At 35.4% G+C, this 72,089-nt stretch overlaps 2 protein-coding genes across 3 annotated transcripts in view; both read right to left on the bottom strand.

Moving 5' to 3' along the window:
• Positions 1-37,572: 37,572 nt before the first annotated feature.
• LOC131162320 (11-beta-hydroxysteroid dehydrogenase B) lies at positions 37,573-42,907 on the bottom strand. 2 transcript variants are annotated; one of them, XM_058118663.1, is made up of 6 exons: positions 42,589-42,907; positions 39,755-39,947; positions 39,128-39,213; positions 38,853-38,984; positions 38,127-38,291; positions 37,573-38,033 (listed from the first exon to the last, which is right to left on the bottom strand). In XM_058118663.1, the coding sequence occupies exons 1-6, from the start codon at positions 42,775-42,777 to the stop codon at positions 37,731-37,733; spliced, it is 1,068 nt and encodes a 355-aa protein (XP_057974646.1). In that variant the 5' UTR covers positions 42,778-42,907; the 3' UTR covers positions 37,573-37,730. The 2 variants fall into 2 exon arrangements, with proteins under 2 accessions (XP_057974646.1, XP_057974647.1); XM_058118664.1 differs by lacking the exon at positions 38,853-38,984 and having other exon boundaries at positions 42,589-42,891.
• A 27,543-nt stretch (positions 42,908-70,450) lies between these two features.
• Positions 70,451-72,089, bottom strand: part of LOC131162586 (zinc finger BED domain-containing protein RICESLEEPER 2-like) — a 2,177-nt gene continuing 538 nt past the window's right edge. The window contains exons 1-3 of the mRNA XM_058119200.1: positions 71,043-72,089; positions 70,611-70,869; positions 70,451-70,463 (exon numbers count right to left, since the gene is read on the bottom strand). The exon at positions 71,043-72,089 is cut by the window's right edge and continues 538 nt beyond it. Coding sequence (XP_057975183.1) covers positions 70,451-70,463; positions 70,611-70,869; positions 71,043-72,089 — 1,319 coding nt within the window. The remainder of the gene's footprint in view (positions 70,464-70,610; positions 70,870-71,042) is intronic.

Raw genomic sequence — 72,089 nt, 5'->3', positions numbered from 1 at the left:
TCAGGTAAAAGTTAAGGTAGAGGATGTTTCGAAGACGGCATTCCAGACTTGGCATGACCATTATAAATTTTTGGTTATGCCGTTTGGATCGATGAATGCACATGTGGTATTCATGGACCTGATGAACAGGATTTTCCATCAATATCTAGACCAGTTTGTCATGGTATTCATTGATGAAATTTTGGTGTATTCGAGGAGCCTCGAGGAGCACGCCGTTCATTTGAGAACATTTCTTCAGGTGCTGAGAGAAAGAAGATTGTATGCTAAATTCAAAAAGTGCAAGTTCTGGTTAGAGCAAGTCACATTCCTCGGGCATGTTATCTCCAGGAGTAGTATTTTTGTGGATCCGAGTAAGATAAAGGCAATAGTATACTAGAAGAGATCGAGAAATGTTCATAAGATCAAAAGTTTCCTAGGATTGACAAGATACTACTGCCGTTTTGTAAAGGGATTTTCTAAATTGTCAGACCCTCTGGCCAGATTGACTAGGAAGAATGCAAGGTATGAATGAACCGATGAGTGCAAGTAGAGCTCCAAGAATTGAAGCAGCGGCTTATCTCTGCCTCAGTATTGACGATTCCCTCGGGAGAGGGGAACTTCATAATTTACAGTGATGCGTCGCACACAGGGCTCGGGTGCGTTATGATGCAGCGGGGAAGAGTTGTAGCTTATGCTTCCTGAAAGCTTAAAGAGTATAAAAAGAATTATCCTACCCATTGTCGCGGCGTCCCGGGAGCGCGTGTGCCCCGAGCGGCGAAATTATAAATCATTTTAATATTTTCAAGGAAAAATATGGTGTAGGAGTCGCCACTAACCTTTAGTGCGGTTAGAACACATGATTACTACCCCGTTAGGGGTAGAATCGGTCTACATTACCAGAGCTGGGGTCGGGAGTTCGGTTACGCGAGGGGAAGGTACGAGCACCCCCTACGCGCCCGTTCTTAAGAACGGTACCTAATTAATTTAAAATTATCCCTAAGTTAATCTAATAAATCTTTACATTACTCCTTTTTACGAATTTTATAAATACATAGGAAAATAAATAAATATATACATATATTCCCTCAGAGCTTAGGGTACGTGATGCCCAAAGGCTAATACCCCTTGCAATTAAATCATAGGGATCAAAATCGAAAATAATTTACAAAAATACACTCCCTAGATTCTGAAGATCGTATAGAATTTTTACTAGGAAAGTAATAATATGGGAGGTTTTAACATATATTAATGAGATAATAAGTAAAGATATTACACTATCCCTAATAATATTAATAATAAAAAAATATTTACGAGTACTAAAATAAGTAATATAATTCCACATACCATGTGCATTAAGATCATAAATACGTATTATTGCTTAAGGTATTACATCATTGAATTATTACCCAGAAATACTCAAATCACTAAATATAATTACCTAGAGTCCTAAGTTACTAAATACATTACATTATTACCAAATAAGTAATTGTCTAAAACCCTACTTTACTAAATAGGTATTATTACTCAAAGTATTACTTTTATTACTAAATATGTAAAAACCCTAACTCGCTAATGTGTGATTAAAATTATTAATTTACATATAATGTCAATAAAACACCAAGCTATTAAATATGTAATACCACATTATCACAATAATAAATTTACGATATTATAAAAAATGCTAATTAATATAATAAATATATAATATTAATAAAAATTCTACCACACTAACATTAATCATTTAACATATATACAACAATAGCTATGAAGAATAAAAAATAAAAATTAAAGGATATAATCCAAAACCTACGACAATAATATTAAGTAATATACACAATAAAGACAATGAAACTTTAAACCTAAATTTTAAATATTAAAATACTACCAATAATAACCAAAATAATAACATTAGATATGTATATGTAAAACCTGAATAAAAATTCTTACACAAGGGAAGAAAATCCTGAAAAAATTGATGTCAGATATACCTATATAAATATTATCATAAAAAGAGGAAAAACCCCGCAGTAAAAAGAATAGAATCAATTAACATTTTTCATGCATAAACAAAAATAATTAAAATTTAAAGATGAACAAAATCCTGCAATAAGAAGAATAAGATTAATTAGTATTTTCCATGTATAAACAAAAATAATTAAATTTCAAATGTGAACAAAAATCCTGCAATAAGAAGAGTAAAATTAATTAGTATTTACCATTTAAAAATCAAAACAATATTACTATATTAATTATCTAACAAGTATAGTTTTAACGAATAAAACAAAATAAACACATAATAAGAAAACTTAAATACATAAAAGTATACACAGCATGTAAAAAAAAAAAAAAAATAAATAAATAAATAAAATAAAATAAAATAAAAAAACCAAAAAAATAGTATTACAACGTCAACAGTTTTACAATAATGATATTAATCAATAAAACTTAAACTTGAACATTAAACAACAAAACAAATATCCCTATAATAATAGAAAAACAAAATAAATCACACATCGACGGTATTAAATTGATTTAATATACACAATAACAAAACTATGAACAAGTATATGAATACGTTATAATAATGAATCCCTACCACCTAATCCAAAATATTAAACATTCGGCTATACATATTTAAGCAACAATTTATTTACCCAATAAAGCATTATTTAACATATATACAATATTAATACCAAAACAAAAGATTTGAACTAAAAAAAAAAAACGTGGGTGCGTGTGTATATAAACAAAGTGTTGTGCGTGTGTAGGCAGAGGACTCACCGGGAGGATGGCTGGAGATACTGTGTGGATGTCCGGTGAGTAGCCATGGAAGAGCCGGAGAGCCTACAGTGAGGAGTGGGTGCTCGGCTCTTCTGCGAAGAGCCGAGAGGAGCAGCAGGCGGTGCCTTGGCTTGCTGAATGAGGGTGGTCGGGGCTGTGTTTTGCTGCCGGAGTTGATGACCGGAGTTGGAAGGCCCGCCGTGTGTTGCAGTGAGGTGATGCTGAAGGGCGACGACGGTGACGGTGGAGAAGGCTGCCGGAATTGCTGGTTGCTGCCGGAATTGCTGGTTGTTGCAGGAGCTTGGCTGGTGCGGTGGTGGCGTGGTTCGGCTGGTCTGCTGTGAAGCAGCTGCTGCGAATCTGTGGCTGTAGATAAATTCTGCAGAGGCTGGGCGAGGTTGGATGGTGAGTGATGAGAGAGACAGAGAGATGAGGGAGGAAAAAGAAGATGGTTAGGGTTTTTTTTTGGTTGGTTTCTTGGTCTCCGGCCGCGCTGCTTGGGCTGTTTTTTTTGTTTTTGCTGTGCTCTGCGCTCCTCCCCCCGCGGCTGTGTTCCTTTGGCCGCCTTTTATAACAAAAACTCCCCAAAACCCTAGCTTAATAATAATAATAATAATAATAATAATAAGGTAAAAATAATAATAATAATAATAGCAAAATAATAATAATAGTAATAACAAAAATAAATAATAATAATAGTAGAATAATAATAATAATAATAATAACAATAATAAATAATAATAAAAATACTAAAAATGATAACAAAATAATAATAATAATTAAATAATAATAATAATAACGTAAAAATAATAATAATAATAATAATATCAAAATAATAATAATAGTAATAACAAAAATAAATAAATAATAATAATAGTAGAATAATAATAATAATAAATAATAATAAAAATACTAAAAATGATAACAAAATAATAATAATAATAATAATAAGAAAAATAATAATAACAGAACTAAATAATAATAATAATAGTAATAATAATAATAAAAATAATATTAATAATAATGAAAATAATAAATAATAATAATAATAATAATATAAATAGAAGTAAAAATAAAAATAAAAGTAATAATAATAATACTAATAATAATAATAAGAAGAATAAATAAAATAATAAAAATACTAATAAAATAATAATAATAATGATAATAAATATATTGGGTCTGGGTAAAAATGAGGTGTCTACACCCATGATATGGAATTGGAAGCAATGATTTATGCATTGAAGATTTGGAGGCATTATTTGTACGGGGGTAGGTGTAAGATCTTCACGGACCACAAGAGTTTTAAATATTTCTTCACACAAAAGGAATTGAACATGTGGCAGGGGAGATGGCTGGAATTAATCAAAGATTACGATTGTACCATCAGTTACTACCCAAGGAAAGTAAATGTGGTAGCTGATGCGCCGAGTCGTAAGTTAGGAAGTGTAATAACTCGAAAAAAAATTTAATAAATTAAAATTATTAATCAATTAATTAGTTAAACATTTTAAATTAATGTATTAAATAAACAAGTAAAAAGAAATAGTATTAAAAAAAACAATGAAAAAAAAATTAAGACTAATTATTAATTAATTAAATAAACAAATAAAATGAATAGTGTGAAAAAAAAAATTAAAATAAAGATATGTATATTAAATTATATATGTACACATGCGCGCGCGCGCGCACACACACACACACACACACACATATATATATATATATATAATATAAAATAATGTAAAGATAGAATTAAATGAATTGGATTTCAATTTGAAATCCAATTCAATTACAAACATGTTCACACCTCAGGATTTCAGACGTCTCTCTCTCTCTCTCAATCTCTCTCTGCAACTCAGTTGTTCTCCGTCGCCTCTCCGTCTCCGCCTCTCTCTCTCCCCTCATTTCTCGACGAATACTCAACCGATCGGGAAACGGAAGGTACCGTTGGGTTCCTAACTCCGCCACCGACATTTCTAATATAGCAGATTTGTCGTGGGAGGGGCGTAAGTACCACTCCTGGGGAAAGGTAATTTTTTCCCAATTTCTTAATTTCTGGTTAAATCTGCTGTTGAATCGACGATCAGGCACCACCACGGGGTCCTAATCGTCGTTGTCATAATTTTGAAGTAGATAATTTTTTAATTGGGGTTTTCTAGGCCCTACTCCAAAGTGAGAGTGGGAGTTGGGAAATTTGGCAATTTGGCAAAATTTAAGGGTATATTTATTTATTTAGGAATTATAACTCTAGGAAATATTTAAATAATATTTTATTCAGGAATAATTTATTGGACTTAGAAATTTTTGATTCAGGGTCCGGGTGAGCGCCGCAGGTATTTTTTGGAGTCCCTGTTGGCGTAGTTCAAGAAACCAGGTAAGGGGAAAAATATATATTAAATCAGAATTTTTATGAATTTAATAGAAAAATAAATTGTGTTATATGTACGTGTATATGTTTCAGTATGGGTAAAATGCCAACTGTTTAAATTATATTTTTTTCAAGTTTAGGGCTGTTTATTAGATATGTATATGCAAAAAATGAACTGATGAAAGTGGGAAATATTTTTAGGACAATTAAGTAAGAAATGAAAAGTATTTTCAGTATATAAACATTAAATGTTGGTTGGCTTATTTTACAGGCAATGTATGAATTTTATTACTAAATTGTGTGGCATGAAATTCTGTGCAAATATATGTTAAATGTATGAGATGCAGGCTAAGTAAGTAAAGCAATGAAAATAAAATATGATATGGACAATGTTGCCTGTGTATGTTAAATGCAACCATGTAAATGTAAGACAGCTGAAAGACAGCCATGTTAGCAGATCTAGCACACTTCTATGTAAACTAATTGATGACAGCTAAAAGGAGCTGTGTTAGCAGATCTAGCATGTTTCTACGTAGACTAACTGATGATGGCTAAAGACCAGTTGTAGTACGAAGTAATGAAATGAAATGTTATGCAATGAAATGACGATGAAATGGCAATGAAATGAAATGACAAAGGTAAATGATGTAAATGGGAAAGAGTCACTTAAAGTGAAACGAAATGCAAAGTTAAGTTATGAACATGAATGAATATGCATGAATGTATAATGATAGAAAAGAATGATGTATTATGATAATAGAAGTATGTATGTACGTAGAACATGTTACGATTGGGCGAGGCGTACCTTTCGCCTAAGGGCTTGCTGAGTAAGGCGAGTGCACTAGTAGCTTCAGATGTGGCAGTAGCTACATAACGCACTAGGGCAGAGGGAACCTACTTGTCTAGGCGGGTAGAATTCCCAATCCTTAGGGCCTTTGCCGGTAAACTATTGTTGAATGCGTGAGTACGAGATCAGTTTAACACTTGAGGGCTTACTGAGTAAGGTGAGTGCTCTGGTATGCTTAAATCATGACCTTCGGGTTGCTAAATGTATCAGAGCAGAGGGGTGCTACTTGTATGGACGGGTAATCACCCCTATCCTCAGTTAATTTCGTGGGTTAAATATTTGCATGTGATTATTTAGGTTCAGAAAACGATTTGAATGTTATATGATGATTTGCAAATGAAATAAAAATGATATCTATCTATCTCATGTTGGCCACACACTGAGTTTAATATATTGTTTCTTCCCTTACTGAGATGTGTTTCACCCGAATATGAATTCATCTTTTTTTAGGATTTCTCAGGATCGAGCTTTGAGAGCTTGAGATTTTATAACATTTTTTGGAAGATATAAGAAAAAAGGGTATATTTTTATGTTAATTCTGATATGTATATTTTATGTTTTATGTCTTTATATTTTAAGTCAGTTATGAAAGGATAGTTGTGAAACTTACTAGGTATTAGTGAATAATGTTTTGGAGACATGTATATATTTGAATACTGGTGGATGATTAAATTATTATGGTTGGTAGATAAAATTAGTAAACTCTGGTATTATGTTATATGGAGATTATGGTTATATTTCCGCTGCATATATTATGGATTATGGATTATCAGGGATTTTATTAGATATAACGCACCGGACCCGGGTTTAAGGGTTCGGGGCGTTACAGGAAGTGCATCAGTATCAGTGATAGTAACTTAGCTTTAGATCAGAATGGATTTGAAAAAAATGTGGAGTGGAATTGGTAGAGGGTGAATATTAGGAAATCATCGCTAATTTGGTTATCTAGCCCATATTATAGGAAAGGATCAAGGCTGCTCAGAAAAAAGATGTGGAGTTAATGAAGATCATGGGTAAGGTGCGAAGTGGATATGGAACATATTTCAATATTTCATATGAAGGAGTGTTGAGATTTCATACCAGACTATGCATACCTACAAATGCTGAGATTAAAAGAACCATCTTGGAGGAGGCGCATCGATCCTTGTGTACAATACACTCGAGAAGCACTAAGATATACATGGATCTACAAAAGTCCTTCTGGTGGGATAATATGAAGAAAGAAATTGCAGGATATGTAGAGCAGTGCTTAACATGCCAGTAGCTAAAAGCTGAGCATCAGAGATCGCTGGGACAGTTGCAACCACTTCATATTCCTGAATGGAAGTGGGAGCATATCTTTATGGATTTCATTACAGGGTTGCCGCCGATGTTTCATGGCCAAGATGCCATCTAAGTAGTTGTAGATCGGTTGACGAAGACTGCTCACTTTCTTCCCATTAGAATTAACTACTCCATGAGTAGGTTGGCAGATATATATATATATATATATATATATATATATATATATATATATATATATATATATATATATATATAGGAGATAATGAGACTACATGGAGTGCCTATGTCCATCGTCTTGAATCGAGACCCACGGTTCACATCTCGTTTTTGGAGGAGTTTGCAGAGAGCTATGGGGTCTTAGCTGAAATTTAGTAGGCCTTCCATCCTCATACCGATGGACAAATAGAGATGACGATACAAATGTTGGAGAATATGCTGCGGGTCTGTGTATTGGACTTTGGTGGTAGTTGGATCTAGTACATGCCACTGGTTGAATTTTCTTGTAATAACAACTACCTTGCCAACATTGGGATGGCACCATATATGGCATTGTATGGTAGGAAGTGCCGATCTCCATTGTATTGGGATGAAACTGGAGAAAGGTAGATTTTGGGACCAGAGTTAGTACAACAAACATATGATAAAGTCAGGCTTATTAGAGACAGAATCAGAACAGCATAGAGTTGGCAGAAAAGTTATGCAAATACTCGCCGGTGAGAACTGGAGTTTGATGTAGGGGATCACGTGTTTTTGAAAGTTGCACTGATGAAAGAGATCATGAGATTTGGGAGAAAAGTAAGCTAAGCCCTAGGTACATTAAGCCATTTGAGATCTTGGAATGAGTGAGTCCAGTTGCCTACAAGTTAGCATTACTTCTTACATTGTCCAGAATCCATGACGTATTCCAAGTAGCTATGTTGAAGAAATATGTCCCAAAGCTCACACGTGATCAATTATGAATCATTGGAGCTCGAAGATACCCTGTTTTACGAGGAAGTGCCTGTTCAGATTTTGGACCGAAAGGAACATGAATTGCGCATGAAAAGGATCTCATTAGTAAAAGTACTATGGCGCAATCATGCAGTTAAGAAGGCTTCATGGGAATTGGAGGATAAGATGTGTCAGAAATATCCACATTTGTTCAGTGGGACCTAGAGTTAGATAGGTAAAGGCAATTAATGATCTTTGATTTTTGTTTTGTATAGTGTAGGATAATGTCTATAGGTATGTATTTTGATTTTAGGTTATGAATGGTTTTGGAAGAACTTTAATTTTGATGATTGAATGTAATCTCCTAGGACCCCTATTGTAACCACGGTATTCCTCCGCCATAAATGAGGGTAATTAATAAAATTTTACCGATTTTTCCTCAAATGATAGTATAAGCAATAAATAGAAATTTCAAGGACGAAATTTTTTTCAAGAAAGGGAGAATGTAGTGACCTGGAAAATAATAAGAGTAAGGAAATAAAGAAAAAGGAGATTTTTGGTTTGGTGTGGACCAAACTGTCAACGGTTTGGTGGGGGTGTAGAAAAACCGTCGACGATTTTGTTATTATTGCAACCGAGTTAAGGGTAAAACATTGAAAACTAGTTTGGTTAAAGACCAAACTGTCGACGGTTTTCTAGGAGCCTAAGAAAACTATTGACGGTTTTGCTCTGGGATAGAAAGTTATATAAGGCCTGCATGTTAAATTTCTTTGTAAAATTTTAAAGGCTCTCTCTCCTCTCTCAGCTGCGAATTCTCTCTCTCTCTCTCTCTCTCTCTCTCTCTCTCTCTCTCTCTCTCCTTATTTTCTCACTCTAAACTCACCCCATCAAAGATCAGACTCCGTATTTAAGGCCTAGCGGCATTCCTGTCAATTTAACCGGGATAAAATTGTGTTTTGAGGATCCCATGCACCACTCCAAAACTAGGGTAAGGGAGTTGGTTTTTAAGAATAATTAATTATTTTGTTTGTGTGGATTTAATAATGTTGGGATGATATGTATTCTGGGGTTGAGTTGATAAAATTAGGAATTTTGGAATATTGGGTTTTCTACAACCACCGCAGGCGTGGATTTAGGATCCCTGCGAGTGTTTTTTTAGGAAATCGGGTAAGGGAAATTAAATTATGTCAGAAATTTCTAAAAATTAATTAATTAAATTATTATATATATATATATATATATGTGTGTGTGTGTGTGTGTGTGTGTGTGTGTGTGTATTTTGACTTATCAAGTATAAATATATATGAAATGGTAGTTTTGAAAATTTCCAACATATTACTGGATAAATTATTATATAGTTAAATATTATTAAAAATATGTGTGGCATGAGAAATGATTGTGATTACTAAAAAATGAATGTATGAATATTTTATATGATGAATGGGGTTTATGATGAGATACGAACATATATGTTTTAAAAAGTTATGTTGATATGAGATTTAAATAGACATGATTTTTATTAGATATGATATGATGATTTGAAATATACACAGACACAATAGTTTTATAATTACTGATATAATGAACAACCATTAGTTACAGACGAGATGTGTTACCTACATATGGATACGCATGAGCTTGAGCACCACAAGTTACAGACGAGATGTGTTACACATAGATACTAATGAGCATGAACTTGTTTATGAGAATTGAAAGTTTTGGGGAAATAGATTTTTATGTATAATTAGTGATGGAAATGAGAACCTGGTTGGCTAATGATATGAGAGCACGGTACCATTGCTAGTGATTGATTTAGTGCAACCACACAGCTTGGGGAGCATGTAGGTATTGAAAGTCGATTGGGTCTTCGGAGAGATGTTGACTACCCCTGGGTCCAAACCAGGCTGTGGTGGGCGAATCGTACTACAGATGAGGTATTTTAACTTAACCTGGTAGGCCAAATAGGGTTAAGTCCCACCTTCGAGCCGCACAACCTAGTCATGTGGGGTTATTAGATGATGATGATATGAATGGGTCACCTCATTACAGACGCGATACACTTATATGACTATGTTTTGATAGATATGATATTTTATACACAGATATGTTTATTGAACATGATTAGATCTTTGAGAAAAGTATGTGGTTACAAATGTTTAAATATGTATATGAAAATGAGTACAAACTTTCGTGATATTTCAGTCAAATTAATATTTTATAAACATGACATGATACACTGAAACTCATTGCTACACACTGATAATAATTTATTCCCGCTTACTGAGAGGTGTCTCACCCCATAGATCTTAAACTTTTCAGGAAGTCTAGGGTGTCTGACGGAGCGAGCTCCGAGATAGAGGAGACATCGCCCCTGTAGTGCAGGGTATGTGTGTTTATTTTAGGGATTAGGGATATGGATGTATAAACCTTATGATATTAGTTGGTTTGTTTTTGGGAGTTGTGTGCACATTTTGGAGACTTGTAGTACTTTGGTATTGTATATAAGGTTTGATTGTGTTATGTTTTCCACTGCATAGATAAATATGGATATAGACAGATGTATCCTCAGTACCCCACTTTGGTACTGGGTTGTCTTGGTTGACTCTATTATTATTATGGTATCAAAGATATTGATTATATAGATATAAAAAAAAAAAAAAAACAAGGCGTTACACCTAGTGCTATAATACTTAAATATCCAAAATTAATTTTTGGGAATTAAAATTTTCATTTTGACGATGTTTGGTCAAATTTAGTGTTAGTGCTTAATAATGAATTCAAATATAATTTTGTGAATTAGTTTTGTCTTTTAACTTGGGCCAATAATTAAATGTGACTACTAAGTTACTTTAACTACATGGTGTCTAATTTATAAATATATATTATTTTCCAATTTTAACTTTGTAAAATATCTAGAGCGAAATTAATTAGGACTATAAAATTAAGAGATAATTCAATAAATCAAAGTTTTTTTTAATGTAATTTTTCTTACCATATATTTATTTAACAATTATAAATAAAAAATAATGTAATTATTTTCGAAGATGCAATGTGAAGGTCCAATAATCAGCCACGTGGCACTGAAAATGGCTTAAATAGCCATGTGTCGAGACTAGGATGCCACCTAGCTAGTGCATAAGGAATGCAAAGAGTTTGGCCATAATCTAAATGGGTTAAATCATCTAAGTATAGCAAGCCAAATCTTGCTCATGACAAAATTCTCGTACAAGAATGGTAGTCATTGAAACCAATGAAAATTTGGTTGCTAGATTATGATATACCCCACATATGGATACCATAAGTCAAGAGGAGACTAGAGTGCAACATTCATGAGGGCAGTTGCTGCCCAAGTCAATCACCCAACCAGAGCAATTGACGCCCGCCCTATAATGGTCAGAGTGATCCACACCAACGTTGTAATGATCGGAGTGATCTGTGTCAGGCACCATAATGGCAAATCTCCTCAGGGTCAAACTTCATTAATATAAAAGGGGCACTGCGAAGAGGTTAAGGAACCTCATTCTAATTCAAATTTACTGTTGCTTACAACCTCTCAAGCCAATCCTCTACTTAGGCATCAGAGAGATCCCCCGAAGCCACCTTTGTTTTCATCCTTTTCAGGTGATCAGGATCAGAGAGTTTAATGGAGGTCATTCGACATTTTTATTTTGCAACAGTTGGCACCGTCTGTGGAAACTTCTGGAGAGGTTTTATTTTTCAATCCATGATCATGGCTACATCAAATAATTCAAAGTCGATGCATTGGCTCGATCGAGATCATCCGAAATGCCATCATCTGACGCTTAGTCGTACTCAACACCGTTCAATCCATTGCCGATCGAAACCCTACCTAGCGCAAGCTCTTCATTCGTAGCGTCGGATGGGACACCACCGTCAAGAACCTCTGCAATCTCTTCTCCACCTATGGCGACTTCGAAGAAGTCGTCACAATCCTTGGCAAGGTCACTGGGAAAAGTAAAGGGTATGAGTTTGTCACGTTCAAGCACATCAATGGCGCCTTGCTTGCTTTGAAGAAGCCAAGTAAGAAAATTGATGGACGAATAACCGGGTCCCAGCTTGCGGTATTGGGAAATCCTGGATCTAATGTGAATCTGACTACAATTGATGTTTCTATGCATAAGATTTATGTAGCCAACGTGCCTATTCTTAAGGTATGGTTTTTTTCTCCATCATACAATAATAATTCTAAAAGAAAAAAAAATAGATGCCACAGTTTCAGTGCTTGAAGAGCACCACCTTGATGGCTAATAATAAATAATTGGATGTTCTACTAGTAATTTAATTGATTGAACAATGACCTATACACCAAATGCATAGTGGGGTCAGCAATCATGACAGTTGCACTACTAATCAAATAAACAAAGTCAAGCTTTGAAAATCCAATGGGTTGGACGAATGCACAGTGGGGTCGGAAATAATGACTCTTGCACATTCATGTGGGCTGAACAGTGCTTTGAACAGTAAATTTGAAATTGCAATTGGAAATTTGATTTGAAGTTGCAACGCAGACCACCACAATAGTGCACTAAACACTGAAATTGCACAATTGTAGCAACTGCAATCGGCAAAACTCCAAACAGCAAAATCAAGCTCCTTAATGACATTTTGTCGAGCACCCGGAGCCCAATTAATTGAACAATCCACACCATAATCGAAACAAATAATAACAAAATCATCGTCGTCAATGGTAGACATCTCGCAAATCTCAATCTTAAACTTCAATTTGCCACAGGCAGGAATCACTTCCAAATCTTCACTCGCAACCCCATGTCCAAAAAGTCCAACATAAGACTCATGGATCAACTAGGATATAATCGAATAATCTGGGTTTATAGATGCCACAGAGGACACAGATGACATGAAAATAATCTGCGAAGTTTGTAACATTGCACGCTCACCTGTATTGCCCTTTGCTGCAAATGATCGAACACTTGGTGCATACATATCCAAACCCTTTAAAAAAAATCCATCTCGATCCGATTTCAAATCCTAACTGATATTGAAAATACTAGAACTCACATCTTTAACCCCAATGAAATCAAAACTGTAAGAACTTGTCAAATTGAACATGCATCCCGGCATCATAATCTGATCGTCCTCGCCATCGAAGCTGCAATCTTTGTAGATCCAAGCTTTCCATGACTTGACAGACTCAACATGGGATTCGTCAGTGCCTTCTGTACCCATAGATTCAAAAGTGCACACATATTGACCTCCCATAATCTTTGTGGGTCTGTCAACAAACAATTAAAAAAAAATAGTCTGCGAAAGTCTGTATCATTGCACGCTCACCTGTATTGTCCTTTGCTGCAAATGATCAAACACTTGGTGCATACACGTCCAAACCCTTTGAAACAAATCTATCTCAAGCCGATTTCAAATCTTAACTGATATTGAAAATACCATAACTCACATCTTTAACCCCAATGAAATAAAAACTATAAGAACCTGTCAAATTGAACATGCATCCTAACATCATAATCTGATCGTCTTCGCCATTAGAGTTGCAATCCTTGTAGATCCAAGCTTTCTCCAACTTGACAGACTCAACATCGGATTCGTCAGTGCCTTTTATACCCAGATATTCAGAAGCGCACACATATTGACTTCCTATAATCTTTGTGGGCCTGTCAACGAATAGATAAAAAAAAGGGCCAGTAAAATTGAACAAAGCTACAGAGGGGGTTATCATTCAACCCCAAAGCAAATTGGAATTTAAAATCTCGCCACTCCTCAGTTGAAACAGATCTGCTACTACTACTGCAAGCCATAGCGTTCTGGGCCATCGAAACACGAGAATAAAAAATATTCATGTGGTTGGCTTCCACATGGATTCAGAAAGGAGCCTTCAGAAGATGGAAATCTTCGTTATCACCAACAGTGACAACAGTAAACAATTTGCATTCTGTCTTCTCCTTTCCATTCACTTTAATTTGAGGTTTTAGAATGGACGATATATCTTCAAAACACTTCACTGTTCCTTTCCTATAGTCTGTGAAATCAAAATTCAGTGAGCGTGGAATCAGCCCATAGGGAGAGTCCCACCTAGAGAGGTTCCTTTGATCAAGTTAGTTGGTGAGAATAAAACCATTCTTCTGATGCAAGAATTCTTGTCAAGCCTCCTCCCAAATCCAATCTTATTTGACAAGGCAAGCTTTCCATGGTTTGTAGTAAGTCTGTTTCAAATCTAGCATGATTATCACACTTTAACATCTTCAAAACATGAGGCTGGTATTTCTGTTGGAGAAGACAATGTTGCCACACATTTCAAGGTCCTGCAGGAGGAGAGATGTGCAGATGTACTGAAGTGTTAAGCTAGTCATCGTTGCCTGATTCTCAAGGTATGGATTTTTCTCCTTCAAGTTGGTTTCTTTAATTTAAGCAACAACCTAATTTTTTATGCAAGACTTGCATATCATCAAAGACATGATGAAGTAAATATTATAGTTCTTATAAAAAGATGAAAACGATACCAAGGAACCCACAACTGGTCATTTGGTGTTAGCTTTTGTTTTGATTAAATAATGAATAATGGGAGCAACTTGTACTATCATTTGAAAACCACAACAGGGTTCTCTAGTAAGTGAATTACAAAAATATTAGTGAAGAGAAAGCCCAAATAGATGAGCACAACTCATGAGGCATGAAGAAATGGCCGTACTGATGAGTAAAACTCATGAGGCCTGAAGAGATAGCCCAAAAGATGAGCACAACTCATTAGGCAAAGAAGAACCGGCCCAACTAAGGCCTGAAGACTACTCAAAAGATGAGCATAGCACATTAGGAAAAGAAGAACCAACCCAATTGAGGCCTTAAGACAGCATAAAAATGAGCACAAATCATTAGGCAAAGTAAAAAAGGCCCAAAAATGAGCACAAATCATTATACCAGAAGATAGCCCAAAAGATGAGCACGACTCATTAGGCAAAGTAAAAATGACCCAAAAGATGAGCACTACTCATTAGGCTAGAAGACAGCCTAAAAGATGAACACGACTCATTAGGCAAAGTAAAAACGACCCAAAAGATGAGCACAACTCATTAGGCCAGAAGACAGCCCGAAAGATGAGCACAATTCATTAGGCAAAAATGACCCAAAATATGAGTACAACTCATTAAACCATAAGATAGCCCAAAAGATGAACACAACTCATTAGGCCAGAAGATAGCCTAAAAGATGAGCACAACTCATTAGGAAAAAACAGCCCAAAAGATGAGCACAACTTATTAGGCCATAAGATAGCCCGAAAGATGAGCACAATTCAGTAGGCAAAGAAAAACCAGCCCAACTGATGAGCAACACTCATGATGCAAAAAAATGCACCCAAAAGGCTACTCGGCACAGAAATCCTTGGAAATAGCTGCTTGGCACCAAAGCCTTGTGAAGAGTTGCTCAACACAAAAGTCTTGCTAAGAGCTACTCGACACAAAAGCCTCACAAAAAGCTGCTTGGCACAAAAGCATTGCGAAGGGCTGTTCGGCACAAAAGTTCGCGAAAAGCTACTCGACTCAAAGAGCCTCGCGAAGATTTACTCGGCATAAAATACCCACCAACAATCAACTCAGGAAGGTTGACCCTACCTCAATCGGCTCGGGAATCCGCGTATTCGGCAATAAATAGATCTGTAAAAGCTGACACTACTCCCGTCTTAGCTCAGTAAGCCATGTACTTATCAATAGTTGGCTCAGCAAGCCGCGTAACCAACAAGAAATCGGCTCATTTAAGCTGAAGTTATAATGAGATTGGCTCAGATCAGTCGACATATCGACGAATCTAGTTCAGCAAAGCCATGCACGTAATCACCTCACCTCAGACCAGTCGACGCCCCATCAAGTTCGACTCAGCAAAGCCAGGCAAGCAGTAAAATTGGCTTGGCTAAGCCGATGATGCCCCAAAGTTGGCTTGGCAAATCGTATATTAAGAAGCAGCCGAATAGGTTGTTAAAAAAAAGGGCATACAATTCAACTTTCGAACTTTGGAAGCCAGCTTCAAAAATTTGAAACTAAGGGAGGGCAACTGATATACCCCAAATATATCACCTACCATAAGTCACGAAGAGACCAGAGCACAGCATTAATGAGGGCAGTTACCGCCCAAGTCAATTGTCCAGCCAGAGCAATTGACGCCCGCTCTATAATGGCCAGAGTGATCCATGCCAACATTGTAACGATTGGAGTGATCCGCGTCAAGCGCCATAATGGCAAGTCTCCTCAAGGTTAAACTTCGTTAATATAAAAGGGGCACTGCGAAGAGGTTAAGGTATCTCATTCTAACCCGAATTTAATGTTACTTACAACTCTTAAGTCAATCTCTTACTTAGGCATAAGAGAGATCCCCCGAAGTACACCGCGGGTCCTCCAAGCCACCCTTGTTTTCGTCCTTTTCAGGTGATTAGGATTGGAGAGTTCATCAAAGGTCATTTGACATTTTTATTCCGCAACAAATTATATTGATTTCTGGAAGGGCCCACAAATTGCATGTTCTAAAAATCTAGTAAAGATTGTGTTAGACTTTATGAACAATTGTAAGATTGAGAGTTAGCTTGTAATATATGAAATTTAAATTTTAATAATGGCAAAATATTTGGGATTTGACCATTCAAGAAAAGTGTAGGTTTGGATTCTAATAAATAAAGAAAGAGAATATGACAATAAACTCCCTTAAAGAAGCAAATATTTGACTAAGTTGCCTATAAATAAGCATGTAACAAGGTGTAATGGACCCCTCTCATCAAAATATTTATACAATGTTACAAATACACTATTACTTTGGCCCATGCACTATTTTGTCTCTCTTTTTATCTTTCTCTCTCCTCCTTTTTTTTTTTTCTAATTACTTCTAATTCCCTCTTTCTCTCTATGTCTCACATTCCCTTCTTACCTTATTTAATCTATTTCTGGTTACCTCTCACTAGGAATGGTAAAATGGGTCAAGACTTAACTAGTGACCCATTACCCAGCAGTTTAGATCGAATTTGGATTTGAGAAGAGGCAACACGTTTATAAACCGAGTAACCCGAATCAACCTGTTTGATAAACAGATTAGATAGGTTTAGGTCGGGGTCCCATCGGGTCATCTATTCACATTAAATATATATATATATATATATATATATATATATATATATATATATTAAACAGATTAGACAGGTTTAGGTCAGGGTCCCATCGGGTCATCTGTTCACATTAAACATATATATTTTTATAATTTTTATTTTTACTTTTGGGCTTTTAGATAAATAAATAATATTTTATAGTTACAAGTTATATAACTAGATTTGATGAAAATTTGAAGAGGAAAAAATGATACACAACACAATGTGATAGATTATATTTATATTGGTGTTGTTTTTTAAAATTTAAATCGTATTTTTAAAAAAATTAAAGATATGTACTGTGTTTTTAAATTTTAAGTTTTTTTGTTGAAATATTAATAAATAAAATAAATGACTAAATAAGTAATATTTTTTTTTTTAAAAAAAAAGACAATTTTGGTGAAATGTTAGAGAAAAAAATTTAAAAGAAATAAATTATATTTTTAGACGAGTGCTTAACGAGTACCCATTTATGACCCGTTTATTAAATAGGCAAGTTTGAGTTTATAGATTATTTACCCAATAATAAATGGGTCAAATCGAACATGAACACATTTAACACTTACCAATTTATGACCCATCCAAACCCAACCCGTGAACCCATTTTGCCACCCCTACCTCTCACCTTTCTTCCTCATTCTACAATTTCTATAATTCTTCAATTCTACATCTCCTATTCGTATATTTGTGAGGTTACTCTCACATCATAAGAGCCATGCTTTTCTAAAGGGCGTGACTTGAGTTCCAACACTAGTCCACACAAAAATTCTTGATTCCTACTATGGGAACTATTTAATTATTAAAAATAATAAATTGACACACTTGACGAGACCCATTATCCTGCCAATTATAAAGGTGTAAGATAAGTTACCAATAAAAACAATATATAATCAATGCGAGACAAACTCATCAATGTCAATTTTGTGGTGATTCATGGCAACTCACCGATAATGTTTTGGTGCTGAGTGTTGCTAGATGTGAAGCCTCTTGCTAAAGGGCTATATATATTGCACATTTGGAATTAGGAACATTATTGTTGGTCATATAATGACACCAAAAGGGAGGTGAATTAGGTGAAAAAAAAATATTTGTTTAATAACTTTAGAGATAAAATCAATTCCCCAAAATTTTGGTTTGATTAAAAATCCTCATGGTGAAATCAAACAAGAAAACAAGTATGTGACAAAGCATAGATATTGAATGTAATAAACCACCACAACAAAATGAAACAACACATGATTTTATAATGGTTTGGTCAACCTTGGCATACATCCACTCCTCTAGCAAACTTGCTCGATATTTTCCACAAAAATCAAATAAATAAAGTACACTAAACAACTCACAACTTAGTAGGAGAGTATGTTCTTTACAATTTTCTCTCTTTTTGTATCCCTCAGCTAAAAATCCAATCATAGTGCAACCTTGCACATTGAGCGACCTAGCCCTCTATTTGGGCTACCGACCCTTTCATAATAAAATGAATTATGATTTTAGGTTCTTTCCTAGATCAATCAAAAATATTCTTAATAAGAATGTTGCAATACTAGAAAAACTATGTAGTCTCAATCTATTAAGAAGAAATAAAATATTGCAGTGAGCACAATGATAAGAAATACATGTATCAGAAAATGTCGCAATAACATGATCTTCAAGATTAGTTAGCTCATAATTCTTTCACTTGCGTATGTATTCTATGATACTCTTTCATGCAAAATAAGACTATAATATGTACAACATGAAGCTCCACTCATTTGAAGAACTAGTTGCTATAATAAATGCTCAATGGACAAGAGTTTTGAGTAACACTCAGAATATAGACCCTTTAAGTTTGGTTTCTTAAAATGAAATTTGTTTTTAATATGAAATTAGTCTGAAGAATTGTAATGCCCCGAACCCTTAAGCTCGGTCTAGCGCATTATACTTGATAAAATCATGATATTCCATAACAAATACATACATATGCAGCGGAAAACATAACTATGATCCTCAATCATAAAAATAAATATCAGAGTTTACTAATTTTATTTATATTCCATAATAGCCATTCATCACCTGTATTCCCATATATCCACATATCTCCAAAAATATACAGTATTTGCAAACACCAGTATGTTCCACAACCATCCATACCTTAGAAAATTTTAAAACATAAAACATGAAATATAACTTATATACATCCCAAATATCATCAAAAATATTTATACTCTTTTCTTTATCTAGAACACCAAAAATACTATCAACCTCGAGCTTTTCTAAGCTCGTTTACGTGGTGGTCCTGAAAAGATAAATATGTAATCGAGTGAGACACTTCTCAGTAAGGGAAAGAAACAATATATATTAAAACAGTGTGTGGTCCACATGAGAATATAATCAAAATTTTAATATCATTTGCAAAACCAATAACATATATTCTGAAATCATTTTCTGAACCCTATAAAACACATGCAAAACATTCACCCACGAGACTACCTAAGGATATGGGTGATTACCCGCCCATACAAGTAGCACCCCTATGCTCTGATACAATAGGCAACCCAAAGGTCACAATAGAAGCATACCAGAGCACTCACCTTACTTAGTAAGCCTTCAAGTGTCAGATTAATCTTGTACTCACACAGTTCATACAAAGGTTTACTAGCGAAGGCCCCCAAGAATAAGGAAATCTACCCCTCATACAAGTAGTTTCCCTCTGCCCTAGTGCGTTATACAGCTTACTGCTACATCTGATACTACTAGTGCACTTACCTTTCTCAGCAAGCCCTCAGACGAAGAGTTTGCCTCGTCCTAACGTAACATGTTCTACTAACATAAATACCTAATAATACCATAATACATTATTCTGTCTGTCGTTATTCAACCATCCATATTTGTTCATGTTCATAACTTTAACATTTCATAACATTTCACTTTACGTAACCTTTCACATTTTACATTATTCCCATTTCATATTTCATATCCATTTCATTCACATTTCCTTTTCATTTCTTTTTCATTTCATTCATTCGCACTACAACTCTTTTTAGCTGTACATCAGTTAGTCCACATAGATATGCGCTAGAATCTACTAACACAACTCATTTTAGCTGTCATCAATTAGTCTACAATTCCTTTTAGCTATCATTGCATACATGGTTGCATTATCAAACACAAGCAACATGGTCCTTAACAATTCATTAACAATGCATTTCTTACATAACTTACATCTCATACATATAACATACATTTACACTACATAACATCTACTCATGCCACACAATTTTGCAGTAAAACTCATGCATTGTCTGTAAAATAAGCCAACCAACATTTAACATTTATATATTGAAAATATACCTTCATTTCTTACATAATTATCCTGAAAATATTTTTCACTTTCAACAGTTCATTTTCACATATACGTAGCTAAATGAACAACCCTAAGCTCAGAAAAATATTATTTAAATGGTTGGCATTTATACCCACATGAAAATGTGTATACATATATATAACATAATCCATTTCCATTTAATACATAAAAACCTGATTTAATATATAAATTTTCCCCTTACCTAAATCCTTGAACTACACCAACAGGTATCCCAAACTGATGTCTGTGATGCTCACCTAGTCCCTGGTTCAAAAACTCTAGTTTAATTAAATAATCTCAAATAAACTATTATTTCCACATTTTCTCAACTTAATAACCTTAAATAACATTTTAAAAACCCAAAACTATAAATCCTAACCCTTACCTCAACTTAGGAGCATTTCCCGAAATGCTCAATTTAGGAAACTGATCCGCTAGATGTGTAGAGAATCTTCCCTAGAACACCGTAGTGACTTCCGTTTAGCGATTTGGGCTGAATCCGGACCGAATTCCTAGAGAGAAGTGAGAGAGACGATTTTAGAGAGAGAGAAATGAAGGAAAATTAATTTCCTTTGCTAGAAAGCAACCTTAGATCTTTATATACTCATCTTTGCCACGTGGACTTGTCGATGATAAGATAGGACTTGTCAATGAACCACTGAAGAACACTCGTCGACAAGGTCGTGAGCTCGTCGATGAATTTCAGATAGCCCAAAACCTCTCGGTTACTCCTTGTCGATGAGACATACATACTCAGCGACGAGTTTCTGAAGATCTCTCGTTGACGAGAAAATCTTGCTCGTCAATGAGCACCTGCTTAATATCCTTTTACAATTTCTTTTTCCTTTCTTCTATTTCCCCTTTTCCTTTTATTTTCTTTCTTATTATTTTAAATAATTAAAAATTCTCCGGGTCATTACAAGAATCCTTTGATAAGTCAAAGTTCAAGACATGGTTATGAAGCATACTTATTTTCAAATAGAAAACTTTGGCGTACTAAGATAATAGATATTCAATAAGATTATATAAAGATTGGTTTTGCTTAATCCAATAATCACATCAAATTAATCAAATATAATTACCAAATCATGCATGTATGATATTCTCTCGAAGAATAATGAAAAATGATTTCTTTAACTAAAACAATAATTTTTTAATGAGTCTCACAAGACATATTTGCCAATGTTTCTTATAGGTGAATCTTGTAGTGCTTCTTATAGACGCATCTTATATGGCACTTCTTATGAGTGCACCCCATAGTACTTCTTATGACTGCATTTTATAACATTTCTTATAGTTACGTCTTATTGCACTTCTTACAAATGCATCTTATCATGTTTCTTTATAGTGCTTCTTATGAATACATCTTGTCGGCCCGCATGTAGAGTCTATAGGGGGGATGAATGGACTCTTTTGCGTATTTTCGATTTTCTCCACAAAATAAAATTCTTGACAAGATATAAGAAATTATATCATAATATATAAAATGTAAATCATGCACAAGACACAAATTTAAGAGTATAGAGAAGAGAAAGCTCAACAACGGTATTTTAACGTGGTTCGGCACCAAGCCTACGTCCATGCCTTGAGACTAACTCAAGGATTCCACAATCCACTATCCAACTCCTTCACCGGCAGAAAAACCTTACAACATGGGAACAAATCCCTCAATGCCCACCAAGAGCCACAAGGTTCACCAAGAAACCTTGCAAAACATGTTAGGATTATCTCACATCAGTTGTGGAAGCGCTTGGTGGTCAGTTATTAAGTGTAAGGGAAAGTCTCACCCTATGAGCGAGCTTTTGGGGTTGAGAAGGCCCTAAACCACCCAACACTAGTATTTAAGCCATGGCTCAACATTCTCCTTGGGTTGTCGGGTATGTAGTGCTGCCAATTTGGAGCCTGATTTGTGAGGGGTTTGGAGCCCGATATGTGAGGGGGAAATTGGTGTGTTAGGTGGTAGGTGGTCTAGGGTCTTATCAACCCCAAAAGCTAACTCATAAGGTGAGGCTTTCCCTCACACTTAATAACTGACCACCAATGTAACGACCTGCTTAATTTCCATGTTTTTTTTTTTTTTATATACTATGACATATAACATGCTCTGATACCATACTGGGGGTAAACTCAATCATTAGCCTAAGCAGCGAGAAGCATAAATCAAACAAACATATCCATATACAACTATATACAATACCAATACCAGAGTGCTAACATGTTTCCCCTGAATATACACATATCACTGTTCCCAAAAATATCCTCAATTGGTGAGGGCTACACAAAAACATTCCCAAAAATATACTCACTTCACTGACAGGGCACTACTGAAGCCCCTCTATCTGCGAGACTGGTCTGCTCGCCTACCTGGATCACCTGAAAAATGATTCAATACTGAGATGAGCCAACGCTCAGTAAAAGAAAATATGCTATTACTAGTGTGTGGCAAATGAGCTACAATATAAAGAAAATTTGTTTTCATATAAACATGTTTAACTGAATATGTAAGTACAGTATAAATAATAAAATTCACCCCCTTTCCATGTTACTTAACATAACAGTATCGTAGGTTACTATTCAAAATACTTCTAGTGTACATAAGTACATTCCCTGTTTCCGTAAATTTGTACATACATAATAGTAACTGAAAACTTTCCCTGTGGATAACTGTGTGTCATGATTTAACCCCTTATGACAGGGTTGTGCGGCCCGTAGGCAGGATTTACCTTTGCTGGCCAACTAGGAATAAATCACTATACTCCATCGGTCTGATTTGCCCACCTCAACCCATATCTGATGGGGAGCCTGTCCATGTCAAGGGCCTAGGTGATCAACCTACTACCACGTATTATCTAAATAGGTGGTTGCACTCATAACATAACGTAATATCTGTAGCAACGGTATCGTGCTCTATAACTGCATAGTCCAACAGGGTCTGATACCATATAATATATTTCTATATACAACTATCTGATTTACTATGATTATGAAATAACCGTAATTACCATGATACTGCATAAACTGTAATCGTAATTCATATGTCATAGTACTGAGAACTGTATATTCATAATACTAAGAACTGCATAATCATAATACTGAAATTCATATAATCATGGTACTGAGATTCGTATAATCATGATACTAGAATTCGTATAATCATGGTAAAACATATTTGTAAAATCATGATATAGAAATTCATAAAACTTATTTTTGTACTATTTTCATATTCTCAAGCCACACCATACTTAAATACATAATTTTCATAATTTAATAAACTGTATAGTATTTTAAAAATACCTAGGATAGCATACTTCTCTTACCTAACTACTAGAAAGCCCATATGGTATACTGGCCTAACACCCGCAGGGCTTCCTACATAACACCTTGAAAACAATGTTTTCCAGAACAAATATCAGTATTTCTTTGCCTACATCATTTCCTATAACTGTCATAAGGCCAAAAATGGACTAAAAGGTCTTACCCTGAATTTGGAATGAATTCCAACTCGATCCCACCGACGATCCGTTCTAACAAACTTGAAGAGAACTCTGCCAGGAGCGTTGTGGTGGCTTCAAATCTTCGATCCGGCATGGAATAGGCCTGAAAACGAAGAGAGAAGTGAGAGAGGGACGTAAAGAGAGAGAGAGAGAGAGAGAGAGAGAGAGAGAGAGAGCGGCGTTGAAAATGGATAAAAATCTGGTTTTTAGCTATTTATAGGGCCAGATTCATCGACGAGACATGTCACCTCGTCGACGAGTCCTTCATTAAATTCATCGATGAAACCTGTATTCATTGACGAATTTATTTATGCACTCATCAACGAAACCCTGTATTCGCCGATGAATTTCCTTATGCACTCGTCGACGAAACCCTATATTCGTCGACGAATTTCTTGGCTATTCCTTGAAATTATTATTATTATTATTATTATTATTATTATTATTATTATTATTATTATTATTATTATTATCTCCAAAATGCGATGTCGTTGATGAAGTCTACTGCCTCCTTCTATTCCTGTTCCCATTTTCCTTCCTCTTTATTATTAAAATATTATTATTCTTTGGGTCACTACAACCAAACCCTTCCATAACCGATGTGGGATAACCCCAACAATCTCCCCCTCACACATCGGGTTCCAAATTGGCAGCCCCACGTACCCGACATCCCGGGGAGAATGTTGAACCATGGGATATGATACCAGTGCTAGGTGGTCTAAGGCCTTCTCAACCCCAAAAGCTAGCTTATAGGGTGAGGCTTTCCCTCACACTTAATAACTAACCACCAAGCCCCTTCCACAACCGATGTGGGACAACCCCAACAATTTCTCCATCACTTGTGAGTTCCAACTGCTCCCCCTTGAATGGAAATTGTCTCCCCAATAGTTACTCAAGTGGGCTTTACCACTGGCACCTTACGTGCCTCGGATTGCATTCCATGTACTTCTAAACCAATCCTACCTCCCACATCTTGACCCTATTTGGATCCATCCCCAACCTAAATGATCCTTATTGGCCTCGGTCACACACTTGGTTCTCTAATTGTTAGCACGCCAGGATTAGCTTCATGTATCAACTTTTACAATGTTGCTCACCCAGAGTTACGAACCATCGGCTCTGATACCACTTGTTTGCATCGAAGGAGCTTATGGGTGGGCTTGATACACATGGGTGAACACCAGCTTGACCAAAAATCTTAAGCCTATTGGGTTTTGGGCCCAACCATGTATATAAGCACCCATCATTCACTCAATTTTTCCAATGTGGGACAAACTCACAAATAGAATTTTCAACAAAATAGTCCACCAAGAACTTTCAACAATGGTTCACCAAGAATCTTCAATATGGGAACTAATCCCTTTACAATAAGAAGATGAGTTACAAACCAATGCTCCTCAAATGAGCTGATATCAAATACAAAACAAACCTCACACTAATCTCTCAAGTAATGAATCAAACAAGATTAGAGAGTAAGAGAGAAAATGAGCACTTAAGATGATAAACTATATGCAAAGTGCTTAGGGTTGGTATTTAAAAGATATTTTTCACTAAGATCATCAAAACCTTCGCTAAACAAGTCTATGGACTTGTATTTATAGGCAAAATGGGCTACTAGCCATTTTATGGCCTTCGGGGGTGATATATTATATGTTTAAATTGAAAACTAGCCATTTATAGCCGTTGGGGACTGAATCCTGACACCAATCATCAACTATTTGACCTAATTCGTCGAATATTTGCCCCAATTCGTCGACTAATTGCCCCAATTTGTTGACTATTAACATTTTTCCTGAATCGTCGACGAATTACCCCAAATCATCAATAATTACCCTAAAACAGAAAAAGTCATCAACATAAAAGTTATGGAATTTTTTCTTAGCTTTCCATACACACCAAGATCATCCTTTTTGGACTTTTCTAGAAAAATTTATGCATCAAATACCGAAAGGTATTTAGGAAATTTAAGAGGTGCATAACTCAGGTTTTAAACCAAACCAGGACCGAGTTTGTGATGGCCCAAAAATTCATACCATTTTTTTTCTATATATAGACTGTAAAATTATATTACTATGATACCCCTTATAAAGTCTACTATAATGTCTCGGTCCCAAAGTGGACACCGAGAATTCTTGTTCATAGAAATAAAACACCTATGTAGCGAAAAACATAAATTACATCACCATAATTACAATACCAGAGTTTTAGTAGTTTCCAAACATACATACACATCTCCCCAAAATCATCCACTAGATCTCCTAGGAACTACTCAAAAATACATCTCACAAAATCACTTACCCTACAGACAAGGCAGTACAAAGATCTCCTCTAACTCTGAGCCTGATCTGCTCGTCTAACTGGATCACCTGAAATGTTTATAAATACTAGGATGAGACAAATCTCAGTAAGATGAAATATGTTATTACCATTGTGTGGCAAATGAGTCTACGTGAGCAACATATCTATTAATCAAGCTGTAACTGGGATAACATATAAAGATAAGATACATCATAACTCACACTTATGTCACTTAAAGTATAAGTATTTATTAACTTTCTACTTAATCACACTTTTAGCTACTCTATATATATATATATATACTTTATATTTTCTGAATACATATATATAACTGTAAAAACTTCCTTGGATGGATAACTGTATGTCATGATTTAACCCCTCATGACAGGGTTGTGCGGCCTGTGAGCTGGACTTAACACTGGTTGGCCTATTAGGATAAGTCAACTGAAAACCTCTGTCGTCAAATTGGCCGCCTCAACCTGGACTATTAGGGAGTCTTCGTCTCTCCCAAGGCACAATCGACTACTCATAAATTTCACACTCTATCTGAGATGTGTGATTGCACTCTGAACTGTAATAGCTACGGTACCGTGCTCTATAATCTGATCTAGTCCATCAGGGTCTGATACTATATAATGCTGTTATATATATATTTTACTATTTTACCATGATTCTGTAATAAACTGTGTTAACCATAACGCTGCAATAAACTGAACTATATAAACTGTAATATCTGTATGTTATGGTTCTGAAATCTAAATATCACAGTACTGTGAAAACTGAATTTCATAATTCTGTATAACCGTGTAAACTATAATTATGTAAAACACTATATAGTCATAGCTCTGTAAATAAAACTGTATAATATGTATATCATGATTCTGTAAAAACTATATAATCGTAGTTCTGTAAAAGCTGTGTAAAATTTTGTACTATACCAATATTCTCATGCCACACAATAATTAAAACTCGTTAAATATAATTTGTAAAACTATATAATTTCTTACTCTGAATTATTCAAAATCTTACTATGGAAACCCATAATCATATACTATATTTTACTGATAAAAATCTCTAATTTAACTGGAATAACATATTTCCTTTACCTAACTGACTGGGAGGCCTGACTCCAACTCTATCCTCACACCCACTGCGTATCAAACTCAGAATTCTGAAATGATGTACATTTCTTAATTCAATCAACTCAAACTCAGAATAATAACTATACTTGCATTTTTCCCAGGCTCACATATCTCATTTTATCCATGAAATTATAAACCATTAACTATTTATCAACTTTACCTGAGTTCCTGGGGAAAAACCTACAGGGATCCTCAACCCATGCCTGCAGTATTCAAAACTCCAAACCCTAAAACAACATCAACCCTAGTTTAATCAACTCAAACTCTAGTATATTAATATCTAATACATTTCCTGGGCCCAAAAATACCTAATAACCATGTAAGTTCTAAAATAACCCACTTACCCTAATTTTGGGATGGTGTCCAAGAACCCCAAATCAGCAATCTACTCCGGTTAAGGTGTAGAGAATCTCCTCGAGATCATCGTGGTAACTTCCGATCATAGAAACGGGGAAAAGTGAAGCCAGATCGGAGGAGAGAAGGAGGGAGAGCCGAAACTTAAAGAGAGAAAATGAGAAGAACTTGAAACCCTTGCTGAAAATTTGATTTTTGCGTATATATAAACTGCTAGTCACGTGGCTTCGTTGATGAGGCACGTGTACTCGTCAACAAGTCGAAGAAGGGTGTTCATCGATGAAGATAATGAGTTCATCGACGAACCCTTAATGGCCTGATTTTCCTGCTCTCAGTATCTTCTTGTCGATAAGACACATCTACTTTGTCGATGAGATCTAGAAGGACGTTCGTTGACAAGAATCCTGGGTTTGTCAACGAAGCTAATGCTACTTAATATAACTCCTTTTTCCTTCTTTTATTTTCCTTTATTATTTCATTGTTATTATTTTTTCGAGTCTCTATAGAGTTTGTAAAATATTATATAATAAGATTTAAAACTTGTCCTTATGAATATATACTTAATTTTCTTGAATCTTTAGGTACATAAAATAGCTTTGACTAAGTATATAAAAGATTATAACACAAATACCACTTAACACTTGTCCCATTTGAAAACATATTTGAGTATAGGATATTTTGTCAAACTCTTTGTTTTTTCCTTGAAAACCATGAGAGTTGAATTTATGACTTAGTGAAATCCTATATGCTCTTGTGTACTAGTATGCACATGCAATTTTGCTCAACTCTTGTTCAGAAATCATGTGTGAAACAAACCGTAAGAGTTACAATAATTCCTACCTCAAACACTCCCCATTACATATAATTCTGTACTAGCTTGCTTGGATGTGCTTGAGTACTTCCGATGAGTGTCCACTTTTATCTTTCCTACTCGAATGTCTACTCGATCCGATCTTTGCCTATGCTCTCGTACCTTCATGTATTTGTCACTTGTACCTAAACCAAACATGATCTGCAAAGATAGAATACACTTAGAATAACAAATAGGTTAATATCATTAAAACACATTAAACATGATTATGTAGTCACCAAGGCTAACAATCTCCCCCTTTTTTATGATGTATAACCTATTAAGATTTTACTTAATCTTTGCATTTGTGTTTGTACTTACCATAGCTTAATATCCAAAGATTAGTTCACCTAAAACCACTAATGGGTTGTTATCATCAAAACATGACAATTAAGCTCATGTAGCCACCAAGGCTAACACATCTCAAGATTCCTCTTGTAAGTCCTTTTCATATTCATTATTGACATTGGTTTTGTCATACATCAAAATCTATTTCCAACAATTACAAAGCAACTTTACAAGTTACTAGAAGTGGGTTACACATGACGGTCCAAAGCATTGTTTGAAGCATTAGTGTTGTTTCAAAGGAAATATGAGCATACAAATGTGTGGATTATGTGCGCTTCACAAGTACTATGTACAACAAGTACTCCATTCCAGTAATCGAAAATTTTCTTGATCAACTATGTCTTATCAAATACTTCATTAAACTTGACTTGTCGTAGGCTTTAATCAGGTGATGATAGAAGAAGGTAATAAGATGAAAACTAATTATATGGTGCGATACAATTGTTTGTTGAGAATGCATAGTTATAGGCCCACCCTAAGGAGGCATAGGGGTCTAAATGTGTCTATTCAGGTGATAACCAAGAAAGGGCTTTTATCCTGTTGATAAGATAATTGGTCCCTTATTTGTTTTGTGGAGTCGTGACTAACCTAATTTACTAATTAAGGTACGGTTAGGTGACGTAATTAATATTGATTTCTTTATCTCTAAGCCAAAGCCTTAGGTCCAAAATCTCATTTTGTGTAACCAAAGTAAGGTTTGAGAGTACAATTATGTAAAAATAGAGTATTAGCGCCGCCCCCCCCCCCCCCATGCACACCCTATGCCCTAAATGGTACTAAATTAGTTGTCGATGACCATTTTGCTTAAATGACAAAAATATCTTTATTTACTATCCTAATCATCAAAATAAAGTATGCCTTCATGGCTCAATTTGGTCAAATCTCCCTTTCCAAGTGGGTGTTCCCGCATAACCCCTATCCACACATTTACTTCATTGCACTCACATACACCCAACCAAGCCCTAAAATCTTACCAAAATTTTTATTTTTTTGTAGCTTTGCCATGTGGCACACACTTACTGGATCTTTCCAATCATACGCTCACAACTTTGAAGAAAATAATATCCTAGCAATGCCACATACTTGTCAATATTGGAGCAACTATGTGGCATTATCCTATAGATTCCCTCTCTAACTAATCATGGTTCAAGTCCAATGGATTTTATTCCTATTGATATAAATCCAAGTAGATTAGCTAACCACTATTGATTGGCTAAACTCCAATGGATTTTATTCCCATTGATCGATCCAAATCCAAGGAGATGAGCCAACCACCTCTGATGGCCAAATCTGATGAATTTTATTCCCATTGGTCCAAATCCAAGGCGATGAGCTAACCCCTTATGACTGACTCAATTTAATGAATGTTATTGGTTCATATGCAATAAACCTTATTCCTTGTTGGTCCAAATTCAAGGAGATGATCTAACCACATCTAATTGGATATCAAATCTAATAAGGGTTAATTAGTGATTTTTGAAATTTTGGGAGCCTATCTTGGAATAGGAGACAAAGAGTTCTTTGCACTTATTGTGCTTAAGGGTAAGTATTTAATTTTTCAAACAAGTGGCAAAAATCATAGAGATGTCTTGGTGCTTATTTAAAACACAAAGGGTTGAGCAAGAGGTCACACTTAGTTTTTGGGAGGGGAAATGATCGAAGCTATGTAAGAAAACCCTAACTAGAGAGCAACGTTGCATCTTATGATTCCCCTTCTCCTCCTCCATAGAAGTTATGCTCCTTTTTTTCTCTTTATACTAATATGTTATCTTGTCATGTTTTTACTTTACTTGAAATTCATGATTGTATCACATGAGGGAGATGAAAACCATGCTTTTGCCATAGAAAAATAAAAAAAACATGTTTTTGCTTGTGTACGTAACTATATGTTTTGGTATTCTTTAAATAGTATATATGAGTATGTGATTATCCCTATCTTGCCATTATAAGAGTATGTTAGGACCATGAATTTCCATCTTTCTTGCCTTTTGTTTTGGTTGGGTTTTAACCATGAAGGATGAGGAGAATTAGGGTTTTGGAGGGGGGGCTATGCTGGGATTTTCATAGAGTATGTGTACCACCAAGGTTTTCTAGGGATTATTGTTGCAAACCTAGATCAGTTGGAGGAGAGGAAAAAGAGGCAAAAAAAAGAAAGGAGAAGAATGAACAGAGAGAGAGAGAGAGAGAGAGAGAGAGAGAGAGAGAGAGAGAGAGAGAGAGAGAGAGAGAGAGGAAGAAAAGGGGAAAGACTCAGTTTTTTGAGTTCTTTAATGAATATACACTTTTGTGTCAATGCTGTTAGCTTTGGTGTATTCCCAAGAGGGGGGTGAATTGGAATTTTAAAATTTCTTCTTACGTTCAACTAATCCAACAACCAGTATTACATAAACCTAAGATCTGTCTATGTAGTTCCAATATGCACAGATAAATATAACGTGCGTAAATTAAATCATGTACAACATTCACAATATAACATACACGTGTGGAAATATAAATTGCGAAAATATAAACAGAGCACACACGATATGTTATCGAGGTTTGACCAACTGTATCTACGTCCCCGCCTCTAGCTCGCAAGACTGAGGATTCCACTAATGCTCACTTAACGGGTGGAGCGGCATCGGTTACAACTAGGTCAATTAACGGAGCTGGCCTCAACCAACACGCCTTACCAGGATGGCACACCTAACTTTCCTAATCGGGTCTAAGCCAGTCTGAGACTATCCAATAGGGCTAGTTTCCCTCTTCAGGCCCGTGCTTGGAATACAACCAACGTATAAAAAATTTGCGTACACAGAAATATGCTTCTCACACTAAGCAGATATGTACTACAATATGCGCAAGTAATAATCAATCCACACCAAACACATAAGAACTATAAGCTTAGTAGTGTATATGTGTATCTTTGTGTAAGCAACACTCAACAAGATGTGATCACTATAATGTTCAAGAGTGTTCTAAACAAGCTATATCTTTGAAACAAGTTAATATCAAATCTCAATGTTCAATCAGAGTTTCAAAGATGCTTAATCAAATATTCAAACTGACTCAAAATATTTTCCTTCAATGTAATGAGCTCAAGAGAAGTTTGAAAAACATTACAACTTGTAGAAAATATTTTTGCACAACAAAATCAAAGTTAAAGGAATCTTGCAATGACAATGCAAAGATCCTTAAGCTTGTTAGTTTATCCCAACACAAGATTTATAATATTGAAATCTGTGGAATAAACTTAACTAAACTCCCCAAAAATGAATCACACAATCAAACAAGAATAGTGGGAGTATTAGTAGTATCTAATAAACACAAGAACAATCAATAAACTCTCACAATATTAAGATGTATCAAGGGAATGAATATTTGAGAGTATTTTGGGCAAAATGAGATTTTGAAATAGAGAGGATTTTTTTAATGATTTGGCTAATCTCATCTTAATCTTTTCAAATGAACTCATATTTATAGACAAGGTCAAAAATATAACCGTTTGGGACCTATTGGGTATTATTAGGAAAGTTTAAAAACATTTAAGTACAATTAACCCTGTTTAAAAAATTTAATCGCGGTAAAAAAATTTTCCAACTTGAGAGCACCGATTGATCAGACTTGAGGTTTGGTTGACTAGGTGACAACGTTCGGTCGACCAGGCGAAATTTGAACTAAAAGTTCGGTCGACCTGACAAGGATTCCCAAAGGCCATTTTTCATTTCCGCACGGTTCGGTCAACCGTGTGGATTTGAACTAAGTGGTTCGGTCGACTGGGCAGTTGGCTAAACCCACGTGGGGGTTCGATTGACCAGGTGGTTGGCTTAAGCATTAAGTGCGGTCGACCGTATGGTCAAACATTTGACTTGGAGGGAGTTCAGTCGATCGGGTGACTTGAATTGGCAGGGTTCGGTCGACCGTGCTATGGTCAAACTGTTGACCTGGTGAAGGTTCAATCGACCGAATGCTTTTGTGCATTACAGTTTGGTCGACCGAACACACTAAAAATGTGCATTTCAGTCCAAATTTAAATTAAAAACTTCCCCTGATAGCATATGTGATAATGAGGACTTTTATGAGTGTTAGTATAGGGACCTAGGGTCTTTTTCTAAGGTCTTTTTACTTTGGCCAGAAAATCTTGCGTCGGTCGACCGAAGGGTGATCCTAAGGTCCATCTATGGTCTTGAGCTTATAGTCCTTACCATGCATGCCATGCATTCATTATTACAGACCTTTTTCCTATTTACTATTACAGACCCGAATTGAATGATAATATAAATTATAACATCAACTAATCTTTGGGGTCTTTAGGCTCCAAGATTTCACGTGCCATCAAATATGAACTTGCCAATAAGAACTTGCACACAAACTTGAAAGCCATCAAATACAAAGAGTATTTGTCATTATCAAAACTGGGAATGACCCATAAGGTCAACAAGTGCATAATGGCTAAAGGGGAGGCTCATCATGGGGAGTAGATTGCAAACCTAGATTAGTTTTAGGGAAAAACCATGCGCGCGCGCGCGTGTGTATGTGTGTGTGAGAGAGAGAGAGAGAGACAGAGTCTTTCTCTTAGGAGCCGTTGGTGAAGGGGATTCACATCGAAGGAGACAACTAGGGTAGCTGATTGAAGTTAAGGTAGTGGCAAGCTGTGGGGAGTGGTTGCATATGTTTGCAACACTTTAGGGTTTAAAAATTCTATTTATGCAAAAGATAAAAACTAGGGCACTAGCTATTTATGTGCACGATTCTAGGTTGGCTTAACTTAGTTGCTGGGTTGACATGTTTTTCTTTTGTTATTTTATTAACTAAAATGTTTAAAAGTCCAAAAAATTCAAGAAAATTATATTTAAAAAATTAAAATTATATAACATACTAATATTCTATTTTTCTCAAGAAATGTTTTGTTCTAATTAAGTGTTTTAATCGTTCTTTCTTTCTTTAATTTCTTTTTGTTAGGGTTGTTGTTATTATTACTTCCATTTATTGTTGCGCCCCCACCCACCACGTGGCCCCAGAGTGCTAGTAAAATAAATAAACATATAGAAATACTCTCTTTGAGACCACATATACATATATACAGGGATGCAACCCGCCCTAACCAGGGAATCCCGGGTGCACCTATCTACACTGGAAATAAAACCATACAACGAAAGATTACTAGAACATCAACATTCTTTACCAGAGTTCTAATTGTTCTCCAAATATATATACATACCACTATCTGTCTACATATTACAATCTCCAAAACAATAAAATAGGATAACTAGTATCTCGCCAACACTGATAACTACTCCCAAAAGTTTAATTCCCGCCCCGAGGCAAGTTAGGAACAGTTCCCTGAAGGACCTAATAAATCATTTGTATAATGGGGTGAGATACTTTTCAGTAAGACGGATTATATTATTATCAGTGTGTGGCTAGCATAGTTCACGTGTGAAATAAATTCCATCATTTAAATATATATATATATATATATATATATGTGAAAATGGCATTTTAAAGAAAACTATACTATACTGTATATCAGAAGATATAATAATTTACAAGTAATAACTGTCGGCTCAATATAGCCCATTTATAGTAAATTTACCCATATATGCATAAAAGACACAACCTGGACTACAGAAGTAGCGTTGTCATGCTATCACATACTCATACAACATGCCTCCTCCCATAACGAGTTGTGCGGCCCGAAGGCTTGACTCAACTCGTAGTTGGCGGTTTCGCAGTTGAGTCAAAAAACTTTAAGGTAGTAAGTACGATTGTGCCTACCTATGGTCATCCGGAATTCCTCGGATGGGGCCCCCCCGGCAAAAACCTCGAAGTAGTACTGCGGCCCAGGTCTCCAATTGACTATCCCAATATCACAATATTGGTACCGTGCTCACAATTGCACTAACTACCCACATATTGTTATGGTACCGTGCTCACAATATCACATTATCACATATCACATATCCACATGGTTCTAGAATCATATATGACAATTTACATAATAAAAACTGTATATTAACTCATTTCATATAAAACTGTCACTCAATAAAAACTCGGCCCCCCGACGTCATATCAAACTTGGCTCCCGACCATTATATCAAAACTCGGCGGCCAACCGTTATATCAAAACTCGGCCCCCGATTGTTATATTAACACTCGGCCCCTGGCCGTTATATCATATACAGTATAAAAACTAGTTAAAGCCTTCTATTCACATATGCCATTTAAAACCATTCCCATGCCACACAATTTTCATTTGTTAACCATAAATAAAATAACCTGACTCGGAAAACATAAGTTGCTGAAAATAAGGTATGAGCATCTTGAGGGTTTTATTTAACTCAGACTACATATTTAATAGAAAATAGGAGATGATCAAACCAACCACCATAATTTTTCCAAAAACATATACTACATGTTAATCAGTCCATTTTTCTCAAAAAGTTGACATAATATAATCCCCTTACCTGGCTTACAAGAAAGTCCACTGAAAACCCCACAATCCACGCCCTACGGCGTTACGGAGCCCAAAATCCTGAAATCACATTCCCCCCCCCCCCCCCCAAAAATAAATCAACACAAACCCCAGAATATTCCTCATTTAGCATTTCCTAGGCCCTCTATACTCCAAAACAACTATATAGCCTTAAAATACCCTACTCACCTTGACTTTGGAGTAATGCCTGAAAAGCTCAGATCAAAAATTCGCTTCACTAGACTTATAGAGAAACACCCCTAAATCTTCGTGGTAACTTCCGATCGTCGAATCTGGCAACGAACGGTGAGAAATCGTAGAGAGAGAGAGAGAGAGAGAGAGAGAGAGAGAGAGAGAGAGAGAGAGAGAGGGTGTGTGGGTTAGAGAGAGAGAGAAATTCAATTTCTTAATGATTAAGTAACCAAAAAATCAATTTATAGGTTGTTGACCCGGTCACCTTCGTCGACAAAATGACGCCTTCATCGACGAACTGCAAAAGAACGTTCGTCGACGAACCCTAAGCCTGAAATTTCAATCGTTTGGGATCTTTTCATTGACAACACCTTGAACTTCGTCAACAAACCACATAATGGCATTTGTCGACGAAAACAGGGTATTCATTAACGAAGCCTACTGAAATTCTCTTTTTAAATTCCATTTTCTTCTTTTCTTATTTATTTCTTTATTTTCCTGGTTTGGGTTTCTACATTTATAATATATTATTCTTTTATTTCTTGTATTTTTTTTTATTTATTATCATTATTTAATATTGCTCCTAATATTTTGATTTTTTTAATATTCCATTTTTTCTTATTTAAGAAAAATTAAAAATTCAAAAAAATGAAAATAAAAGCATAAACATTAAAAAAATAGAAAAATTTTAAAAGATGCTTAGAAATCAAAATAAAAACTTCGTGTATGCTTGTTTTATGTTTTCAAAAACTTCGTGTATGCTTGTTTTATGTTTTCATCTCTTCCATTAGGGTTTTTCCAAGTAAGTTATTTTTTTGGATCAAAACTTTCCCTTATCAACTGATGATGATGCCCTAGACTTCTTTTAAAAACTCCATCTTTTTTCAAATTTCATTTCTCATCTTATTTGGCATGTAAAGCCGATGGTTTTTTTTTTTTTTTTCAATTCAAAATTCATCTTTTAAAACAAGTTTCCAACAACATTCAAACCAAGTCTTTACTAATGCATCACTTTCAAAAAAACAATGTCTTTCATTTTCCATTGTTTTGGTTTTCAAAATTAGGGTTTCCTGAGACCATTCTCTCTTCTTTTTTAAGTCCCATTTGAAAAGCTATAGGACTTTACAATAATGGCTTTACGCCCATCCCTTGCATCCCAAAATCACATCATTATTAGTGTTTTGGTTAGGGTGCACAAGGAAAATGTTTCTCAAATCTTATTTCCATAAATTTCCCTCCAAGTCTTGACTTTTAGGATAAACATCCAACCAACAATGACAAGGTTCATAAAATGGATGTCTTGGGGTTTCTAACACATCCCTTGTGCATAATCAAACTCTTGAACCCATTATTCTTTTCGTAGGCTGTTAGGATTTTTCTTCTTACCTCCCCAAAATATAAAGTAGCATCTCCACTCCTATCTTATTCTTATTCCTCAATTCCATTATTGTCCACGTCACCAAGGACAAAATCCAATGCCAACAAGAATCTAATGTCATATATTCTTTGCGGGTGAACAAGTAGCCCATTTTTTTTTTATATCAAATAATAAAGTCAATTATGGAAAGAACAAACATCTTCTATTATGAAACTGCAGAATAATTCATTTCATATTGAGCAATACTCTAAAGTTTGAGAGATCATATTCTTTACCTAAAGGGTTGACTAGAAAGTAGATAGGAAAAAAAACATTAAGGGGGATCGGTACTAAGTTTTTACAACAAATTATTGATAATCACAAGAAAACTTATGTGATACGATTGAAGATAGTTTTCTTCAATAAAGGAAAATTTATCTCAAAGAAGATTCAAAGTTTTTTTTTTTTTTTTGTCTATATTCAACAGATTACCGCAGAAGTACATATATAAAATAGTCAATAAACAAAGTAGAAGTGATATCACATCCAACCCCAATTAAGTATTTACACACACACACATATATAGCTTTGTTATTTTATTTTTGGTAGCTGCTGTTGCTGAGACTCCAAGGAGAAGGGTATAGGTCCTGCAAGGAGTTTCCGTGAAGAAGTACTGATATCCTGAACATTCTTGCTAGTGTCGAGAAGTGAAAATTTTCTTGTTCTATGAGTCTCCAGTAGTCGAAAGGTCCAATGAAGAACATTGGGTGCAAAAACCTTGTAAAGGAGGAATATTCCATACCAGCTAGGGTACTTCACATATGCATCACCTTTACATGCTCTTGATACGGTCAACCTTGCAAAATCTGCCACTGCCCCATTTGTCACATGAACCTAGAAGCAAAGAACTTAAAACTCAAAAAAAAAAAAAAAAAATTGTATTTTTCAACCGATAAGCGAGAAAAACAAATAAATAAAAGAACTTACTTCACTTTCTTCTCTTTGGTGCATCTCTGCACCCTCCTCTACCATGAACTTTCCTTTCATCATTTCGCTACCAATCCAACCATGGGTTGCGATTGTTATCCCAACCTCATCTTTCAATTCAAACCTTAATGTCTCATAGAAGTTTACCAGAGCTGCCTTTGCAGCCTATCAATATATGTTTAATGCACAACAAAATAAAAATATTGAATTGTCAGTTTTGTTTAATTAAAAATAAAGGGAAGAAAGTATCATCACATGAAATGAATAAAATAAGGAGGAAAAAAAGAAAAAGAAAAATGGAAGTTTTATAACCAACCATATAAGTGTTATATATAATTAAAATCATCGATCTACTTAGAATCTTTACACATAAACCTCCCTTCCACCTCCTCTCTTTTTTGAAAAGTGAATTGAGTGAGTGTCAAAGTTTTTGAAGTGTAACAATTGGTAGTAACAAGTTGATGATAAAATTCAACTTAGTTTTTGTTTTTTGTTTTTTTTTTTTTGTCAATGGCATTTCAAATGACTATATGTCATTGCATGTTAAGTGAACTCATCTACTAAGAAATTACTCAATGGTTTAAATGTGAAGTGCTCTTGATTTGAACTAAGCATGAATTGTGCATGCTTAGGGGGGGGGGGGGAGTATGAATTGTACATGAACACAAGAAAAGAGCATTAATGAGACCTTCAACCAGATCTTAATTTTCTTTAATAGATGCTTACAGCGTATAAGCTAATTCTTGGTAAAGGTAACCAACTCTCAACTGATGCATTAACTATGATCCGACCATTACTTTGACGTAGGTAAGGAAGAGCAACATAAGTAGGATAAACATTTCCCCAAAAATTGATGTCCTGAGAATGATAAAAATCAAACCAAAATGTTTCAAGAATTTCACCATGCATTAATAGTCATCAAAGTTAAGAACAAATTCAAGGTAGATGACTCCCAACTACATTTTTCTTACAATTATATCAATGTTATTTCCAATTCTTACCATCAAATGAGGGAACATAGAAGTGTCGGTAACCTCCTCGAAGTAAAATGCATGTCCCAAACTTGTTGTGTTGACTAGGTGATCCACTATAAAAAGATCAAGGAATAAAAAAAGATAAAAAGAGTTCTGAGAAAACACATAAATAAAAATATATGAAATGTCATAAATATTAGGAATATAATTTTAATGCAATAAAACATATATTATATTTGACTTTATATTTATAAAAACTCCTTTAGTATATTAATAACTATGTACACTCCATGCACAACCCTCACAATATATTTATTTCACTTCCACAATTCATTGTCATAGCTTTTTGTCAAACTTCATGTCCAAGATATTGACAAGTAGTCTTTGAATATCTAGAAAGGGTATGGAAAGAGTTATGTGTCAATATAGATGGAGTATGACAATAGATGATAGTGTATCATTCATTTTTGTGTATATATACAAGACTGGATGCTGCAAGTTAGAAATCCATATCATTGTGTTCGATGTGTATAAAACATCTTTCTAACATTGTACATTGTGTGTAAACATAGGGGCTAGGGTGCAGGCGTTGTGGAAGTGAAGGGAAGGATAGGGGTTGGGAGGAGAGGTTAGGTGGGAGAGAGAGGGGTTTACCATGCCCATGAAAGTTTATTGCTTCACGGATGAATCTCCTACAATCCTCTTCTTTAATGACATCTGCAGCAATGAACATTACATGCTTTGCGCCCATTAGCCTTGCATTCTCACTAATTACTCGAAGCCTATACTCTCTTCGTGCAATCAACACAAGATTCGCACCCATCTTTGCATATTCATATGTTATTTGCTGATATTACAAAATGATCAGTATTCAAAATGAAAATCTTAGCATGCATGTCATTGGCATGGGATTGAGAATAGCTATGGACAATAAAATTTATTAGAAAATGGAACTTTTAATTTGTGGAATGAAAATAAAATTGTAACAATACTCTTGGCTTATGTTTGGTTCTTGGAATGTTTACTTCTACAATAGAATAGTCATAATATATAGATTGTATCACTTAAAGTCCAAAAAAATATATATATATATCATCTTAAAGCAATAGTGATGGAAAAAATTATATTAATCCACAACACATTTTTTTATTCTACCAATGAAATGCTAATTTCTACTCCATGTTAAATAGAATAACACATACCTTTGCATGGGTGACTTTCTTGTAAATTATGAGAAAGTCAAAAGCCTTCTAAGAATGATACCAGAAGAATAATTATACCATAATGATCATATGGGCTGATTTTTAAATCAAAAAACGAAAAGCATTTTCCTACTTTTCATTAGTTCAAAACATTTGCAAAGAAACAAAGTGGAAGAAAAATATAGATTTTAAGAACATATAGTTGTGGAGAATTTCATTTTATAGCATTTAATGATTATTACAAAAAAGAAGGGGTAAGAAGATAGCTAACAATCGACATAATCCCCAATAAGATGGTGTAGCACAATGAAAAATCTTATGATATATAACTTAGTTATTGAGAAAAAATAGTTAATACGTCTATATGTTGAACCAATCTTTGACACAATTAAGCAGTTCAAAATGAGCTGTACAAATCATGATACAAATGCAAGTTGTAGGAAAATATTTAGGAATTTTGGTTGCATAGCTTATGCAAATGTTCCCTCATAGTATTGGTAAAAGCTTGATGAAAAAAGAAAGAAGTATATTTTCTTTGGGTATGTAACAAATCTAAAGGATGTTGTTTGCTAAATCCAAAGTTAAATGAAATAATTCCTTGAGATCAAGGGTATTCAATATGCATGGTCCATCCAAAACCTTCAATAATCAAAATTTTGCCTAAATGCAAGCCATATTCAAGTCCATTTGAACCTTCCAGATCATCGAAAACTTCAAGGTGACAACCAAGCTTTTCAAGAAAAAATTACTCTGACTCGAGAACTTCCCCAAAAGGGTACATTCCTCAAAAGAAATCTATGAAACATGTGATATTATGTTTTTTGCTGATGAGACACAGTTTTTTGGCATAGCAACAAAAAAGAAAAAAATTTGGGTAAAAATCATGGATGAAGAAATTGCAATAATTGAAAAGAACTATTGTGAGATCTAGTAGATTTACCCAAAGGTAAATAAGTGTGCAATTAGACTAAGTATAAAGAAGATGACATATTTCAAAAGCACAAAAAATGTCCAATCACAAAAGGCTACTCGTAACAGCCTGGAATAGACTTAAATGAAACTTTGGCACCAATAGCTCAAATGAAACAATAAAAACATGTAATTCTATCCTTAGCAACTCAACTAGGCTATGTTACTAGTTTCTCATCTTGATGTCAAATTTGTATTTCTAGAAAATTTGTATAAAAAAAGTTTAAACTGCACAACCTCAAGGTTATATGACAAAATGCAAAGAAGAAATAGCTTATAGGCTACTAATAGCCTTTTGTGTATTAAAACAAGCTCCATTAGCCTCTTATTTCAAACAAAATGGATTTTTTTTTTTTTTAAACAAGTCAAAATGAGCCCTCTCTATATGTGAAAAAAGAGGTAATTAAATTAATAATATAAGGTTTTCTCATCGCTTGCCTTTATATCAATGAGTTAATCTACATAGCCACAAATCAACAATTATGGAAGAATTAGGAAAAAAAAAAAAAAACAATGATGGATAAATACAAGATGACAAATTTGGGTCTTATGAAGATTTTTTTTTTTTTTTTTTCGAATTCAAGTTTGGTGGTCAAAAGGCAAAATATTAATTTATCAAAAATAAAATATACAGAAAACCTACTTAAAGATATTTCATATGAATAATTGCAGCCCAATTATATTCCACTAATAATTTCATATGATGTTAGTTATGGAATATACGTATTTGCATAAGAATGTATGGTGGTAGGCAAGGTGCTCACCAACTCTAGTTGACTATAGCCCCACTTTTCTAAGAAAAAAATATTAGGTATATTATATATCGGATCTAGCACGATTTTATCATGCCTCTCGATCTGTATATGTATAGATATATGGAAAATTCATAATAAAATCATGTGTATACACCAGTATACTTAATAAATTCTCCTTTACCAAGTGGACTGCAAGTTGGTGCACTTGCTCTGCGGCGTACAGCAAAAGGCCAGCTCTGCGAGGCTTACAGCTATGTATAATGAAAAATTACATACTATATACGCTTTTAATAATTAAGTACAATCAAATAACGATAAATAACAATAAGACTTCTGATCAGTCCAATAATAAGAACGAGCTAGCTGGGATTGAACCTAAACCAATTTTATTTTTGACAAGAAAAATCTACGACGCACCAGTCTGCAGATTCTGTGGTAGCTAGCTAGCTATTTCAAGTTATTTTCTATAAACATACAGCCGGGGGCATAAATAAATATTAATTAACTAGAGAATAGATGAATGGTTAATTGGTGACTATAAATGGTGAACGGTGGGGGTTACCTCGCCGATGGCGGAGGAAGCTCCGGTGACAACCACCACCTTATCTTCCATATTTTCACAGATGCGGCTGCTGCTATAAATCAGCTTCTCGCATGCGTTGATGAATGTCATGGCTGGCCACGCCAAGGCCAGCATCACCAGGTACGCAGGAGGCACCACCAAATCCAAGAAACTATTCAGCAGATCCATTTACGTTCGCAGAGACACAGAGAGATCTGTACTGTGGAAGATATATATAAAATATATATGCATGCAGAAAAACAGAGAGAGAGAGAGAGAGAGGAAAAAGATGAAAGAGAGGATGAGGGGATGGGGTTGGGGTGGCTTGACAATTGGCGTCTAGTGCTAAATGATGAACACGCACCATGGTCACATGCAGAAGAGGCTAGGCGTGTGCGACGCATGCGTGTCCACGTACGTAAGCCACTTGGGGCCCCGCCCCAATTTGCTGCATGCAGCCGTACGTCAATAAACTAACAAAATTCCCCACATAGGCTCGCCTCCACCTGGAGAGTCTCATCAAATTAATTAAATGGTTCAATTTGTCCGTTACAGTAACATTCGTTTTTAAAATCCCATCTAATTCACGGCTTAAGTTTCTCTTCTTTCTTTTTAATATTTTTTAAAATTTTGATATTGTGTCATCTTTATCTAGAGATCGCAATATGAATTGGAGAGTTGGATTGGGATAATAAATGCCTAGAATTTAATAAAACGTGTTAGGCTGTGGTTGATTCATTTATAAATAAGTAAATAAATTATAAATTTGAACCCGCCAATTAATAAATATATGGGATATAAACGGATCGGATACTTGTAAAAATGAGAAATGTTTCTAAAAAAAGCAGTTATATATATATATACATATATATATATATATATATATCTTAAAATCTTAACAAACAAACTTAAAATTAATTTAAAAACAACACACCAATTTATAGTTTTTCTCTTTAATATTTCAAAAAAATCGATTTGCAATTTAAGAAACAACACCAATAACCTAATTATCATTTTCTTCTCCTTTCCGTTTCAACAATTGTGTTTTTTCACTCTTCAATATCTTTAGATATCATCGATTGATTTCTTCTCTTTTAATTTCTCTTCCTAGTTAGCCATGGCTATTGCCCTAACCCGGCCTCTACCTACCAACAAGTTGCTACATGAACCTAGCCAATCCAAAATTGAGTCACTCGGGGTCTGGTTCTCACATCTGAGAGACTTAAATAATTTAATAAAACAACGAAATGGCCAAGAAAAATCAAATATATTCATATAATAGTCTAATAAAAATCATATCCAAGACATCACCATACAATATTTTAAACATGATTTTAGATTGTAAAGAATTTAAAAAACATCTGAAAGAGAACATGAAAAAGTGAGATACTGTTGAAAACAGTAACCTTGACTGAATCTGGAGATGGCCGGCAGCCGACATTGGAGATTGGAAGGCAACCTACTCCACCTATCAGCCCACTTCCGTTGAAGTTTAATTCCTTGATTATATTGTTGTATGATTTACTATAAATAGGTGTGTGTATGTGTTGTGAAAGTGTAGTGTGTTGAGAGAGTAATAGCCAGTGAGCTAGAGAGTTCTGTTTCTTGAAGTTCTTTGTATTTTCCAAATTGAAATATATTTGTTTGGTATTTATCCTCACTGAGTTTCAGTCACATCCAGTGACTGAGTGTACCTCTCCACCCATCAGTGGTATCAGAGTGTCCAGAAACGCTGAAATCCGCCAAACAGGGGCAAACAAAGAAAAAATCCTATTTTCTCTCAGTTTTGAAGTTGCTCAAAATTCAAAATTGAGCATACCATTTTGAAATTCGACTAGAGTCGATTCCAACGGTAAAAACCAAGTTTCAAACGGTCACCGAGAGACTCCGCACGCGCTCCCACGATCCCTCACACGAAGATAGCGTCCTTCCCACACGCCTTACGCGCCGACGAAGACTCCGCAGACGGCGACACGCGTCTTCTTCGCTCTATTGGCGACCCGCGACCTGGATCCGCGACCCGCAATGCGGATCCGTACCCGAGACTTGACCCGCATCCGACCCACTCCCAGCAGTAGACACACGGCACGCGCAGAGCACGCCACGTGGCGTAACGGAATCATTAACGCCGTTAAACGGCCGTTAAGTTAAACCGGTTAGTTTAAAAATTCACCAGAATTTCCTATAGCCGGTTCAGTGATTTTTAGACCGGTTCTTTGTAAGAAAAAACTGGTTCCTAAGGTTTTTTGACCTTCGAAACACATTGGCGGCATCATATATTCAAAAATCAACCCTCATCTTTCTGTTTTTATTTATTAAATTCGATGGCTAACAGTACTACCTAATCGGTCATTCCAAAATTGACCCGGGAGAATTATGACAATTGGTTGATTCAAATGAGAGTCCTTCTAGGTGCTCAGGATGTCATGGACATCGTTGAAGATGAGTATAGAGAAAGCCCATCAAAAGAAGCCGAAGCAGCTATGCCCGATGCTCAAAGAACGATCTTGCGAGCCGATCGAAAGAAAGATTGTAAGGCGAAATCCATAATCTACCAAGGCCTTAATGAGGCCACGTTTGAAATTATCGCCTCCGCCAAGACATCCAAAGAAGTCTGGGACTCTCTCCATCGAAAACACAAAGGTGCAGATAAAGTAAAAAAGATTTGTCTTCAGACATTGCGAGGTGAGTTCGAATCTCTCAAAATGAAGTCTACTGAATCCATTGCAGACTACTATACATGAGTAATGGTAGTATCAAATCAAATGAGAAGAAATGGAGAGACTCTCAATGACGAGAGAATTTGTGAGAAAATTTTGCGATCTTTAGATCCAAAATATGATTATATATCTGTGACACTAGAAAAAACAAAAGACTTGGAAACAATGTCTGTAGAAGAACTTGTGGGCTCATTCCAAGCCCATGAGCAGAAAGTTAATAGAAGAAGTGATGATAAAGTACTGGAGCAAGCTCTCCAAATGAAGTTCTCCCTCACTGCAGATAGATACAACAAAGAGGGGACGTCACAGCAAGGAAGAGGACGAGGCCGAGGATCTCGTGGAAGAAATTCTGGAAACTTTGACTCCAGAGGAGGTAGCAGAGGTGGAAGAGGTCCCACTAGAGGAGGACGAAATCAACAGAGTTATGTCCCACGAGGCAGAGGACAAGGAAGAAGAGGAGGATACAATAACCGCTCGAATGTAGACAAATGAAACATTCAATGCTACAACTGTCATAAGTACAGACACTATAGCAATGAATGTTGGGGGCGATAACAAGAAAATGTTAGCGAGGAGGTTAACATTGCTGAAACTGAACATGCAGAGGGAGAGTCATTGATGCTGATGGCACACAATTCAACTCCCTAGGACCAAAGTGTTTGGTACCTTGATTCTGGAGCCAGCAACCATATGACTAGCAGAAAGAACCTATTCTTTGAACTTGATGAGAAAGTTCAGGGGGAGATCTCTTTCGGCGATAATTCTAAAATCTCAGTCCGAGGGAGAGGAGATGTTTTGATCAAACAGAAGTCTGGAGATCATGCTTACATCTCCAACGTCTACTATGTGCTAGCCATGAAAACTAATATACTTAGTCTCGGACAGCTCATGGAGAGAGGCTATCGAATTAGCCTCAGTGATAAGCAGATGGTGATAATAGATGCTCGAGGAAAGCTTGTTACTCGAGTTCAAATGGCAAAGAATCGAATGTTTCCGCTCGCCATCCAACATGATACGTCAAGGTGTTTGAGCGCTATCATCAAAGACAAAGACTGGCTATGGCATCTAAGGTATGGGCATTTAAATTTTGAAAGTTTGAAACAATTGGGAAGCAAGAAGATGGGGAAAGGCTTACCCAATATCCACCATCCAAATGTAATATGTGAAAGCTGTATTCTGAGCAAGCAACGCAGAAACAGCTTTGGAAAGCAAGCCAACTAGAGATCAACCATGCCACTCCAGCTAATACACACAGATGTGTGTGGTCCATTAAGACTATTTTTGAATGGACAGAATCGATACTTCCTCACCTTCATCGATGACTACAGTAGGAAGACCTGGGTCTACTTCCGAAAAAGAAAGTTAGAGGTGTTCGACAAGTTCAAAGAGTTCAAAACTCTTGTAGAGAAACAAAGTGGCTTCCGCATCAAGTCACTCCGGTCAGATCAAGGAGGAGAGTACAAAGACGAAGCTTTCCTGGAATTCCTTAGACAACAAGGGATTCAAAAACAGTTCACACCATCATACACTCCCCAGTTGAATGGTGTAGCTGAAAGGAAGAACCGCACAATCCTTACCATGGCCAGAAGCATGTTAAAGGATAAGAATATGCCCAAGAGTTTTTGGGCAGAAGCAGTGTTATGTGCAGTCCATCTGCTCAATAGGTGTCCTACGAAGAGTCTTGATACAAAGACACCATATGAAGCCTAGAGTACTCACAAGCCCAGTGTGAGTCATCTTAGGGTGTTTGGCTCCATAGCCTACGCTAAGATCCCAGAAGCAAGAAGGACAAAGTTGGAAGATAAAGGAGAGAAGTGCATCCTTGTTGGATACGGTGACAGCACCATAGGATATCGACTCTATAATCCCATCAACAAGAAATTCTTTCACAGCCGGGATGTCATCTTTGAAGAAAATGAATCCTGGAAATGGGATCAGGCTGAATGTTCCAAAGATGCGGAATTGACACTTGAAGGAGAAGAACCTACACAAACAAGAGAAGTGGCTATCGAGCCACAAATTCCTGAGCTGCAGACACCTCCACATGGTTCACCACAGAGGAATGAAGCTCCATCACCAATAGAGCATGAAATCTCAGACATGAGACCTAGAGGAGCTCGAAATCTAGCCGACCTGTATGAAACTACAGAACCAATTGCAGAGTATGTTACTCTTTACTGTCTATTGTTAACCAGCGACCCGGTTAGCTTTGAGGAAGCTAACGAAGAAGACAAATGGAGAAAAGCGATGGATGAGGAGATTCAATCCATCGAGAAGAACAAAACTTGGGAGTTGACAAATCTCCCGAAGGGCCGCAAAACCATTGGTGTGAAATGGGTCTACAAGACCAAAAAGAATGCTCAAGGAGAAGTTCAAAGATACAAAGCAAGACTTGTCGCCAAAGGCTACAAGCAAAAAGAAGGGATTGATTATGGAGAAATCTTTGCCCTGGTTGCCAGACTTGAAACCATCAGATTACTTATTTCACTTTCAGCACAAAATGGATGGAAAATTTACCAGTTGGACGTGAAATCAGCATTTCTAAATGGTTTTCTAGAAGAAGAGATTTATATCGATCAACCACCTGGATATGTAATGAAAGGCAAAGAAAGCAAAGTGTACAAGTTAAAGAAAGCACTCTATGGCTTGAAGCAAGCACCTCGTGCGTGGAATATGAGGATTGATGACTACTTCCAGAAGAATGGATTTGAGAAGTGTCCCTATGAGCATGCGCTATACATAAAGATGGAGACAGATGGAAGCATGCTGATAGCTTGCCTATATGTTGAAGATCTGATCTTCACCGACAATAATCTAGAGATGTTTGTCGCTTTCAAGAGGAGCATGGTCAAAGAATTCGAAATGACAGATATTGGCCAGATGGCTCATTTCCTTGGCATAGAAGTCGTGCAAAGCAAGAAGGGAAGCTTCATCTCCCAGAGCCACTATGCAAAAGAAGTACTTAAAAGATTTGGGATGGACAAATGCAACCCTGTGACAACTCCGGTTGAAACAGGATTGGAGTTAAGAAAGAATGAGCAAGGAGATGTTGACCCTACATATTTCAAGAGTCTGGTTGGAAGCTTGAGGTATTTGACATGCACCAGACCAGATATATTCTATGGAGTTGGACTTGTCAATAGGTACATGGAGACTCCTGACTAGTCCCACCTGAATGCAGCAAAAAGGATACTCTGATATGTCAAGGGTACCATCACCGATGGTATGTTCTATTCATCAAGAGGTGATTGCAAACTTATCGACTATTCAGATAGCGATTGGGGAAGAGATCTTGATGAAAGAAAAAGCACGACGAGATTCACATTTTTCATGGGAGATACAGCGTTTACATGGTCGTCAAAGAAGCAACCCATCGTAACGCTATCATCATGTGAAGCTGAGTATGTTGCTGCCAGCTCGGCTATTTGTCATGGTATATGGATTAGGAATGTACTGAAGTATCTGGGATTTCTTCAAGATAACCCCACAGAAGTTTACATCGATAACCGATCAGCGATTGCACTTGTAAAAAATTCAGTTTACCATGAAAAAAGCAAACATATTGATACTCGGTATCATTTTATCAGGGAGCATGTCAAGAATAAAGAAGTAGAATTAATATCTTGCAGAACGTATAATCAGATTGCTGACATTTTCACAAAACCACTCAGACATGATATTTTTGCAAGACTGAAGACAATGCTCGGAATGTCAAAGTTAGGAGAGTCAAGTTTAAGGAGGGATGTTGAAAACAGTAACCTTGACTAAATCTGGAGATGGCTAGCAGCCCATCGCTATTGACATTGGAGATTGGCAGGCAACCTACTCCACCTACCAGCCCACCTCCGTTGAAGTTTAACTCCCACCATTGTTGATTATATTGTTGTATGATTTACTATAAATAGGTGTGTATATGTGTTGTGAAAGTGTGGTGTGTTGAGAGAGTAATAGTCAGCGAGCGAAAGAGTTCTGTTTCTTGAAGTTCTCTGTATTTTCCAGATTGAAATATATTTGTTTGGTATTTATCCTCACTGAGTTTCAGTCACATCCAGTGACTGAGTGTACCTCTCCACCCATCGGATACTATACCTTACACTAGTGATCATATTGAAATTTTGATAAGAACATGCAATGGAAAAAGATCGATTCTTACAAGCAAGTGTAGCCTTTCTTTGGAAACTCTATAACTTTATTTTCTTCTCTTTCTAATGAATTGAACGTGCAAAAATTTAACCAAATTCCCTCTCAATCCATTTCAAGCATGAATGCTCTCCTCTCTTCTCTCAAAAATGTGTTTCTTACCCTCACCCCTAGTATTTTATTTATAGACAAATTAGTGCTAGGGCTTAAGGAAATTTATTCCCAAGAGTACCCTTGGGAGCAAGGAAAACTGCTTCCTTGCCCCTCAAGGTGCTTAGAAGCACTAAAAATGTTAAACTACACCAAAATAAGTTAGCCTAACTAAGATATTAAGGGTTTAAAACATTAAATTGATGTCCTAATAGGGCTCCAAAATCAAACTAGAGCTCCAAAAGCTACCGAAAAAGGTTTTAGACCTTTTTCATGCTTGCTAAGTAAGGAAAACAAGACCTTGCCAAAATAAGCATCAACAGCTACCCCTCTTTGGCTAATATTTGTGTATGAATACATCAGCCAAAAAAATAGATGTCCATTTTGATTGGGCACTAAAATTAGATGAGTATGCAATCAAGCAAAGTTCTATCATTCATAGGGATTAATACCATATATCAAATGAAGCCAACGCAAATGTTAACAAAGGAAAACAAAAAGAGAAACTAAAACATCTATAGGGATTTTGGACTTACCCCCACCTTAAATGGAAACTGGAATATTCATAGGAATTTTGTGCTTACATACCATACCTCGAATATACATGAAAACTTGAATTAAATAAATGTAAGAGGGCTTTTATGTGCATTACCACATCCTAAAATAAATAAAAGAAACTAGGATCCATTACGTGCAAGGGCATGACCTACTATTAAAAGAATACAACCAAGAGCCATTACGTGCAAGGGCACGTCTTGGTATTGAAAGAATGGAAAGTAGGAGCCAGTATATGCAAGGACATGACCTGGTATTAAAAGAATGCAAAAAAGGAGTCATTACGTTCAAGGGCATGACCTAGTATTGAATAAATGGAAACTAGGAGTCATTATGTGCAAGGGCACAAACTAATGTTGAAGAAAGGGAAATTAGAAGCCATTACATGCATGGGCATGACTTGGTATTGAACCAATGGAAACCATGAGCAATTACATTCAAAAGCAAGACCTGATCGATATTGAAGGAATCGAAACTAGGAACCATTACGTGCAAGGGAACCACTTAGTATATATTAAACGACAAGGGCGCAACCTAGTATTAAAGGAATGGAACTAAGATCCATTACGTGCAAAGGCATGACCTAGTATTGAAGGAATGGAAACTAGGATCCATTATGTACAAGGGCTCTGTAACAACCCGAACTCATAAAAATAAAAGAAAATAAATAAAAGGAAAAAGGGGAAATAAAAGAAAGGGAAAACAAGTTTAAAAAGGGCATCAAGTAGGGACTCGTTGACAAATTTTTTCTCCTCATCAACGAACGCCCTTCTAGGTTTCGTCCAAGAGTACACGTGTCTCGTAAATAAATAAAATAACCGCTTGAGAAAATAGACACTGTGCTAAAAATAGGAGTATGAGTATCTCCAAGTTGTTATTTTACTAAAATATAGATACGTAGTTAAGTACAGGAAAAACGGAGATAATCAACCCTACCGCCTTTGGTTCATATTAAAACATGCCTACAGTTTACAACCCCAAATTTTTAATCGGTGAAAACGTTCAGAAAGTCCAGTACTTTTATCCAAAAAATATCATATTCGAATTTAATCGGTTGGTTTTGAAAAAAAAGTCTTTTAACCGAACCCTAGGCTTGAAAACCTAGGAAAAGTCGTAACTATATATATAAAAACATATCCAGTATGTCAATCGGTTAAAACTTGTAAAAGTAACTGACTTAATATAATCCTCTTACCTGATTCCCGAAAAATGACCTGCAACTCCTAAAAAATGAAACCCTAACTTTTGGAGTAGGGCCTGAAAACGAGATCCCACAAGCCGAGAGGAGGGAGAGAGAATTGAGGAGCACTCGTGAGTGATCCAGGGGACTTAGAGAGAGAGTGAGACGTGTGTGTGTGTGTGAGAGAGAGAGAGAGAGAGAGAGGGAGAGAGGAAATGAGAGTTATATAATAAAAACATAACTTAACCCTTAAGTAATTTAAAATATCTCCTCCAAGATATTTATATATAAATATCTAAAAATATCTACTCCAAGATATTTATATATATAAATATCTATAAATATCTAAAAATATCTCCTCCAAGATATTTATTATTTTATTTTATTTTTTTTCGGGTTACGACATTTTGTAACTCCTAATACTAATTAATTTATCTAATAATATCAAATAATAAATAGACATATTAATTATTCAAATATTATTTATTACCATAATCCATAAACAATATTATTAGCGTCATTCTGTACCCCTTTTCAAATATTCAACTGTAAAAATATGTTCAATTTTTGTACTTGATATTACAAAATTACATTTATTTTTAACATATAATCTTTTTTTAAAATTTGTGCATAGCATAGAGTCTTGACTAGTAATCATAATTATAATAATAAAAAAATATACATTAATCCAAATCATTATGTCTCTTTTTCTCAATCAAATTAAATAAAAAATCAAGTATGAAGAAATATTTATTTAATTTTATTTATTTTCTCTTTACATTTCTTTGCTAACAAGCATCTCAACAATTCTTTTTTTTAAAAAAAAAATAGAGAAATAATTACAAATATAGCAATTGAAAAAATACGATGATGAAAAATATTGAATTTCATTTTTCTCATAATGAAAGCTAACAAAAGAAAAATATAATTTGAGTCAAATAGAAATATATATAAAAATAATTTAATAAAATTAAATTAACTAAAAAGAAATTAAACAATATTACATGTATTGCAATAATAACAACATCCTTTTGGAGAAAAGAGCGGCATGAATATTAATATTACATATTGCAGTCGGTTAGTGTAAGAATTATTCGTCTCTTCTTCTTACCTTTTTTTTTTCTTTTAAGAAAATTATTTTCTCCTCTTTTGTTTTATCATTTTCATGATTTTTTGTTCTTCTGGTATAACTATCATAAAAACTCTCTAAAGAGAAGTTTTTCTTGTGATTTCCCTCGGTATTTTATTCTTTTTTTTGAAAATTAATTTCTAGATTTTGATAATTAATTTATAATCTTTGTAAACACTACATTTTGTCCAGACATTATAGAGCAAAATTTTACTTTATTAAAGTTCTATTGTGAAAAATTGCACAAAAAAATAAAAACTAATTTTTTTTTCTTCTTATTACATTTGAAAATTTCATGGGATATCATATAAGGTCTTCTCCTATTCCAGTAGCCCTTGATTAGGACTCTAACCCACTCATTCTTCCCCTTGTTGGAATAAAATACACATACATCCACTTCTATTAAATCGTCCTTACACCATTCACATTACTTTGCAATATATATATAATGTTCAAAGTACACCAAAATCAGTTATTTTCTTCAAATCTACATCTTCAAAAATCCATAGAACCCTCTATTGAATCCATATCTGCATCCATAAGAACACAAGTGCAATTAGTCTGAGTTTATTTGAAAATTTCAAATTGATGCCTAATGCACTCAGCCCACTATTCCATATCTCAACTAAACAAATGTGGCAATCTATTGTTCCAGTATATATAATAATAATAATAATAATAATAATAATAATAATAATAATAATAATAATAATAATAATAAAAGAACATAACCTTCTAGCAATCAATTCATTTAAGAACATAAATCAAAAATTGTCTCTACACACCACATCGATGGAATATTAAACAAATACACAAATCCAATTATTGAGAAAGAGGATGAAAAAAAAAAAACAAAATTTGGGAAGAGAAAGTAGAAGATGATGGAATTGAGAGTTTAAAGGCGGGGGTACTACCAAGAGAAGTGGTGAAGATTTTTAAAGGTCAAAAAGACTAAAAGTTAGACAAAATTGATGTTATTGGAAGAGGTAATAAGAGTTTTTAAAGAGGTTATAAAAATTGCATAATGATGAGTGTTGAAGAGATAAGAATGGAGAAGTTGACTTTTAATTATTTTTCAATACATTTTAAAAATATACCAATCATTCATATTGAGAATTCTAAATTTTGAACCAATAAGATATTAGTTAAAAATTAAAATTTGAGAAAATTAGACTTGAGATTTGGAGAGATTTGTTAGCACAATGATCTCCTTGAATATATTAGTATATATATATATATATATATATATATATACACACACACATATATATTAATACATCCACACATGCATACCTACACATATAGTCTCATGCACATACCTACACATGCATTCATGCATATACCATCACACACACTCATATGCATGGACATTCACACACACTATCACATGTATTAACTCACACATACATGCATGCATTCATTTATGTATGCCATCGCCCACACATATGCATGAACAAGCACTGCCTACACATAATTATGCACATGTCCATGCATGAAAATCATACAGACGTGCACACGTTCACACACACTCACATGTATAGACATGCATGCATGCACATAAATGAAATCACACACGCTTATATGTCCATGTGCATGAAACATACATGTTCACACACTCACACGCACCATGCATGCACACACATACTTACACACTCACCCATGCATGGAACACACACACACATGCATACTGCCACAGTCATGACCACACACATATGCATGGAGAGATGCACGTTTATTCATGAACCACACGCCCACTTACACGTCAACTTGCACACTCGCACACACCAAGCATGCTCAACCATACTCTCACACGCTCACACATCCACAAACGCATGTAGAACACAAGTAAAGGAGACAGATTTATCTGCGTTGGGCTTTTTTGGGCTTCTAGGCTTAAGAGGTAGAAAGGATGGAGAGAAAGAGACAGACTGAGAGACAAATGGGAAGAGAGAGGGTTAAGAGAGATGAGAGAGAGGGAGATAGGAATGAGAGAGAGAACCCAGAGCATAAAACAACACTCCCTTAAGCCTTTGCATTTTGGGATTTTATAAAGAAAAGAAGGGGGAATTTTTTTAAGAAAAAATAGAAAGGTATTAGTTGGCAGGGGCTAAATCGAAGAGGTGTATGGTCTGGTGATTGGGATGGTTCGGATTTTGGGTTTTTGGGGGCGTTAGGATGCTTGAGGAGGCCGATAAAGGAGAGGTGATGGTGGTGGTTGGTGGTGCCAAAAGTTGCGGAGGAGCATGAAATGCTAAAAAAAAATGGGGCCCCTTGACCGTTGCAATCATTATGAAAAAGAAGAAGATGAAACAACGTCGTCTTACACCCTCTCCCCTAATTATATATTTTCTAAAAATTTAAAACACACAAAATGACACCATTTCATTTAAGTGGGTTAGTGTGTGCATGCAAGGGCTAGTGTGTGGCCTTCATGTGTGGGTTTGTACATGCACACACTTGCATATATTTATTTTAAAATTGAATTATAAAATGATATTGTCTCACTTGAAAAATGAGTAACTCCGAAACTATCTCAAGTATAGGAGTTCAGTCGTATAATAATTAACTTTAGGGCCAGATTGTCTTATCAGATACTGCAATTTAATTCCAAATTTCATATAATCTCAAAAAAAATAAGAAAATAAATTTTTATTGAACACAGTTCAGATTCAATTCCTAGGATTTTTGCAACGAAACTTGAAACAACGTAAATCCTAATTGGAAATTTATCATGGGTAAAAGTAAGTAAATAAATGTCATATTCAACACCAGAATAATGAAACAAACAAACCCCGCAATCATTCTATTAAATAAAAATGCTAACTTTAAACATAAACCCAAACAAAACTAATCTCTAACTAAATAAAAATACTAACTTTAATAGTAAAAATATCCAAAGAAAATATTTAAATGCTGACAAAGACTCCAAATAAGAAAAAAAAAACTAAATAATGACCCAAACAAATATTAAAGATTCAACGCAAGACTTAAAAAAAAAATATAAACTGAATAATTTAAACTAAAATAAAATTCCAACCATAGCTTTTTATTAAATAAATAAACTAAAGAAAATGAGTAGAAGAGAGAGAAAGATTCAATTTAAAAACTAATTAACAATATTTAAATAACAACAAAATCAAACTAACTTTTTAATAATAAAAATAGATCCACCAATTGTTTAAGATTCAAATAAAAAATAAGGAGAGGGAGAGAGAGAGAGAGAGAGAGAGAGAGAGGTGTACGAGTGGAGAATGGAGAAGAGGAAAGGCCTCCCTTGTTGCGCATGGCCTTCCAAGGAGCAAAAAAAAAGCCCTAAAATTTATCCCTAAATCCTAACTTATTCTCCTAAAGAAATAATAAACTAAATAGCCCCCTTTGTTGACTTTTCAAAAGCCATCAAAAGCCCCCTTTTTTTCTTAAAATTTCGGCTGCCCCAAGGAGCTTCAGCGCATGGCTTTCGCATGGGCTTCAAGCCCACTCACGTGGTCACATCAAAGTAGGCTTTTTTTTATTTTTATTTTCTTTTGTTAAACATGGTCAGTTCTGCACTTTCAAGCCCGATTTTGACCTTCCTACAACACGTAACTCTCAAAACTCAAAACTTGTAGATAATTTCCTTAACTTTCCATAGTATTTTGAATCGTCTCGATCAGAGTTCGGATGAGAAAGTTACTCCCAGATTATGAAGTAATGTCGAAATAGTCCATAAAAACAACGTATGGTAACTTCACGTCTGATTTTGACCTTCATTCAGCTAGTATCTCTCAAAATGCAAAAGATAAAAGTTGTAGAGGGTTCTCTTAACTTTTTATAGCATTTTGAATCATCTAAATCGGAGGTCAGATGAGAGCGTTACGCACAGATTACGAAGTAGTATCGAAAAACGGCCTCTCTTGCGTGCTTGGTTTGGCTTCTAAAAATTATCGTTTAAATGTCCATGAAAATCCCGGATGTTCACGGTCTTGATTTGGACTCCGCCTCATGTACATGGCACCTCTTCATGCTCACGACCCAAGTACATTCTAATCTCGAATTTAATTTCCAGAATTTTTCCTACAATAATAAAATGCAAAAATCTGTAAATTATTGAATAAAATTCCAAATATTATAAATTGGGTACAATGTTAAAATATTGAGCATAATTAGACATTGAAATTAAAATTATAATCCTTAATGCATAAATTTAAACGTCTAATTATGCAACTTTGATGCATAATCACACCCCCCAACTAAAGTTTTGCTAGTCTCTAGAAAAAATAAAATAAAAATAAACTATCAAATCCTATCTACCTCCTCTTTCACGGAAAACACGGTTGCATTTATCGAATGTAACAAGGTTTTAAACCCCTAGGTCGATCCTAGTGGACGAGTTGTAGTCTTGTGAGGGTTTCCCGAGCGACAACCACAAACACCAATTTCAAGGAACATTAAATGATGTACATGCAACATGAATATACCATTTCACATATATGAATATCACAAAATTACACACCAGCTTATTATATACAATGCATGCAACTCTGAAGTAAGTCATTCATGCGAGTCTCATCGCTATATAGCCGTTAAGAACAGTATACTCAAATGAAGTTAACCAGCAATACAATTCAGAGTTAATATAGTTATATAAATTCGAGTAAAAACATACGAAATCTCGAGATATATGTAATGTGTATGACTCGTTACACCTAAGATACTAGTGGACACCTACAAAATGGCTGTTTTGACTCAACCTAACTGGTATTTCCTCAAAAACACTCAAAAAGGATGGGTTCACTCGTGATATGTGAGGAGGAGTGTTGCGATCAAACATCCCCTATATTACAAGGAACAAATGCTAAATATATGGAGTGGACTAGTTTCAAAAGGATCTAGCCTATTTGTGAGGTTTCGGGTCCTTCACCCTAGCATCTTCTCACCTACTCGCCATATCCAACCAAAACCACCTTAGATCAACTTATTCACAAACCAGGCGCGAATACATCTGAAGCATTAAGTGGTTGAAGAGTCTTCATATGTGGAGAACATGTGTCGTGTCCCTGACTTTTTGTGGTATTTGTGTGGAGCAGGTATTAACCTTTCATTTTATGTGCATTTTTATTTTTTTTATTCTTTCTTCTACTCATTCTTCAATTTATGTCTTTTCATTATCAATTAGGACAATCATTATACTTCTTTTATTGTCTTCATACCACCAATGGGGATTAAGCTCGAACAATAGTCCATGAAATAAGTTTATCTCTAGGGGTGGCTCAGCTTTCACATCTTGAGTAGGCTATAAGACTTAGGTTTCTATCTCTCCACTAGATGTCACCTCTAGGCTAGCAAGTCAAAAATAGAGACTAGTGTACAAAGAGTATCCAGAAAAGAAGGGAAAGTTGAGTTTCATGAACTCTGAACTGATGTCAAAAACTCAAAAGAATGATAAATGGCTCAACAGTACCTCATAAGGTGTCATAGTCGCCACAGATGCTCTCTCAGTGCTCACAAGGAACCCTAAGTGCTACAAGTCAGGTGAACGTGCATTTTCACCCTAATGAGATACCATGTAAATACAAGAGTTTATATAGCCAGATTAACACGGATGAACCACTAGTCAACCTTCATGGAGTTGCAATTCCTAGATAAACCATATAAAGAGAAACTACACATAAATAACCCACTATACAGCTTAAGTGTTTAACTCTTAGGTTATATGCAAGTATGTAAAGGGTATCAGTTAGTGTTAATCATGGTCTAATCCTCTATATTCAATTTTTTTTTTCAATGTAATTTCTTATCCCCCCCCCCCCAACTAAAGTGGAACATTATCCTTAAAGTAAAAGCATAAGGAAAGTAAAGCGTACCTAGGTGGAGACATAAGGGAAAGAAAAACTAAAACTAAAGAAAATTGTGTCTAAAAATTAACTAAAAATAAAATAAGGAAAAACAAAATGAAAAGAAATGAAAGGAAAACATCACAGTCTGTCTGGCGGAGGCTTTGAAGGAATTTCATCTGGTGAGTGCAGGTCTATAAATTGAACCGGCGAGTCTACAAATTTGAGTCGCCACAATGAATTTGTCTTGTTACCTGCACAAAATTTGGCCTTAAATAAATCAATACGTTCTAAGGTACCAGACAAAACATGTGCAGACTGCCTTCCTTGTTTTAACAAGAAAGGATCTTTATTTAGTATATTTTCCAGGAAATTCACTTCTTTAAGAACTAGTCTTTGAGGCAGAGTTGTCGGAGTAGTTACCTTTGGTTCTTCAGAAGCATCAACATTAAAATTTTTACCTGGTTCTTTAAAAATTAAACTCTCACTAGTCTACTCATCCTCTTTATCTGTTGTACCCATTACCTTACCACTGTGGGGATTTGCTTCAACATTGCACTCCTTGACATTTAGTCCAGTAGGGAATGATGGTTCCACGAATGTCAATCTCTAAGGGTAAGGTACCACAGGTTGGTACTCTTTACTGGTCTCGATCTCCACATTAACTGAATTCTTCAATTCTGAGCTTGCTTCCCCTGATTTTTCTTTGACCTCATCTATCTCAGTTGTAACTTCAGGTGTTAGGACAACTGTTAGTCTGTCAGTGAGTATCTCAGGTTAGGGAACTTCTTTTCCACTTCTCAAAGTAATAATGGCCTCCGCTATCTCATGAGAAACATTATGTATTTGTTACTGTTGGTGCTAGTATTCTTGAGGATTAGACTGAGGTTCTACCAAAAATTCCCTTTTTTCTAAGATATTCAACTGCGTGCTCATCTCATTACTGGTGTCCCACAATTCATTTATGGCATGTATGTACTAATTGTTAGTTGTGACTTGAATTTGCATGAACTGCTGAAAGGTATCCTCAAGAGACTTCTTCGGTGGAGCAGGTGCTGCATTAAATTGAAATCCTGAAGGTGCATAACTCTAAGAGATCTGTTGTGACTGATACTGATGCTGAAAGGCAGCGTGATGATATGACGACTAATGAGGGGGTGTATAGGACTAGGAAGGTTGATTCCAAAGTTACTCTATACTATTCTCCATTTCTATCTCCATAGCCTCCACTCTTCTGGTGAGTTCAACCAGACGTGCCTCAATACAAAAATCATCTTTCAGTTCATACCACTCTCCACCATGTACTGCTCTCAATGTTTGAGCTACAATTGGTCTTATGTCAATCCTAGTGTTTCATTTCTAAGCATAGTCAGCTAAATGATCCAGAAAATCCAATGCCTCATCAAGCTCCTTGTCGAATAAATATCCTGAACACATAGTATGAATGAACTGTTTCGATTCAGGAGTCAACGCAGTGTAGAAATAGTTGACCAGGCTTCATGATTCAAATTCATGGTGAGGACACATGTTAACCGAACCTCCAAATCTCCCCCAGCTTTCATGAAATGTCTCATCAACTCCTTGCATGAATCGATTGATTTTTTCTAACAAAAATTGAGTTCTTTGTAAGGGAAAAAATTTATGCAGAAATTCGTTTTGCATATCAGCCCAACTGGAGATAGAATTAGGCGTAAGAGAATTAAACCACGGCTTAACCTTCTCTTTCAATGAAAAAGGAAATAAACACAATCTAATTGCTTGATTAATAGCAGCCTCATCTATGAATGTAACACATGCAAACTCAAAATCAGTTAAATGCTGATACAGATTTTCACACTCCATCCCATAAAATTGAGGAATCACATATATCATTCCAAGCTTAATGTTAAAGTTCTGTGCATTCTCAGGCAATATGATACAAGATGGTTGTGTGGTTCTTATGGGCTGCAAAAAATTCATAAGCGTGCGTGGCACGGGTGCAACCATCTTCAAAACTCAAAATTTTTCTTTTTTTTTTTTCTTTTTTTTTCTTTTTCTTTTTCTTTTTCATGAGAAAAATTAAAATAACGAGAAAAACACTAGTTTAAAACTAAAACTGATATTCCCCGGCAACGGTGTCAAAAACTTGACCCACTTGAAAAATGAGCAGTTCGGAAGCTATCCCAAGTATAGGAGTCCAGTCGTGTAATAATTAGCCCTAGGGTCAGATTGTCTCCTCAAGGAATGCAGTTTAATTCCAAATTTCATGTAATCCCCAAAAAAATAAGAAAAGAAATTTTGACTGAACACAGTTCAGATTCAATTCGTGGGATTTTTGCAACAAAACTTAAAACAATGTAAATCCTAATTGGAAATTTATCATGCATAAAAATAAGTAAATAAATGTCAGATAATGCTAGAATAATGAAAGAAACAAACCCTACAATCATTCTATTAAATAAAAATACTAACTTTAAACATAAACCCAAACAAACATAATCTCTAACTAAATAAAAACACTAACTTTATTAGTAAAAATACCCAAAGAAAATATTTAAATGTGAAAAAAGACTTCAAATAAGAAAAAAAAAACTAAATAATGACACAAACAAACATTAACGATTCAATGCAAGACTTAAAAAAAAAAAAAAAAACAATCTAAACTGAATAATTTAAACTAAAATAAAATTCCAACCATAACTTTTTATTAAACAAATAAATTAAAGAAAGGTAGTATAAGAGAGAGAAAGATTCAATTTAAAAACTAATTAACAATATTTAAATAACAACAAAATCAAACTAACTTTTTAATAATAAAAATAGATCCACCAATTGTTTAAGATTCAAATGAAAAGAGAGAGAGAGAGAGAGAGAGAGAGAGAGAGAGAGAGAGAGAGAGAGAGAGAGAGAGAGAGAGAGGTGTAAGAGTGGAGAATGGAGAAGAGGAAAGGCCTCCCTTGCTGCGCACAGCCTCCCAAGGAGCAAAAAAAAAAAGCCCTAAAAATTATCCCTAAATCCTAGCCTACTCTCCTAAAGAAATAAAAAACTAAATAGCCCCCTTTGTTGACTTTTCAAAGGCCATCAAAAGCCCCCTTTTTCTCTTGAAATTTCGGCTGCCCCAAGGAGCTTCAGTGCATGGCTTTTGAATGGGCTTCAAGCCCGCTCATGTGGTCACATCAAAGTAGGACTTTATTCTTTTTTTTTTCTTTTGTTAAACATGGTTGGTTCTACACTTTCAAGCCCGATTTTGACCTTCCTATAACCCGTAACTCTCAAAACTCAAAACTTGTATATAATTTCCTTAACTTTCCACAGTATTTTGAATCGTCTCAATCGACCGGAGCTCTTACGAGAAAGTTATGCCCAAATTACGGAGTAATGTCGAAATAGTCCATAAAAACAACGTATGGTAACTTCACGTCTGATTTTGACCTTGATTCAGCTAGTATCTCTCGAAACGCAAAACATAAAAGTTATAGAGGGTTCTCTTAGCTTTTTATAGCATTTTGAATCATTTGAATTGGAGGTCAGATGAGAGGGTTACCCAGAGATTATGAAGTAGTGTCGAAAACAGTCTCTCTTGTGTGCATGGCTCGGCTTCTGAAAATTATTTTTTAAATGTCCATGAAAATCTCGAATATTCATGGTCTTGATTTGGACTCCGCCTCATGTACACGGCACCTCTTCATACTCGCAACCCACATACATTCTAGTCTCAGATTTAATTTTCATAATTTTTCCTGCAATAATAAAATACAAAAATCCATAAATTATTGAATAAAATTCCAAATATTATAAATTGGGTACAATGTTAAAATATTGAACACCCTATTTTTGCCTGAGTCAAATACAACAAAAGTTTATTTATATTATTATTATTATTATTATTATTATTATTATTGGTATTATTATTTAGTATTATTATTATTGTTATTATTATCATTTTATTAGTATTATCATTATCATCATCATCATCATCATTATTATTATTATTATTATTATTATTATAAAAGTACAAAAAAGAAAAAAAGAAAAAAGAAAAAAGAAAAGAAAAGAAAAGAAGGATTTTAGTGTTTTGTTTTGGCTTATAAAAGAAGAGAAAAGAACACGAATTCGTAGGGGGCGAAGGCAAAACAAAAAAAACACACCCAGCGATCACCCTCATTCTCCCATCTCTCTCAATACTCTATCTCGGCATCCCTCTCTTTCTCTGCCACGCACCCATCCCTCCCCTGCCTCCTTTCTCTCCCTCTCATCTAAACGCATAGTCACACGGCTGCCCAGAGCTTGCCACAGCTCCACCGAACAACCACCACCATCGCTCTCTCCCCTCTCCATTGTTCAACCGCGGCCTAACCGCTGCTCTACTGCCCCATCACCAGCATTTGCCTGGCGGCATCTCCGCTGTGCGCCGCCTCCGGTGCCTTGCTTCGACCTCCACACCACCATCTTTCTTCGTCACAGGTTTGTCGTCACCCACAGCTCGAGCAAGGCCGAACCCAGCCACCAACTGTGCCCACTTCCTCACATCGGCATCTCCACCTTCTGCTCACTCTCAGGCTAACGTTCTTCCTCAGCATCACCTGAGCTCTGTCCAACCACCAACGTCGGTGTGACCTATCTCCGGAAACTAGCCCCCGTACCACCATCCACCAACCTCTTTCCAGCTATACTCCCTACTGTGAGCTTCTCTCTCGCTCACTCACGCATGCATGTGCACCCATAGCCCCACTCCACGGTCATCCCATACACACACACACACACACTCACAGGTATGTTTTATCTATATATATATATATATATATATATATTATGTTATTTCATTGTAAAAAAAAACCTTTTTTTACTGTGAAGATGTTCTATATATATATATATATATTTGTTTTATTTGGATTGTAAAGTGCAAATTTTTATTGTATGTTTAACAATTGCTGTTTATATATATATAAAGTTTAAATTTTCATTGTATATTTATCCATAGTTGTTCTTTTATATATATATATATATATATATATATATATATATATATATATATATATATTTGACATAAATTTATTTTTTGCAAGATTTTTCTTCTTTTTGTAATAATATTTATTCAGGCTTTATATATATATTTGACGTCAATTTATTTTTTACAGGATTTTTTTTCTTTCTAATATTTACTTAGGTTTTAATGTTTATGATATTTACTATGCTTATTAATAAATTACGGTACAATATTTAACAATAGATGTTGAGTAAGTATTATTCATACTCAAGGTTGTAAATATATAGGGATAACTTATTATGGTATCTTTAGTATATTAGTATATATAACTTATTAGGGTATTTTTAGTATTTTAATATATATGGTATTACTTATTATAGTGTATATTTATTATTATGTACTATGGTACTTATTTATTTATTTTATTAAATATTTTTATTTTCTTTATCCCTATGATTTTAACGAGAGGACTTTCGGGCTTCACGTACCCCAGTTCTGAGGGATTATATATCATATATATTTTGTGTGATTTATTTCTTTAAATGTGTATTTCAAAAATTCAGTAAAAGGGAGTAATTTTAAAGATCTATTAAATTAAATTTAGTATAATTCTTGATTAATTAGGTATCGTTCATAAGAACGGACGTGTAGGGGGTGCTCATACCTTCCCCTCAAGTAACTGAACTCCCAATCCTGATTTTGGTAACGCAAACCAATTCTACCCTTAACTAGATAGTACTTAAGTGTTCTAACCACACTAAAAGGTTAGTGGTGACTCCATTCCTGTTTGTTCTCGAAAATATAAAGCAATTTTTTATTTTGCCACCCCGGGGCACCCACGCTCCGAGACATCACAACAGCTTGGCAACTCCAATAGGGACATTTGAGAGTCGAACCAATAAATAATTAGGAATTATCCCAATTTAAATTTATTAAATCTTTTAATTACTCCACTTTATTTTGCAAATAAAATACTCCTATATTTAAATAAAGTGGTTTGTGAAAATTATAACAAATTTGACTTTGTAAAGACATATGTTTCCATAGTTGTAAATATTTTTGAGTTAATGTTCGTAAATATCCTTGAGTAATATTCCCATATATGTAGATATCCCTGATTAATGAAAATATTTAGTTCCCATATAGGTAGGTATCCTTGATTAATGTGAATACTTAGTTTCCATATATGTAGATATCCTTGATTAATGAGAATATTTAGTTCCTATATAGGTAGGTATCCTTAATTAATGTGAATTAATGTTCCCATATATGTAAATATCCTTGATTAAATATGAATATTTAGTTCCCATATAGGTATATATCCTTAATTAAAGTGAATTAATGGTCCCATATATGTAGACATCTTTGATTAATGTGAAAATTTAGTACCCATATAGGTAGATATCTTTGATTAACCTGAATATTTAGTTCCTATATAGGTAGATATCCTTGATTAGTATGAATATTTAGTTCCCATATAGGTAGATATCCTTGATTATTGTGAATATTTAGTTCTCATATATGTAGATATCCTTGATTAGTGTGAATATTTAGTCCCCATACATGTGAATATCCTTGATTCAATGTGAATATTTGTTACTATGTTTGAAAATATTCTGGATTTAATGTGAACATTTAGTTACCCTATTTAATACCCCTGATTAAATATTTATTTTCATGGATGTTTAAATAAGCATGTGATTAATTATGAATAAGCGTGTGACATGCATGTGGTGGTAGAGGGATTAGGCTAAGCTTATAAATTCACACACTTTGACTAGCCTTCTACCCTGGCTTCACCCTTCAGGATTAGAAAGGAGCACAGTACCGTTAGTCCTTATGGGACAAGGTCCTTGGGGGCGCATGAACCACTCTGCTCAGTTTGTACTTTGTCCAAGCCCATTGGGTGAGGATAGGGGATAGGTTAGGAACCTTTATTTCTATTAAGGGTTAGAGCCTATCCACATATACTTGTCTATAGTTTTCCCTAACTAGGATAGAATCATGAAGAACCCCGTATATAGAAACCCACCCTAGGTTGGGACAGAGGCAACATCCTTCTTCACATTTATATAATCGATTCTTTTGTATATATATATGTTTTTGTGTTGTACGTGTCAAGCATTTTGCATCCATTTGAAACATGCATACTACTTAGCCATTATTATAGAAAAGCCCAATAATTAGACTATGGCCCATCATTTCAAAAAAATAAAACACTTGGCCTGAGCATTTTAAAAAGATAGATCAGTACAATCCTTTTCAAATAACTCGGACCCAACTCTTTTTAAAAAACAAATTTAGGCCTGACCTTTTTCTAAACAAAAAAACCCGATCCGGGCCTGATTTTCAAAAAGGGTCAAACTCATATTTCAAAAGGGGGCTTTAGCCCTATTACTTAAAAATTTAGGCCAATATTTTTAAAGCAATCCAAGCCCAACTCTCTTCAAACTCGTGCTTCAACCCATCAAAAAATAACTTAAAGCCCATATTTTGAAACACCCGAGGTCCAAGTGCACATCAAAGTCCACAAACCTGAGTTGAACCAATCCAATGGGTTGACTCGTCCTGAGTTAATCCTGAACCCAGATCATAACATTATCCTTCGTAAGATCTAAGGTACATAGACCATCATCAAGGAAAGGAATGGTTAAGGGAGGAATTGAATTGAATTAGTGGTACATCGATGGTCGGCTTAATCATGAAACCTTTCATTAGTCGATATGGATTTTCCAGAATTCCAATGAAAGTGGTTATTTAGGTTACATTGCATTCATGCAATTCATGCATAATTTCATTTCCATACATGCATAGTCATCTTCAATGGGTCAATAATCACACTCCAATTGTCTATAAAACCATGGGCCAAGGTGGTGAAATTAAGATCCGGGATGCTAGCATTGAGTGGAGCAAGACAATCTCTCTACAGAGAAAGGTTAGGATCATGGGAACCCATTGCGTGGCAATAGTAGGAATGTAATAAATGTCATTGGGTTGGAAGATTGGTTGATATTCAACTACATAAGTAAGCTCATATGATACAGAAGTGATGATGGAAAGTCAATTATGTCTTTGATTACGTAAGGGTAATAATAAAGGGAATACATTCAGGCATCCTTTTTGTTTAAATCATTTTGAATTTGAATAAGATAAAAATGCATTTCAGTCTCATCTCATCTCATCATCACCTTATGCCAAATTTTATCTTTTTGCTTGCATTTTGTGTAAGTGACATAGGAGATAGTTTTGTTAGTACAAAGAACTTGGAGCCATTAGTTGGTTTTAGGAGTCTATTCAATGAAAGAAAAAAAAAAAAGATGACGAAGGAAAAGCCTCTGAGCTAGAAGACCCCCACTTCAAGACGTTGTCAAGGAGCCTCGTTGGGACGTGGATTTCAAAATGATGAATAGTCGTAGAAGAAATACACAAAAAAGACTTATCAAGCTTTGTCATACGTTTGTTTGATGAAATCGATAAACAAAGTCTCTTTCCTTTGTTATCTAAGTTATGATTGGTGTCTTACAGGTATAATTGTAATGACCCGAAGAATAATGGTATTTAAATAATAAAAGAAAAGGAAATGGAAGTTGGTTTGTTATCGCTGCGGTAGATCGGGGCACATGGTGCGAGACTGCCCTACCCCACCAAATGTAATTTCAACTCCCAGACTATACCCGGGAGGTTATTAGGCGCCACGTAGGGGCCAGCAAAGGAATACGGCTCCAGCCAGGGTGTTTACTCTGACGCCAGGTGAGGCTGAGACAACAAGTGATGTGGTGACAAGTATGGTTATTATGCTTTCTTTTAAAGTTATTGCATTGTTTGATTCAGAAGTTACACACTCGTTCGTGTCTTCAGGGTGTGTTAAATTATGTGGGGCTAAAACACAATCATTAGATGTTAAATTGTTGGTATCTACACTGACTGGGTCAGCAGTGAGGTGTAGTAGGGTGCTTTGAAGTTGTTCAGTTGATATTCAAGGAAAGATTTTGTCTGCCGATTTGATAGTGCTAGACATGCACGGGTTTGATGTTGTATTTGGCATGGATTGGCTAACAGCTAATTTTGCCAGTATAAATTGTCGAGCATGAGAAGTGATATTCAGATCTCCGAGGGAAGCAGAATTCAAGTTCGTAGGGTCGCGCGTGCAATCCTTGCCTCCGCTAGTTTTAGCTATTCAGGCCAGAAGACTACTGTTGAGTGGTTGTCAAGGGTTTGTGGCTGTTGTGAAGGAGATGTCAAAGAATGAATTGAAACTTGCTAGCACGCCTGTAGTAAAGAAGTTTACAGATGTTTTCCCAGACGAGTTACCAGGCTTGCCACCCGATCGTGAGGTATATTTCCCTATTGATCTACCTTCCAGTACAGTGCCGATTTCTAAAGTACCTTACCGGATGGTGCCAGCGGAATTGGTAGAATTGAAGAATCAGTTGTAAGATTTGCTTGATAAGGGCTTCATACAACCCAGTGTATCTCCGTGGGGAGCTCCAATTTTATTTATGAAGAAGAAAGACGGGTCTATGAGGATGTGTATAGACTACGGGGAAATCAATAAAGTGACAATTAAAAACAAATATCTTCTACCCCATATCAATGATTTGTTTGACCAGCTCTAGGGTACACGAGTATATTCGAAGATTGACCTCAGATCCGGCTACCATCAGGTAAAAGTGAAAGTAGAAGACGTCTCGAAGACGGCCTTTAGGACCAGGTACGGGCATTACGAGTTTCTTGTTATGCTATTTGGTTTGACGAATGCTTCTGCGGTATTTATGGACTTCATGAACAGAGTCTTCCACCAATACCTAGACTACTTTTTCGCTGTGTTTATTGATGATGTACTGGTTTATTCGAGGAGTTATAAGGAGTATGAGATGCACTTGAGGCAGGTATTGCAGACACTTCGGGAAAAGAAGTTGTACGCCAAGTTCAATAAATGTGAATTTTGGTTTGAGAAGGTCGTGTTTTTGGGGCATGTTGTATCTGGAGACGGTATATCTGTGGATCCTAGCAAGATTGAGGCGGTAGTGAATTGGGCTAGACTGAGAAATGTCTAGGAGATCAGGAGTTTTTAAAGGCTAGCTAGCTATTACCATTATTTCGTTGAGGGATTCTCAGCTTTGTCAGGACCACTGACACGACTGACAAGGAAGAATGTAAGATTTGAGTGGGATGACAGCTGTGAGCAGAGTTTTTAAGAACTGAAGCAAAGATTAGTCACAGCACCAGTATTGGTTATCCCATTAGAGGGCAAGGGGTATGTCATTTACAGTGATGCGTCCTTGAAGGGACTTGGCTGTGTATTGATGCAGCATGGCGGGGTAGTGGCATATGCATCCAGACAGTTGAAAGAATATGAAAAGAACTACCCTAGACATGATCTTGAATTGGCTGCAGTGGTACACGCCTTGAAAATTTGGAGGCATTACCTATACAGCGAGCGGTGTGAGATTTTCTCTAACCACAAGAGCTTAAAGTATTTCTTTACGCAGAAGGAATTGAATATGAGGCAGAGAAGGTGGTTGGAGTTAATTAAGGATTTTGATTGTACCATCAATTATCACCACAGGAAAGCAAACGTGGTAGTTGATGCGTTGAGCAAGAAATTCAGGGAACCAGTGTTGGTAGCTATGGAGATCTAGTGTCCGATCATGATGGATCTAGAGAGACTTGGCATTGAATTAGTTGAGGGTGGTTCTCAGGCTCATATTACCAGTTTAGTGGTGCAGCCTATTCAACAGGAAAGAATTAAAGCCGCCCAGAAGGAAGACCCAGAATTAGCAGAAGTGATAGATAGAGTGCAGAGTGGTCAGGGGGAGGAATTCAGTATTGTAGATGATGGAGCTTTACGGTTCCGTACCAATTTATGTGTTCCTGCCGATACTGATAACAGAAAGACTATTTTAGAGGAGGCTCACAGATCTTTGTATACAGTTCATCACGGTAGTACAAAGATGTACAGAGATCTGCGAGAGTCGTACTGGTGGAGTGGTATGAAGAGAGAGATCGCCGAGTATGTAGCTCAGTGTCTGACGTGCTAGCAGATAAAGGCTGAGCACCAGAGGCCGGCAGGGCAGTTGCAGCCGTTATTTATCTTAGAGTGGAACTGAGATCATATATCTATGGACTTCGTGTCAGGACTGCCGATGGCATTACATGGCCAGAATACCATCTGGGTGATTGTTGACAGTTTGACTAAGACCGCCCACTTTATACCTATCAAAATCAGCTATCCCCTTAGTCGTTTAGCGGAGATCTACATTCAGGAGATAGTTCTTTCTCATGGGGTGCCAGTATCGATTGTGTCAGATCGAGAGCCGTGTTTTACATCACATTTTTGGAGGAGCTTGCAAGAAACTTTAAGATCTCAGTTATCATTTAGCACGACATTCCATCTGCAGGCAGATGGGCAAACTGAGAGAAACGATTTAGATACTAGAAGATATGCTCTGTGCATAGGCCTGGCAAAACGGGCGGGCGGGCCGGGTTTAGGCGGGTCACTAACGGGTCGGGTCATAAACGGGCCGGGTCATTAACGGGTCGATGTTAAACGAATCACACACATGCCAACCCTCTCCCGCCCATTTAATAAACGGGCAGGTAACGGGTCACCCGTTTAAAAAATATGATTTTTTTTATTTTAAAATTTTTAAAAATTTCATATAAAATGACATTTAAAAAAAAAACTGCATTTTATTTATTAATTTCTAAATAAAAAGAACATAAAATGTAAAAAAAAAATACATCCCTTTAATGAATAAAATTTTTAAAAAATGTAAAATTAAAAAAAAACACACACACACACCTCTAAAAAAATTAAATATGCATAATACATGCATAAAATATTTATATATAAATCTAAATTTAAATGAGTCCCATAATATTTACATACAGAGCTAAATGTAAAATATTTAACAAGTTCATTCATCATTCACATTTTTTTAATTCATGCATTATGCATAACACATGAATCAAATATTCAAGTCCCACAATCAAAAGATTCAAAACATAATCTTAAAAAATATAACATTTAAATATTTAGAAACAAAACCAAATTTAAATGAGTTCCATAAAAATTCACAAGATTATAATTTTCAAAAGATAACAAAAAAACTTAATTAGCCATGATTGTTTGTAGAAGCTTCTCCCAAATCATTAATCAAAATATTTTCAAATTTGACTTCTAATTGTTCAGCTTCTTCTCTTTCTTCACTTGGATCCACTGCAATAACAAAATAAATAGATAACAAATAAGAAACAATAACAATTGACAAAGGATATGAAAGTAAATAAAATGTAATTATTGAAATTATTGAAATAATATTGGAAAAACTAAAAAAAAAAATGCATACTTGCGTAACCAAACAACCAATTTCGAGTTGTTATTAATGCTCCTGCATTTTCCGGCAAAAGTGATCTTCGATATTTGTTAAGAACCTGGGCTCCAATGCTGAATGCGGATTCTGATGCAACGCTTGTGATAGGTATAGTAAGTACATCACGCGCCATAAGAGATAAATCAGGATATCGAAATCGATTATCTTTCCAATACCGCAATATATCCATTTCAACATGTTCCACACGATTTAGCCTGGGCTCTTCCAAATATAAATCTAATTGAGATTTTTCTGTAGTAGCACAATATTAGCTTTCATAAAATTCAAATTCCTGTCACATATTAGAATAGAAAAACAAACAATATAAATATAACAACTAAAAATAATATATAAAATAAGAAATGAAAAATTAGAAAATATAAATGAAGTTATCGAAAGCTCATCTCTAATGAGATTGTCATTACCACCAGTACCCCCGGTAGATGGAGCAGTAGATTCCAAAGAAGATTTTGATTTGTTTGCATAATCTTGGAATAGAGAGTACAACTTCTGACGAAGGAGATTTAATTTTTGTCGAGAAGTGGATGAATCAATCTTTGAGTAACAAAATTCGACAAATTGAAGCTTGTAACGAGGATCAAGAACAATAGCAAATGCCAAAACGACACTATAACACTTCCAATATTTTTCGAACTTCTCTTTCATTTTTGCAGCCATACCATTAACAATGCAGTTCGGATTTTCCATTGTTTCAAGTAAATGCAATTGAATTTTCCATATATTTGAAAAATACAAATTAGATGTAGGATAATCCGAACCCAAGAAGAGTTTTGTCATGTCGTAAAATGGTTTCCAGAAATTGCAAATGACCTCAACTCTATTCCACTCTTCATTTGACGGACAATACTTATAATTTGCATCAAGTAAAGCATAATGAATTAAAGCCCGTCGATATATAAGTGCACTTTCTATCATCATGAAAGTTGAATTCCACCTAGTTGGTACATTCAAGCGCAAACTGATTGAAGCAAGTATACCAACTTGTTTAATGCACTCTTCAAACTTAGGTTTTCTGCCTTCTGAACCCTTAATGTACTTGACACTTTCTCTAATGTTATACACAACACGTTCAATCACTTTTAAGCCTTCTTGAACAATAAGATTCAAAATATGAGCACAACACCTTACATGAAAATATTCATCGCCACTTACTAAAGGTGCTTGCAAAGACAATTGACTTGAAAGAATATCTTGCATACTATCATTAGCAATTGCATTATCCAATGTGATGGAAAATATCTTCCTATCAATACCCCATTCCTTCAATACATTAAATGTTTTTTCTGACAAAGCAACTCCTGAATGTGGGGGTGGCATGTGAGAAAAGTTAGTAATCTTACTATGCAATACCCAATTTTCATCCACAAAATGAGCTGTAATGCATAAATATCCTTCAGTCGTAGGAGAAGACCAACAATCAGAAGTCAAACACACTTTACGAAAAGCAGTCT

This window comes from Malania oleifera, chromosome 8, assembly GCF_029873635.1.
Source record: "Malania oleifera isolate guangnan ecotype guangnan chromosome 8, ASM2987363v1, whole genome shotgun sequence".
Lineage (NCBI taxonomy): Eukaryota > Viridiplantae > Streptophyta > Magnoliopsida > Santalales > Ximeniaceae > Malania > Malania oleifera.
This window is presented reverse-complemented; position numbering and strand designations above follow the sequence as displayed.

Coding starts and splice junctions, on each gene's coding strand:
- LOC131162320 (XM_058118663.1), bottom strand. CDS start 42,777: ATGGATCTGCTGAATAGTTTCTTGGATTTGGTGGTGCCTCCTGCGTAC. Junction 38,292..38,852: donor CAAGAATTAGCTTATACGCT/GTAAGCATCTAT, acceptor ATATATTGATAG/GCTGCAAAGGCAGCTCTGGT. Junction 38,034..38,126: donor ACCAAAGAGAAGAAAGTGAA/GTAAGTTCTTTT, acceptor CTTTGCTTCTAG/GTTCATGTGACAAATGGGGC.